Below are 72,089 nucleotides of genomic sequence, written 5' to 3'. Positions count from 1 at the left end.
TTTAGTGTTGTCCTGCTGGAAGGTGAACTTCTACCTCAGTCTCAAGTGCATATTTAATAGTTGCCCTTTTGACAGATTCTCCCACCTGAGCAGTGGTTCTCTGCAGCTCATGCAGAATTACCGAAAGGCTTGGCTGCTTCATTAACTAAAGGTCTCCTTGCCTGGCCTGTCAGTTTGGGCGGAAGGTTGATGTCTTGGTATGGTTGCAGTTGTGCCTTACTCTTTCTGTTTTCAGTTGCTGGGTTGAATAGGGCTCCAAGCTTGGGATGTTGTTTTATAACCAAATAAACGTCTCTACAGCATTCTCCCTGACCCACCTGCTGGGTTTTTTGTTCTTCATGAGGCTAATGTTCTCTAACGAGACTCTGAGGTCTTCATAGAATAGCTACATAAATACTTAGGATAAATTATACACAGCTGGACTCTATTTATAATGGCTGCAATGGTACTCAAAAATCATGGTTTGGTATGTAGTTTGGTTTTAAAGTCATGCTACATTTTCAAATCGCTTCAATCAAGACAAATAAAAATGTGGCCATTATAGAACTGACTGATATCAGGTTTGATTTTATTTTTAATTAAGGTGGTTGGATGGATGGATGGATGGATGGATGACACAGCAATTAACCACTTGAAAAAGGATGATGTTGTTTAGGATTTTTTTTTAAAGACTGTGCAGACATTTCAGAATAAAAAAGATTTGGAGTAGTGTTGATATTTAGACAATCCAGTGTATGAGGTGTACAAACGCACCTGTGACAAAGTGGTTCAGTTTGTGTTTACCACTTTTCCCTTATTCTTATTTCTGATTTATTTACTTTTGGTAGCTGGTCATAAAGCTTAAATTTAAACATTAGTTTGCAACTTTGCTTCACTTGCTATCCTGGATTTGTTTGTGTTAGCATTATGTTGCAGTTTCCATCTATTTATATGTTTGGGTTAAAACTATTACTTCTGGACTATTGGTTGAATTTGTTTATTTTGTTAAAAAGTATATTCATGGTATTTGTTTTCCTTTTTATTCCCCATTGTTTGTCATAGTGTTTCCTGCTTGATTGGCTGGATGATGTCATTGATTACCTTGCTGGGCTCTACCAATTAGAGGGTTTTCTTTGGAGTATTGCTTTGTTTGTTTTTCTTTAAAGTAACTTTTGAATTAACTTCTATTACATGGTATATTTTGCAGATCCTTTCATCATGAAGATGAGTTTGTAAATTAGATTAGTAATTTTGTTTTTCTAGTTTCTCTGTTTAGATTTTGTTTTTGTTTTTCCTGTCTAATTGTGGCTCGGTCCACTCAAACGCAGGTGTGTTGCCAACTGGCTATACAAACCAGTGAGTGTTGGAAGCTAAAAAAGAGAGTGGTCTGAGTCAAAAGGGACAAATAAAAAGTCAACAGAAGAATCTGAAACCGGTGGCGTATGCTGTTTTCTTGTTCACCTTGCTGCTCCTTGACAACACTACTTCACAGCACCACAAAAAGAGCTGTTAGGAAATCCTTTCCGGCCAAAAGGACTCGAGACACCAGCACCAGTTTGCTGTTACGTCTCATATGCTGTGTGGCATTTTGGACTCGTTGAATTCTCCAAGCAGCTAGTTTGGGACTTCTGCTGATTTTTCGCAGGTATCTGTGATGTTTACATTAAGCTTGTTTCGGATGAGAAATTAAAGTTTGCAGAGTGAGCTACAAACGTTATTGCTGTTGCAAAATGCATATGCTGACCCATAAAATTTTGATTCAGTTCAACTTTTCTCCACAGTAGCTGGATGGAAAACCTTTATGTTCCCAAATAGCTGGGTGTCCTCTCTATTTTACTTTGGAGGGACTTAACTATAAAGTTGTTCTACAGAACATTGCATGGCACAATTAGCAGTTACTAAAAATTACGTTTTTAGGGCTTTGTATAAAATTTTACAAAGGGCTATCAGAAAAAAGGGGCTGAATACTAATGCATGCCACACATATCAGATTTTATTTTGCAAACCTTTTGAAAACTGCACTCATTTGTGTTTGTTACAAACAGTCCCAATGAAATACATTTATGTTTTTGGCTGTAAAGGGACAAATAACTTTTTCCAAGTATTATATATACCATGTAATGTAATATATTCATAGTAACACAGCAAGTTTTATTTCTCTTTTAAGAGACCAATAAAAAACAAACAGAACTTTCCATCAACTCCACCATTCAGAGATGAGTGATGGGCTCAATCATCAAAGCTGCATGTGTGTGAATCCTGAGCTGAACTAAAAAAAAGGTTCTGGCCTGAGAGGCTTGAGGGTAAATAATTCATTTTATTTTTAGATGGTTTTTCTTTGTGAGCGCATTCTGTTAAGTCATTACACTTGCATGCTGGTCTTTCATGTGCAGTCAAAGGGGTTGCAATGCTACAACCGAAACAAGTGGTCCGGTTCAAGCTGAGTCCAGCGCGGCTGTTTTGAAAGGTTAACCAGCCTTAATATGGCAGAAATATGAGCTGGACATTCACAGTAGAAGCTGCATTTATGAATAAATAAATACACTTAACAAATAGTGCTCAGCATGTTTTGATTATGGGGAAATAGGACTGCCTGTTTACATCCACACACTTTCAGGAGGAGATGGGCGATGGGAGTTATTTGCTAGGATGCTTCATCTGGAAAAAAAAAAGCATTTTCTGTGACTTGCAGCGAGCATAATAGAAGATGGGGGAAATAAAGAGAAGTGTAATTTTTAGGACAAATTAAATCCGCAAAAGCTCAGAATCATTTGCAAATCATTAAGAAAACAGTCATCAATAGAGGTAAATTGGTGGGAAAATTGCTCATTAGCTTTAATTTTGAGTCAATTTGCACTTGTGTCTGAGTGAAAAGGCTGTTTTTACTGAGCCTGTTGTCTTCTTCTATCAGACAATGTGTCTGGCACGCTGGGTCTTCTCGACATTTCACATCAAAGGGATCACACTGCTTCCTGAACTACAGTTTAAATTAAAACATAAATGAGACTTTGAGGCATCTGTATGTGCGTAGGGATACAGATCTGTGATGATGACATTCACAGGGACTGACAACAGAGTAGAAAACAAATTAGGTGAATCCTGTCAAATGGCACATTTTAAGCCTACAACCTATCTGGTGGATAAAATGCTGTTAAACGTTGCATCTACTTTCAGTTTTAATGTGAAATGATGATTGTTGATGCCCCACTGCAGCAGAAAGCAAGGTGTTAGCACTGGTATGCTTTCATTGCAGTTTGAGTTACTCTTCAGGAAGTGATGTTTAAGAAATGTTTACAGCCCAGCAGCTCCACTGATGAAATCTTTTTGGCTTATTTAAAAATTACTTTGGTCCAGACTGAAATATCTCAACTATTTGACTTTTGTACAAAATGTTATGATCTCCACTAAATAAAAACTATTGCTCCTTGGCTGATACCCTGAATTTCTAAGCAATACTCCCCCTCCCGCATGACTTCAATGAACCATCATAGTTTGGAAATAGAGATGAATCCTGCTAATGAAGGTTGCTGCAGAACTTTTTATTTCATGATACTAAGAAGTTGACCAGTTGTTCGGATGCTGTGAATTTGCCACAGATATTCAAGGAGTCCAGACCATGTTTTCATTTTAGGCTTTTGATTAATTTACTTGTTCCCTGCTGTTGGTCTGATAATAAAACAATTTTAGATACAACTTCAAAGACACACCTTCTGTAGCCAGCCACAAATTCCTAGCATAATTCTGGCTGGAAATTGGTCATCTTATTGTATTATCATTAGAAGTTGTAGAGGCTATTTAAACTGACTGCTTTAAAGCATAGTCTATACATTTTCAACAGAGTTGAGGTCAGAGCCATCCCAGAAACTTAATGTGAGCTGGCTTTATCCACTTCACAACCAGTTTGACGTGTGTTTGTGATCGTGGCCATTTTGGAACATCAAACTGTTTTCCAGTTTTGGTCTTCTGATCCAAGGTGTCTCCCTCAGATGAAAGGAAATTAGGTAGGCTGGTCAGGAGGAATCCAGGAACCATTAAGGTGCATTGAGTCATCATTGGGAAAATGCTGGAAAACTGTCACAGTCCAAAGTGAAATAAATAAAACAACATGGAATGAGAGGTTGATAACCAGGAAAGAGTGCATGCTTGAAAATGTTTATGTTCTGTAACTTACATCTGCACCTGCCAACATGATCAAGCCAATTATCGAAAGGTTTTGTGGTCAGACAAAATAAGGATTGATCTATTTGAGGTTGGGGAGTCAAAGTGAAGCTTTTATGCCCAAGAACACTGTTCCAACTGTCAACCAATGTACATCAAACTGATTTTAGTATGGGTTGGTACCAGGAAATGTAATGGCTTTAATAATCTTTACATTTTCTTATAAGAGTATTCACATGTCCACCCAGAATTATGTCAGAAGCTTGTTGATTGTTATAAAAGTCTGTTTTCTCCAAATTGTTGTCGTGATGAATGTTAAGAAATTGAACCCAATGTGGATTAAAGAAAATCCTTCAGAACCCATTAAAGGCCTAAATTTAATGACATTCCTGTCAATTCTGACTGGAATTATACTCCTTACAGCTTTGCTTGGTAGTGCTGTGGCCTGCTTGGTAACAAAATGGTGGACTACTTGACTTTTGTTTGGCAAACTTTAAACATCAACTGAGTCATGTTCAGATCTTTCTTCCCGAGAACATCGTAGAATTGTAAAAAAGGGCCTAATGTTTGTCTCAAGCAGCAGAGACAGAGAGGCTGCTGAGGTGAATCACTCTCTTCAGTTCTCTTTTGTCGTCTGAGACAGCGGACAAAGAAATGATCACGGTTGTCTGTCAGTCATTCTCTGCTCTGTCGTGCTGATAAACAAAACAATGTTTTTTTTTGAACACGACTTTTTCAGCAGTGGCTTGGAAATGAAGCAAAAGAATGGAAAAGGAGCAACAGGTGGTAAAGTGAAGCTCTTACAAAAGAAATGGACTATAACTACACCTCCCAGAATTCATTGGAGGTCTGATGTCATTGCAGAGGTGATACTAACCCTTCTGCAAGCTGAACAGCCTTTGCTTTTAGCTGCTGCTCAGCGCAACAAAACTTACTCCTCCAAAGGATCAGTTAAACTTGCGGGACAACTTAACTTTTTCCTTTCTCAACAATCAAGGTTGAGGAGCTTGGCAAAGCTTGAAATCTATATGTGTAAGAGCAACCAGCAAATTTCTTATCTTACATACGAGCGAATACGTGGATCGCAGCAGTTTGCAAACCAAGTGTTCAAAATTCAACAGAGGATTTTCAGAGGAGACGACCTCCTTGTTTTTTTTTTATTAGTCAACTAACTGCGGTTCATCATTCTCGTAAGCTGGTTTCTGACCAGAAGAAGAAGAAGTCAATCAAGTGAATTTATTTCTATTTTTACTTTTCTCCTAGTCTGGGCAGCATGAAGTAGGACGATCTAAGATCACTGTTTTAATTGATGTGTCTTGCTAAACGCTCGTATGCAAAGTTTTGTTGGATGTTGGTCTTGTTTTGGAAGTGTGTTTTTGGCTAATTTTAAGTCAGATACGAGTTGAAGTTGGATTATTAAGGTTATTTGGAGCAATTTTGCAATCCGAGCCTTGGTGCTGGATCGGATTATCCCTTTGTCTCATCCTGTTTATTGCCCCTTTTTTTTGCTATTGTTCAGACCAGTTAGCCAACAGGTGGCTGTGGCTAGGAGCCATGCTGCTGATGTACTAAGGGGTCGCTGAGTGGGTCTGGTTCCCCCTTTTGTTGGCTGCTGGTCAGAACACCATCATTGTAATGAATAAATGCTCATTGCTGTTCATTGTGGCTTCCCATATTCCAAATCAGCCCAAATGTCTGATTATTCCCACCTTTGTCCATAAGTTGCTGGTTTAATCTCCATTACTGCTCAGTGTGTATTCCTTATGAATTGATTGATTTTTGGATTCTACCTTTGACTATTAGTTAGTTTCATGAATGTTCTACTTAGATGAACGTTTGTTAGACCTGAATAGTTTGATTGTTAGGTGGGAACCATTTTATTTAATATATTTTCACATAGATGAAGAGAAGGATAAAGAGAAGGCTTTTGTCTTTATTTTTTTATGAAAGTGATTTGCTGTCAATAAGGTTAGTGCTCGTATCACTGTTTTGGTTAATGGTTTGATAATACAGTTCCATTTAGCATGATTTTTGCTAACAATTATTAATAATCAACTCAAGTTGTGAATCATAATTATTAACAGCTACTAGTGGCTAAACAGTTTGAATATAAAAACGTTTTGGGTTATTTTGTCTAATAATTATTAATTATTAAGGACAATTAATTAATTATAACCACTGATAAGTGCTCGTAACCCAATAATCACAACCACATGGTATACTTAATTGTGGATGATTTTGGTTAGGAATGATAAATAATGAATTATGGTTTTTAATAAATTTTGTTTTTAATAGATATTCATATTTAAATAATCAAATAATTGCACAACAGAAAAAAAATTATAAGTTGTTTTAAAAAACTTTACCAAGTAATTATCTCAAATGATTGTTGTGAATTTGTTTTGAGCCCGAGACTTTGTAGAACCACCATTCACTACAATTACAGCTGCAAGTTGTTTGGTATGTTTGAACCAGCTCTGGAGATATAGACACTACATTTTTTATTTTTTGAAGAATATGCCAGATTGGAAAAGCAATTACCACATCCTTAAATCTGAGCTTGGTCTGAGCCATCCAATACATAAACATGTTTTGATCTAATTCATTCCTTCACAGCTCTGGTTGTATATTTGGGGCCGTGTCCTGCTGGAAGATGAACCTTCACAATCTCAAGTCTTTTGCAGCTTCTAACAGGTTTTCTTCCAGGATTGCCCTCTATGAGGCTCCCTCCATCCTCCCATAAATCTTCTCCTGAAGAACAGTGTCCCCACAGCATAATGCTGCCTCCCAACGTGTGTGTCTGATGGCCTGAACAAAGCTTCATGAGGTGTTCAAATCACTGGATTATGTTTTTTAACCATACCCTGATTTAAACCTCTCCACATCTTCCCCCCTGAACTGTCTGCTGGGTTCATTGGTCTTCATGAGGCTGTTGGTTTACTAATGTTCTCTAACAAACATCTGAGACCTTCACAGAACAGCCGAAGGTTAAATTACACATAGGTGGACTCATCTTACTCCTAAAGGCAGCTGGTTGCAATGCATTTTATTTATTGGTATCAGAGTAAAGGGGCTGAATACAAATACACGTGTACTTTATTTGGAAAACCACGTATTTTTTCCCCCCTGCCACTTCACAGTTATCTGCCAAAATCCCCCCAAAATGGATGTTTGTAGTTGTAACATGACAAAGAGGGAAATGTTTAATATCTGAGGTTGTGCCTGCAAGAAATCATTTATATTGGGTCTGAGAGCTCCTCTAGTAAATCTCAGGTAAAAGTCACAATCTTGGCTATGAGAAGGACATCTGTCTTTCTCAAAATCTCTGACTGTATTTTAGTTCTCCTATGCAGTTCCACAACACTTTCACAAATACATTTTCTCCTGTTAGTTGGATGGATTCAGAAGTTGCTACCGGAGCAGAATTTGAATGAGTGAGATAAGGAAAAAAAAAAAAAAAAAAAAAATGCAGCACAATGGCCCTCATGGCTGCAGATAACAAATGTATCTCCTTTTATTCTTCTTATTTTTAGACGTACTGCAAAGGGTAGAAAGGAAAAGAGGACCGTCATAAAGAATGGTTCCCACTAGAGATATGAAACCCAATTTATTCATGCTTCTTTAGCTCGATGGAGTAAAAGACTGACAACAGAGTGATGTGGCACATCTGTTAATCTTTCTAAATGAGCAACTTGTCAGATCTTTGCTACGGCCCCTGCACTAAATAATTTACTGCACTTCAGCTTTTACTCAATTTTTCGTCAACTGTGAGAAGCCCAAATTATTGCTACTGTGTCATGCCTCCCTTCATACGGAGCCATGCTCATTAAAAAGCTGCCTTTTGGGAAAAAGACAAAAACACCAGGAAAGAAACTTTCATTTCACAATTGAAGCCATCATTCATATTTGTGACATAAAAGGGGTTCATTTATATGAGATAGCTAGTTCAGAGTGACAGCATCTTCTCCTATTAAGAACTCAGTAAGTAAACTATTTTCACTTGCTTTAAATTATTTTAATTTCCATAAACCAGTCAACATTTAACAAAAAATATTCTTTTTTGTTTTTTTTGTTTTACCGTGTCCTGTCCAGCAGAGTAGCGCCCAGAATTGTTGTCTGAGTGCCAAGAAATTGCCCAACAGATTTACTTTCACAAGCGGAGCATCACAGCTAATGCTTTAAAGCTCTGCTTGATATTTATAAAAGAAACTTTATTATAAACTTCTTTGGAAATATTTCAATTGTTACGGACACGGAGACTGAAATGAAAAGGAAAAAAGAAGCTCGAAAAAGAGCGAGATGGCTCTAAGGGAAAAAGGGGAGAAAAGGAGGAAAGAGTGGAGGAGAGAAAGAAGGATGAAGAGAATAAAAGATTACACCCTGCTTGCTTATACACCTGCAGCTGTTTTTTTTTTTTACAAAATAGTACACGATACTTATGAATGTAAAATGTACTTAGTGAGAGGTGCCGCCCAAAATAGAACATCTGTGTATCTGTCAACACCTGAAGCTTAACACCTGTGAGTATGGGTGTGGACGCGCTTTTGTATACAAGGTTTCTCCACAAAAATATGCAATAGCGAGTGTGAGGACCCACAGGCCTGCCCCATGGTCCCTGGATGGACACTGAGGAGATCCGAGCCATAGACATCCAAAGGCCCCCCAAAGCACAGGAACCCCAGGAGAACCACCGCCGGGACTACCGCAACCCCCCAGAGAAGAGCAGTGGAGAGTCCCAGGGGAACCACCCAGCAGCGACAGTGCAGAAGCCCCAAGGAGCTGCAGCGACGAGCCCACAGGCCCCGCTGACAGACCCCGGGACACACCACCCCCCAAGGAGAGGCCCGACAGAGCCCAGGGGGCCAGGACCTGGCAAGCAGCCACCGGGAGTGAGCCAGCACACACCAGCACCCGGCCCCGGACACCGAGAACCACAAGTACACCAGCGGGCAGAGACTCCAACCACCGGCAGGCGGTGTGGCGGGAGGAAGCTGATCCAGGAGAGGGAGCAGTCCAAGACCCAACCTGTCACAAAAAAACCCCAAAAAAAAGAACAGGCACACATAGTCACAATCCCCCACTCCCACCCTCATGCATAGACATAAAATCACTTGCACCCAACGTAAAGACAAACAACAATGGACATCATACACTCATTCACACTCCCCATGCATACTCTATACTCCCAGGTCCAGGCGCCGGTACTCCCTAGGGGCAACCAGCCCCCGGATCCAGGAGGTGGTCCCCTTCCCTCCTGGGGCAGAGGCAGGCAGACAGCATCGGGACCGCCCAATATTATGAGACAATAAATTGTTTAAGCTTCCAAATGAGTTAAAAAAAAAACTACACCTGGTGTATTTTTTGCCTTCTGTAGTGACCACAAAAGAAGAACATTAGGAATGGATAAATAGCTTTTTTTTTTGTGGATAAAAAGAAAAAAAACTTTAGTCTCACTAATATTTTACATATGGAATAGATCAGCATATGCAAAAAAAAAAGAACGAGAAAGGGATTAAAAGGTTCATCAGGTCTGTTTTAGGATTACACTTCTTTGACAGTCAGAAGTTTTTTCTTTGATTCTCCATCTCCGAACTCACCAACACTTTCAGAGGAGAAGTTGTCATGTGGGACCCAATCATCTGGTAGAAACAGACTTTGGTGTAACTATGACAAAGAGTTAACAGAAGAAAAAAATATACCATCAAATGTAGACTTCCTGTACAGCACCCGAGATAGAAAGAGGTTTTTCAGCTGCAAGGTATGAACACGGACCTTCGTCTAAGGCATGACATTTCTTTTATATAAACAAGACTGTTTATATAAAATGAATAGTTTGAATTTTAAATGGACTGAATTTATCTAGCACCTTTCTGTCAAACTGACCCCTCACAGTACTTCACACTACAGTGACATTCACCCAATCACTCTCACTAATGTGCATACAGTGCATACAGTGATACATAGATGGGTAGGCAACTTGGGGTCAGTTTTGGCTAAATCATAGAATCCAGCTAGTCAGCTAAGGTGGGGGCAGGACGGCAAAGATCCCTTTTAGATGTATGAAATAACAGTGTTATTATCCATTTTCTCATTTTTCAGTCATACGAATTCTGGACCTGGCAAAATGCATCCTTTCTCAGCAATTCCTGCGGCTCGTTATGAGATCCTTTCCTTCTTCCGAAGCTCTCGTGTTTTTCATTCTGGATATAATAATTTTAATATTCCATTGAATGTGTCTTTGCTGGTCTGCTGAGCAGGAAGCAGACGTGTCCATCAGCAGGGCTGTGCCTAACATCTATCATTGAAGGCCTGCCTGGCAAACACACACACGCACTCGCACGCACACGCACGCACGCACACATCATCCTACCAACACTGTAGTAGTTTTTGATTAGCATATAATGCATCAATTACTCCATTTCACTAAACAAAAGCTGCCACAAGTTTTGTTTCCAAGGCAACAGTGGAGAGCGTTGGCGGTTGGAGTAAATGTATTTGGCAGTAAAAGTTGCATTGTGACGGCAGCAGCCAATGTGGGGCAGCAGCCATTGTCCGTCGGAGCTGATCCTAACATATGGAACGTGATGCCGAAGTGTGATGAGGGCTGAGGGACTGAGCTTGACAAAAAGAGACACATAAGTACACATAAATGCAAACATAGTGCTGTTTCTCAGCTTGTGGAGACAACCACTTGAAGTGCGAAGGACAAAATCTCTCTACATGGTACACACCTAAAGTGCAAAGTGACGCGCAATCACACAAGCAGTCTACTTAGGTATCATCTTGACATTTACACAATTTAAATTGTCAGAGAGTTTATCACATTACATCAGACCCACTTCAACAGTTCAGTAAAGAATACGAGTCGCAGGCTGTTTACTCCCCACTGCTTTCCTCGCATAAGGACAAGCTGTATATAATTACTCCCCAGAAATGCTACCCATATATTTCAAAATGTCAGACACAGTCCTACAGGATCTAATTATAATCATATTTGTGTGGAGAAAAGAATAAAAGGGATATAAAGTTTTGGCATGTTACAATAAACTCTTGATTCAGGCTACAGGTCCAACAGACCACATGCCTAATGGAAGTTACTTTAGACAGACATTTAAGTGGGGCAATGGACAATGCCATCTTGGTTTGTAATCCTAAAAGTTATATTTATGTTTTTATCATTCTTCCGTTTTTATGTTTGATTTTGGTTTGGGCAGTAATATATTTAGGCATATTAGTGTGTACACAAATATTGCTTTGTATGCTGTCATTAAAAACTAGTGCTTATTTGTTGATGGCTATACAAAGACATTTAAATTTGTAACGTTTGTAGTTGAGTTTTGCGCATGTTCTTCCTGTAAGGTCTTCTTCTGGTGCTACTGCTGCTGTGAAACATAGTTTGGTGGCTGGAAAGTGTGCAGTTTGTTGAAGAGAATTGAGCTACACCCTGGAAGGTAAAACTTTCCACTTAGGCAGACATCTACAACAAAAACAAACTAAGGGAGCAGTGGAAGTGCTCACCACAATGGAAGAAAAAGACAGGCCAAATGGATTGTATGGAGATTCTGTGATTCATGAACATTACATAAATATACCAGTGCTTTCTCAGAGCTGCCAGCACATCTTTGGATCGAACCTTCGGCTATGATGCCTGTCAGCAGATTTCTATCAAAAACAACTTGTGAAGGTTCATGTTGGTTCTGTAACATTACTTTTCATTGGATTGCTTATTTTCATGATGGGAATTCAGTGAAAAAACAGCAATTGTGTTGCATCTATAATCCAAAAATACAATGCAAGAAATATATTAGAAACCCTCAAAATACCTTAAATAACATGCTGTAATTATACCATTTTAAAGTGTTTTATGGCAGACTGTAATCCCGTATAATGTATTTAGGTAAGGATTTTTGGTAAAGAAATAAATGGACATAAAGCCCAACCCCAGTTCAATTGTCAGTTGAAAACGTCACATATTTAAATTGAATGGAAGAGCTCAACTATCTGGTTTAATAAGTTCCTTCATGACGTTTTAAAGCATTTAGTTTAACTGATTAATGATGTGACATGCTCATGCTCTGAAGTGTGTTTAATTCTTCAGGTCTGTGTAGCTATGGGGAAGCTATTGAATGTAGCATATCATTAGTTGACACACTAGGAGTTCCACTTGATTATTCCGTTCTTACATTCCCCTCTTTCCTCCAGGGGACATATGAAGCATGGCTGATAGTCAAAGGGATTCCCACTGTTAGTCACATTTATCTGGAAGTCTCCTCTAACTGGAAAAGAACATTTTCACTATTACTTCTGCTTCCCATTTTTATTATGTTTAATTGCATCTCTTGTGCCTCTTATGGACTTTTTATTTCTTTAATCTTTTTTTAAGGTTCTCTGTTTATGTAATGAACCAAATGGTCAAAGACAAGAGAGCATCAGAAAAAGTTTACAAAAAGGGGTTTCATTCTAAAAAGATGCAACAGTATGAATAACTGACCTTACATTACGAGACGAAGCTCAAACTCTATCAGCTCCAGGTTGCTTCATCCTTTCCTGGAAACAGATCGTAGTGAAACAAACACAGTGGCTCTCTTGTCTGTGAGACTCTTTATAGTCACTTTATTTAGTCTTTTTATTAAGCTAATAAACTACTAAGAACAATAATAATGCTCAGCCCATTCTTATTAGATTTGCAGTTTGTTTACATAAGCACACGTTGGTAACTGTCATTGACCGATTAAAATTATAATGAAGTCAGACAAAACATAAAGCCACCACAGAAAATGGATTTCATGACCCGACAACTACAAACCGGTCATCCTATCTCACATAATAACCAAAATTACAGCGAATGACTCACGACATACTAATCTGAGCTGGCCTGGTCCGTCAGTATGTGTTGCTTGCCCAGAGAAGCAGGTAATTTTCCTGATGTTATCAGCTGTCCTGAGCACAGAATTAAAATTCTGTTCATCACGCCTTGTCGAATGTCTGTATAAATCTTCATGTCATTTTAAATGTCTGCAGCTGTAGAACTCCTCCATGCTATCTTGATCTCAGGAAACCTCTAGGCTAAACCTCCCTCTATTGGAAATCTTATGCATGTATTCAGCTACTTTCCGTATCGTTTTATGTTTTTGTTCCTGATCTGGAAGCAAGCAATATATTCTGTTACCAAAAATACAAAAAAAAACCCAACAATATTGAAAAGAGACTGGACCTTTAAACCATTGCTTTTAAATTTGTTTTCTTTTCATGAGTTATGGACATAAAAAATGCACAATTTTTTAAAACAATTTCATTTAGTTCTATTTGATTTTCTGTAAATCCAAGCAAGATATGTTCCTGAGGACGCTCATTGAAATAAAATTAAAAATAGAGTGTTTGTCCAGCTCTACTGCCCTTCCTCTCCTGCCCTGATAACTGATTGCTGTGTGGAAATGGCCCTTAAATCATCTCTCCCTTTTTGCCTTGTCATTTTGTAAACCACATCGTTTGGGTTTTGTTATCTCACTTGTCTTCATCTCACATGTCTGCTCCTATGTGTGTTTCTACCAGCTGCTTTGTTTTGTTGAGAAAATAAATGAACTTTCTCAGTTCAGACAAGTCAACAGCAAGATTCAGGCTATATTATGGTTGTTGGTTGTCTAAGATATCAAAATTAATTGATTCATCTCATTTATGCCTGTTCCATTAAACAGTTTATCTTATAATGAGGAGAATCTTTGATTTTATGCAGTTTTGTTGTGCTTTTGGATTAGGACAAATTATTAGGACACTATTTGTTTAAATGGCATAAATCATCATTTTTCCATTTTAACTTGTAATTCACATTACACACTTTAGCTGTATAGAGGATTTCTGGGTAAAGTAAAAGTGCTCACTCTGTTCTTTTCTGTGGAGCTTGTAGAGGGCCAAACAACCATTTGACATGTTCCAATTAAATTTGTTTTGTCAGAAATCAGTATTCTGTTCACAACAAAAGGCGGTTGCATTTTGTAGTTACAGACACACATAGCCATCCATATGTGGAATTGGATTTTTGTTTTTAGCTTCAACAGCTCTTCCTGTGTCAACATGTTTTAAAATTACACATCTGCTTTAAATATAATGAAAAGTAAGATTGTAATTGATTTATGTTTTATAGTTGTGAGATTTTTAGGTTTTCGGGGACTTCATACAGACGTCGTAATGTCAAAAAACTATCAGGATCTGCCATTTTGGGTTTTTTGATTTAGTTTTCTTAGCCAGGTGTTTTCTGTTCAACCAGGTCATTAGATTACTTCTGTTAGTTAGATCTTCCTAGATTCCTGTGTTTCATGTGTTTATATTTTCCTATAGGCCTGTTTTTTCCCTTGGTTTTGTAATTTGGTCTAGTTTCCTTGTTTTCTGTTCAGTTCCTCATGTCCCTGCTTTCGCTCTGCTCATTAGTTTACTTAGACACATTCCCCTCAGTCTGCCCGCAGCCTGTTCCACACCTGCGTCATGTTTCCCCTGATCACCTGTCTCCCTGTTTCATTGGTTCATACTCCACAATATACTCCGTATATTAGCTTCCTTTCTTTCATTGTTCCTTGCTGGTTCCTTTCGCTGTTCTCCCTAGTGGTTTATTTTCTGTTAGGCTCCTGACCTGTTCCCTAGGATTATCTGTACTCTGTCTGCCTGCCTCTAAGTATGCTGTGCACCATCTCATTAAACTACATCTACTCACCATTCGGCCTCCTCGCCATGTTCTGCATTCTGGTCCTGCCTCCAAATCCTCGACCGTGACAAAAACTAAATTTGTCAGAAGAACAGATTAAAAGTGTGCTTCTAAAACCTAACTAGATAATAATGGTGATTTTATATTTAGAAGAGTACTAGTAAAAGACTTTGGTTTGTATATTCACAGATTATTGGTTCAAATCCTAACTACTGCCTTTCTGCACTAAGTCTGCATGTTCTCTCAATGCATGTGCGGTTCTCTTTGGGTACTCCTGCATCCCCCCACAATCTAACAACACGCACATTAGGTTAAAGGTGCTCTCTAAATTGAATTACTTCAATCTAACATGCATAAAAACAATGCTATAAAGTAAATGAAAATTATGTTTGGTTCTGTTGAGTTGTATTGTGTTAAATGAGTATAGTTTTTGTCTTCTCCAGGTCTAGGACTGTGATACGATGCACCACGTTGAGTTAACCAGACCCCAAGTTCATTCTTACCTCAGGAATGTGATTTAATGTTCCACCTTCAAAGAACTCTAAAATATTAATCTTCACCAGCTACAAGTTGGTTCAGCAAAAACAATAGAGAGGACAACGTCGGTAGTGATTCATGAATAAAACCAGAGAATCAGTCAGCCTAATCGATAGACTTGGCATGACATATGAACTTCAAATCTCCTGCTGTTTTGCTGTATGATGCCTCAGCTGTCTTTCTCTGGCTGTGCCCACCTCCCACTTGATCATCAGTCTTGGACCTGATATCTTTTTGTACCCCGCTTCACCAGAGAAGCATGAGCCATCTAAATTAAAGATGGGCTTAAGACTCGCCATCACTCATTGTCTTTAAATGGCTTTGCCACACGAGAGATCCTCTAAATGCTTCACTCGCTAACAAGAATGTAGACAAACAACACCTGAAATTGTTGGAAACTGCAGTCTCACAAGAAAATGTTCAGTTGTCTTTATTTTTTTGCATAAATCAATCTTAAGAATCAGTAGGAGGTGTTACAAGCAGTGCGGCCTTTAAGAGTTACCTGAAAAGAATAGCTAGGCTTTTTTGAAGAAATCTTTCCTTGGAACTTGGACCCTGTAAAATTCTGCAAAACTAGGAAGTGAAGAAAATGTAAAGTAAGAAATAAATATAAATCTTTGTTTATATCTATAAATATAAATAATACAAATAATATAAATCTATAAATATAAATCTTTGTTTATATATATTTATATATATTTACATGTACATTACTTGGCAGGAACTCAATGCATTTAGGCATGTAGAAATGGTCAAGACGATCTGCTGCAGTTCAAATCGAGCATTAGAATGGGGAAGAAAGGTGATTTAAGTGACTTTGAACTGGTTGCTGGTGCCAGACGAGCTGGTCTGAGTATTTCAAAAACTGTTGATCTACTGGGATTTTCACACACTACCATCTCTAGGGTTTACAGACAATGGTCTGAAAAAGAGAAAATATCTAATGAGTGGCAGTTCTGTGGGCAGAAATGCCATGGATCCATCCTGCCTTGTATCAACGGTCCAGGCTGGTGGTGGTGGTGTAATGATGTGGGAATATTTTCTTGGCACACTTTGGGCCCCTTGGTACCAACTGAGCATCGTGTCAACTCCACAGCCTACCTGAGTATTGTTGCTGACCACATCCATCCCTTTATGACCACAGTGTACCCATCTACTGATGATTACTTCCAGTAGGATAACGTGCCATGTCATAAAGCACGAATCATCTCAGACTGGTTTCTTGAACATGACAATGAGTTCACTGTATTCAAATGGCCTCCATGGTCACCATTCATTTGGTGCGGTTTGTTTTCACATTGTACTTTTTGCAAGTGAACTATTACTTGTAAACAAAGCCACGTGGGTGACGATCATTGTTCCCATTGGACAGAAATGAGGGGGCGGGAAAAAGCACAGACCCGGAAATTGAGGAGAACAGCTGTAGACATGCGTGCAGCACCTCTGTTCTGGATATTTGTGTCGTTATTACAGCTGCAATATTATTGTGAGGGTGAAGAGCAGCTCATTCAACACAGACTTTGAGACGTTTCATTTATAATGTTGGAACCCCGTCGGAGAATGCGTGCTGAACGCCGACGTTCTCTACGTGCCTTGTCCCACAACAAGCCAGTAGCGTTGCTAAGCAACACACAGCTTATCAGGTATGATTACCTTACAACACACACCTTTGCTACCGACTACGGTGGCTTTTTATATCCAAAGAGACGTACGCTTTTTGTAGTTGGTTCGGATTGGGACCGGTTTGTATTCAGACCATAAGCGAACCGCAGCAGAGTCCGTTTGGAAGCGGACCGAGACCACCTCCTCAAAAAGTGGGTCTCGGTCCTGTTGGTTTGCTTGAGTGTATTCACACCTGCACAAAAGGTCCGGACCAAGGGGGGAAACGAACTCTGGTGCTTTTAAAGCGGACCAAAAGTGGCAAGTGTGAATACACTCTAAAATAATGATCTCATGCTAAAGTGTAAGGTTTTGTTTGCACTCTGCTCATATAGTGCTGGCTTCCACTGGTATGATGGTTTTAAGTATGAGTTTTCTCTTATTGTAGAATTTCTCTCTTTATTTGCAAACGCACTTAAATTTAACTTAATTTTACTCCAGATTACAGGTAACAAACTCATAAAAAATGTTCCGTTCATAGATTTGATGTTGTTTTCAGTTGTAATTACATTTTCTTCACTCTCCTACAACACATCACAGGATCAGGTTCGTTCTCCATGGAACAAGGTTGGAAATGCTCTTGCTGCTTCTTATTCATTGATTTCCACAAAATATCTCAAAAGACATCCACTTCTTATGTTTTTCTTTTAGATTTCTTTTAAAGAATACTACTATGAGCGGAAATGAATCCCACCCAGACGGATCAACTGATGACAAACAGCTCCTTAAAGCTCGTCAGCAGAAGGAAGCATGACATACTTTAAACTTCCTGGTAGATGGCTGCGTTCACTGTGGACTGTGGATTTAGCACTCCAAGTCATCACTAACTGTGAAAACGTCACACTAGACCTCCAGCAACAATTATTCCGTTCCTCTTCACTGTTTCTTCAGACTCTGGAACCCTTGATTGTCAAAGAAATGCACTTTACTTCCATCTGAAAAGAGTATTTTGGACCAATGAGCATCAGTCCAGTTCTTTTTTCTCCCTAGCCTAGGTAAGAAGCTTTTGACGTTGTCTCTGGTTCAGGAGTGGCTTGACACGAGGAACGCATCATTTGTAGCTGATGTGGAGGATGTGCTTGTGCGTAGAGGTAGTTGATTGGCTGACTCCAGCCTCAGTTCATTCCTTGTAAAGCTTCCCCAAATTCTTGAATGGATTTTGCTTGACAATCTTCCCAAGGCTGCAGTCATTCTTGTTGCTGGTGAACCTTTTTACTACACCTTTTCCTTACTCTCAACTTTCTTTTGACATGCTACAGTGTACTGTGACAAAATATGAAAACGTTTGTGTATGAATACTTGCAAAATGCTGTATTACATCATTAAACTCAAACGAAAATGTAGCTTAAGGAGTACAAAAGTTGGACTGAAAATGAGCAGGGATGCGAAATATTTATTAAGGTAGGTTATACCTCTGTAATGCCAGGTTAGTACTATCAGTACAGGATAATCATATTGTTTTTAATTTTTTTTATTCAGTATTCCTGACTTCTCTCAGTCTGCTGTGCTTCGGTTGTTGCTGCTGTCCAACCTTAAATCAGTGGCTCCTTTTTCAACCCTGCACAGGTGTTTGGAATGCTGTTAGCATTCACATTTACCTGTGATTTACCTGGGTTTCAAAGTCACAAGAAAAGTTCTGTTCATAAAAAGTAGATATTTCACTGCTTGATGAATTCAGTAATTAATTCAAATGCATGTTACTACTTTTGGATCGATTGTGGCTCTGTGTGTTCTTACTGGCTTACTACAGTTTTTGCTTCTTGTTAGTAGGTCACAGGGGTCACACCAACTCCCACTGTAGTGCAGATACTCTCACAAACACTTGCAGCCTACAGCCCACCTGTTTAGTATTGCTTCATTTTAAGTTTTATATTTTGAGATTGGTGTAAACTTTCAGCAGCTGTAATTTAGACCTTCATATTCTGTAGAACTTTGTAGTACCTGCAGTTCTAGTTGCTGTATAAGTAGTGTTTTATTTACAGGGATCTGATGTTGCAAATAGGTCCAGACAATGATAACAGTAATAAGGATATGGCTGCTGGCCAGCTACACCGCTTGGATTAGATCCCTCCAAAGGGACTATGCAACACCTGATTCCTTGAGTGTGTGCATATTTTTAGATGAATATGAGAAAAATAATTCAGTTCATTGGTATTATACCTGAGCAAATGAGCAAATGATACTGAAAGGATATAAATGAGCTTTGGGGATAGGAGTTGCATAATTCTGTCTGTGTAGCCTACACAGAACTGCAGCAAACACAAGGTTATTGGTGTTCTGCTGGAATTTCACAACAAACACCATTGCATAGTGGCACAGTTGTAAGCACAGTTGCTTTGCAGCAGCAGAGTTTACATGTTCTTCCCATCTATGGATGTCCCCAGGTTACATAGGTGTATTGTAGTTGTCGGCTTTTTGAACTTCTGTGTTGCCCTGTGATATACTGGTGACCTGCCTAAGATGTGCCCTGCCTCTTACCAATTGATTGCTGGCGATAGGTGCCTGTGACCCACCAAACATTGGGCAGGTTTTAAAAATGAATGGACAGAAACACTTTCTTGCAAAGGTTCAGGTACCCCTTGAACCTCATTTTGCAACCAAAATCTTTAATGTAATTTTTTTAAATGTAATTTCTTTCATTTATACTTTAATAAAGGCCACTGGTGGCCTTTATTTTGAAAACTGACCAACAGGAAATGGGGTGGAGAGAGAGGGGAAGACATGCAGCACAGGACTAGAACCAATGACAGATGTGTCAAGGACTATAGCCTCCATACATGGGTCGCTCGCTTTACCCCTGCGCCACCGCCACGCCCTTTTAATACATTTTTGTTTGAAAGTGTACACAATTATAAAAGCAAAAGAAAAAGAAAAAATAGTTTTCAAAATATTGAACAAATTAGAATTCAAGGGGTTGCATCTTACATTTCAATGTTCCCCCTCTGAGTCAATACTTTGTAGAACCAACTAAAGCTGAGTGGCATACGTCTCTGCCAGCTTTGCACATTTGGAGACACAAATGTTTGCCCATTTGTCTTTGTAAACAAACTTAGGTCTACTCAGATTGGTTGGAAAGTGTCATCAGTTCTCAAGCAATGCCTCAAATTCTCAATTTGAATTAAGGCCTGGACTTTGACTAGGCCTTTCTAACGCATGAAGATACCTCAATCAAAACCATGGGATTGTAACTCTGGCTAAAGTTTGGACACACCTTCTCATTCAGAGTTGTCTTTATTTTCATGACTATGAATATTGTAGCTTTAAGACAATAAAAGACCTGAAATATTTCAGTTAGTGTGCAATGAATCTAAAATATATGAATGTTAAATTTTCATCATGACATTATGGAAAATAATGAACTTTATCACAATATGCTAATATTTTGAGAAGGACCTGTATATATATATATATATACACAGATGTGAAATAACAACAGCAATAGTGTGAAACCAAAAAGTAGTTACAGAATACTATATGTTTATCTGTCTCCATACACATATGAACCTTAAAACAGAAAAAAAAACAGGTGCCAGGGGAACGGTCATGTCAGTCTTGACTGATGACCCTTTGACTATAAAATAACCACCAACAGTGTGTGTGCAAGGTCTTCTTTGTCTGGTATACCAGGAAAATTGATCTTTCTAAGGACTCTAAAGAAAGAGTTCCACAGTTCCAAAAATTTAGCAGAGGAGCCTCTCGGAGTATGCCGAACTTTTTCTAAATGTATAAAATATAGATCATCTCGAAGCCAATGCATATATGAGGGATGTTGAGGGGATTTCCATCTCATCACAACCACCCTCCTTGCAAGAAGAGTCAGAAAAGCTAATGAAGACTTTTGTAATGAAGGCAAAACAGCCCGAGAAGGTGCAGCTCTAAACAAAGCGGTCAAGGGGTTAGGCCAGGACAGGTTGAAGATAGCCAGCCATCAAGGCCGTGCAGGGGAGCCAGATTCAGAAAAACAATAATTATGAATTAACAAGATTTTTGCCCAAAGATCCTCTGAAATGGCCTGACCTAGGTCCTGCTCCTAAAGCGACCTAATGAAGTCCAAAGTCTGTGGACGGAGTTGAGTGATCAGATCATAAATAAAAGAAATAGCCCCCTTCAAAGTTAAAACCGGCTTCAAGAACACATCTAGAGGTGAATCTCTGGGAGAATTGGGGAAGGTTGTATATGTTGTACGAACAAAATTACGCACCTGCAAGGTTCTACAAAATTGACGTCTCGGAACCTTAAACTTATCAGAAATTTGTTGAGAAGAGGGAAATACATGATCAATAAACAGATCTTGAAAAGTCAAAATACCCATTTTCCTCCATGACAGAAATATACTATCTGTGAGAGAAGGTGGAAAGGCATGGTTGGCTGCTATGGGGGGCATGAATAGAAAACATCTGTAAGCCAAAATGACGTCGAAATTGAACCCAAATTTTAAGGGATGCGTTGACCAATTTATTAGAACTATATGGTTTGGTTGAGGATTGTAGTGGTGAATGTAATAGGGCTGTTAAAGAGACAGGTTTCACAGAGTTGGCCTCCATAGCAAGCCAAGCCGGTGGAGAAGGCGCACATGACTGAAGCCAATACCTAAAAAGTCTAATATTCGATGCCCAATAATAATATCTAAAAATTGGTAGAGATGTTCCCCCAAATATTTTAGATCTTTGCCAAAATTGTGTGTATGCGCGGGACCTTTCCATTCCAAAGAAATTTGATAATAACACTGTCTAGTTTGGTAAAAAAGGAAGGTGGAAGAAAAATAGGAATACACTGAAATAGATAAGAAAAGCGTGGTAGGATATTCATTTTAATACAATTAATACGAGCAACCAAAGAGAGGCCAAGCACTGTCCAACAATCAAGGTCTTTTTCAATACGCAACATTAAAGGGGAGAAGTTAGCTTTAATGAGATCCTTGAATTCATGAGTAATTTGAATCTGCAAGTAGGTAAAGCTGTGGTCTGTGACCTTGAATGGTAGTGTCTGCAACGGGTAACTGTTAGTGGGAACATTAACCGGGAACAGCTCACTCTTGCCAAGGTTTAATTTTATAACCTGACAGTTGGGCTCTGGCAGTATGTTTGGAGTTGTTGTCCTGCTGGAGGATGAACCTCCACCTTAGTCTGTTTTTCAGTCTCTAACTGATTTTCTTCCAGGATTTCCCTTGTTTAGCTCTATCCATGTTTCCATCAACTCTGTCCATCTTCCCTGAATGGATTGTTCAGAGGGATTGCAGTGTTGGTTACCAGCAACACATTGGATTTGACATGTAGCAAAGAAAAATAAGATTTGGTCACATCTGACCAGAGCATTTTTTTCCACTTGTTTGTGTTGACACCTACAAGCTAAATAAAACTTTTAAAATGAATATTATAGTTCCTTTCAAATATAGCTTTCTGCTTGCCACTCTGTTGTAAAAGAACAGATTTGTGGAACTCACAACTAATCAATAGTTGTCCTGTCAACAGATACAGATACTACCTGAGCTGAGGATCTCTGGAGCTCCTCCAGTGTTATATGGCCTTATTGACTGCTTTTATGATTGCTGCTCTCCATGCATGCCACAACTTCATCCTTGGTGTCTTTCTTGGTCTTCATGACACTGCTTTTTCAGCCAATGTTCCCTGACCAATATTCTCTTAGGCCTCCACAGAACAGCAGTATTTATACTGAGATTAAATTACACACAAATGGACTCTAAATAGTAATTAGTAAGTAAATCATTACTTTGAAATTATTCTGTAGGACAACGAAAGCTACAATGTCTAATTTCCATTTGGGATTATTGAAGAATTAGTGAATTGAATTTAATTGAAATAAACTGAGCAGTGACTCCTAGTACGGAAGAGTATTAGGGCCACTAAAAAATAAAATAAAATTCTGACTTTAATCTCAGAATTCTGACTTTAATCTCAGAATTCTGACTTTAATCTCAGAATTCTGACTTTAATCTCAGAATTCTGACTTTTTTCTCAGAATTCTGACTTTAATCTCAGAATTCTGACTTTAATCTCAGAATTCTGACTTTTTTCTCAGAATTCTGACTTTAATCTCAGAATTCTGACTTTAATCTCAGGCGATGAAGCTGGTTGCACCCAGATGCTTCCAGGTGCTCACCTGCATTAAAGTCAGAATTCTGAGATTAAAGTCAGAATTCTGAGATTAAAGTCAGAATTCTGAGATTAAAGTCAGAATTTTATTTTATTTTTTTAGTGGCCCTAATACTCTTCCGTACTCCTAGTGACAAATGGTTGCACTGGATTTTATTTAGATACATGCCACAATTTCTGTTTGTGAAAACAATTGTGAAAATATATAAAGTGTGTATAACACTTGAAAATTAAAACACTTAGTATACTGTGTAAGAACATTTTCCATTCTTAAAATGAAAAAAACAAAACTAAATCTCCCATTTATCGGAGATGACCTAAAAAACTGTTTTTTTTAGATATCTTCAGATCTTACTATGAGTTTTGATTACCTGTTAGCTGATGCAGAACATTATTTAATGTTCTTGGGTGTACACATAATGTAACACATGAACTGTGAAGACCTTGCTCCATTGAAGCCATTTTTCTTTAGTGGTAGCTTTTATGGTAAAAATCAGTAAAAGGGGCCTAATGGAAAGATGTGCTGAACACTACTTCTGCAATGCTATCAAATGCTTCCTGTACAGCAATGCCAGCTCAGTCCTGAGCCCTGAGGTGAACTATCTGGAGCCATCATAGTGGTTTTTAGTTTTTAGATATATGCTTCACTGCTGGATATGTTTGCATAATTATGGAAGGTATAAAAACAGTAGCAGGCATATGAGTTACTTGAGATATAGACAGTCATACAGCAATGTTATAGGGCAAAGTTTTACCCCAAACTTTTCTGTTTCTTGGGGTTTTTTTGTTACTGTGTGAGGGATTATGTATTTAACTTAGTTTTAACTATGTGCTTTGTGCCATTTAGAATTTATTTTTATGGTCTCTTATTGCTGGATGCTGATGGAAAATTTCCATTTAATGTCAATTTAATGTACTTTTAATGGACAAGAAAGTATCTTATGTTAAATGTTGTACATTAAAAAGCTTAAAGCAATCCAACACAATGAGGCAGCTGAAGTTTACCTTGCACCCAAGGGCAATCATCATTTATTCTTCCATTTAATTTATAGTTTGAAAAATAAACTGAATATATTTACTTATTTACTTGGCATAAACTCTAAAATTTATAGCACTGGGCTGAGATAAGCACTGGGCTGAGATAAGCTTGAGTCCACAATTCTTATTTTCCAACTGAGCAGTGAATAACAACTGAAAACCATTTAAAGCTCATCCCTTCTTATGGAACATATAAAATAAAGAAATGGAATTACAGTCTTTTAAACTGTGAAGTGAACAAACCTACCACTGAGAAAAACTGTAGGTTAGAATCTTCACAAAAAACAAATTGCATCCACATTGCTGTGAAAACGTATTTGCCTGCTTACAGATTTCTTCTGTTTTTGCTTTTCAAATAACTTAAGTGCTTCATCAAACAAATCTTTAACCCTGGAAATTATTACAAAGTCATTTCTAAGGCTTTGAGACTCCTGTGATCCATGGTGAGAGCCATTATCTACAAATGGAGAACACACAGAACAGTGGTAAACTTTCCCAAGAGTGGCAGGTCTATGAAATAGACCTCCTCAAGGAGGTCACAAAAGAACTAAAACAACATCTAAAGTGCTGCAGAACTTAATTACCTCTGTTAAAATCAGTGTTCATGGTTCAACAATAAGGAAGAGACTGGGCAGCATAAAAACAGCATAAAAATAACAATACTAAAAGAACATCTTACTCAGAGTGAAACACGGTGGTGGTAGTGTGATGGCCAGGCGCTGTTTAGCTGCTTCAGGACCTAGACAGCTAGTCATAATTGGCAGAACTTTGCATTCGGCTCTCACCTGTATTCTGTACGACTGCAGAGAAAACCCAGGTTTTCCCAAGTGGTGAACAAACCTGAATATCAATCCAATGAAAACCTTCAAACAGGAATTTACGTTTGTACCAGTCAAAGCTTGCTTTAACCTCTGCATACACTTTAGCATCTATCATGACTCTTATCATCAGAGTCATGTTCTATTTCAGACCTTTAAGGCAAAACTGCTCACATGTAGAACGTTCCCTCTGTAGGATCTGTATACAACAGGGAAAACCTTTGTCTGACTTGGGGAAATGCTTCAGAACTCACAAAAGAACTGGTCCAAAGTAAATTGTTTAGTATCTCAGCACGGTGTCTACTCAAGTCAAAACATGGGTCTTTGTAGTAGTCCTCAGTGATTACAATTACACTCAGCATCTACTGTCTGTCCGTATAACCACCTCTGACATTAGATGACCTAGATTTTCACTATGTACAAACTTTATTGCACACTTTTTAAGAATTTTGTATTTTGGTTAAAATCGATTGCTGCTGTGGGCATTTACTTTAAGCACAACAAAATACATGTGTTGGAGTGGCCTGGTGAATTTTTCTGCAGCATCTGTGTCTCGACCTTTAACAGGTTGTTCGTCCTGAAAAGTCTATTAATTTAACTGAATTAAAGTAACTCTGCAAATATGACTGGGCAAAAACGCCTGCAAAGGGTTGTAAAATACATAAACCTCTCATTCCAGCTTTTGCTGCAAGAGGTGACACAACCAGTTATGTTTGGAGGGTGGTTCCTTGTTCATATAGAACTAAGCTGATTTCCCTTAATTAATTAATTAAATTAGTAGTTGAAAACTTCATTTATTATTTACTCAGGTTATCCTTGATATACATTTCAGATCATATTTGTTTTATAAGTGTTACAAAAGAAGCAAAAGCAGAAGAAATCTAAAATACAATACAAAGCACTGTAATAAAATAAAAAAATAATACTCATGTTTAATAAAACCTTCAATATGTTAGTGAGTGAAGAATTTAGAGGCAGAAAAAAAGTGTTTGTAAAAGTGAAAACAAAAACTTAAAGTGACTATAAAAAAACCCATATAACAAAAACAAGCATATGTCACCAACAGGGGGTGCTGAAGCATTGTTGCATGTGTAGTTTTCAGTGTTGTTGAGGCAGTGTAGTACCGCCAATCAAAGTTTTGATTTGGAACAAAGGCTTTTGTTTTCACACAGATTCAGGTGTGGCTTCTAATCTGAGAAGATGCGGTTCCACCTTAACTGGCCTCCCCTACTCCTCCAATCTGAGTGATTTGTCAAGCGAGAGCTGGGTGCTGGACTCAAAAATGATAGCCAATCAAATGTAGCTTTAGGTCTGATTCCTGTGTGGTGCACTGCAGAAAATATGAAGCAAACTAATTAGTGATCACAATGAAGAAACGTAGTGTCTAAAAGCTTTGAGACATTGTGTCTGATGTATAACATGCTCAAGTGGTATATGTTTCTCGTTTATAATTGGAAGGAGACTGCCACTGTGTGTACTCCAGGCGTGGTGGGTACACATAGTGGAAGCTAACTGCTAATGAGCAAGAAAGCACAAGTATTTTAGAGTTGAAGTCCACAAAAAATATAATCAAAATGTTCAAATGGCTGTACATGCAATAAAGCCATGTAAATCAAACATATACACAAAGGTTTAGAGCCACACACAACACAACACAACAATAAAGGAGAATTGGCTGCATTACTTTTCTTTGGGCTGTTGTCATTTTCTTAAGTTCAAAAATATGCAACTCTCCATTCATCCCCTAAAGCTGTCTTCATGCATACGTATGTTAGAAAATATGAGCTACAGTCACAGAAGAACTTTAAACAGTTTCCATTAAATATAAAGACGCAAACACTGTGGTGAAAGTAACATAAGAATCTTGCAACAGTTAACACCTGTCTGAGATATGGCGAATGATAGTGAACAAAGTTTTAGTTGCAGGATCACCAAAGTCTGCCTGAAGTCAGCTGGGGTTAATATTGTTGTTCGACACTGTAAGACAACCTAAGGTTTGGTTTAACATATGCTGCACAACAGATGGTTGGAAGCTACAGATGGATCTTATTACATTAGAATATCATGCATAAGTTTGTTTATTTTAATATTTCAAATAAAATATTGACACTCATATATTGTATAAATTCATCACACACAGAGGTATTTATTTCAAGTGTTCATTTCTGTTCATTTTGGTTGTATTGTATTGCACTGACTACGCCAAAACAAATTCCTTGTATGTCCAAAAACGTACTTGGCAATAAAGCTTTTCTGATTCTGATTCCGATTTTGATTATTATGGCTAACAGCTATAATAAAAAAATTAACATTCAGTGTCTCAAAAAATAGATTATTACATAAGATTAATAAAAAAAAAGTATTTTAAGTACAGAAATGTTAAATCCACATTGTGGGTTGAACAATCATGGGAAAAAGAGCTGATTAGTAGTTGTCAGCAGTCATTTACAACCTCCACAAAGAGGATAAGCCATAAAGAAGCTGGCTATTCACAGAGTGCTGCATCCTGGCATATCAATGGAAGGTTAAGTGGTAGAAAAAAGTGCGACAAAATAGCAAAAAGGATAACTGGAGCCTTAGGAAGATTGTAAAGTAAATACAAGAGTTTGGGAGCAGACTGCGGCTGGAGTGAGTGCTTCAACAGCTATCGCACACACATGTATGTAGGTGATGTGCTTCAGGTTTTTTGCATTGCTTGTGTTAAGCCAGAGAAATTGTCAGAAGGGTCTTAACAGGGCTAAGCAGAAGAAGAAGTGTACAAGGGCAACTTGAAGTGCAGGTTGACTAAATAACTTTGAGGAGTTGTTTATTTTGTTAAATTTAACAGAACAAACCTATACAACCTTTTCATGCACTAAGAAATGGAGGCAAGATTCACTGAAGAAGGTTTAGTGTCGGGTTTTGTGAGGATAATGCATAATTACATGTTTTATTATTCCCCGCCAACGGAAACAAAACCTCTGTGGAAAAACCTTTTGTAGTAACAAGATAGATGCAGGGGTGCAGAGCATCTGAAAGCGTTTCTAAAATAGCTACGACACTGCGGTGCAGTTGTTCCCCCTAAATGGGAAAAGTAGAGGAATACTTGCTATCTCTCTGGCCCAGTGCATATAGTGCCGCATTGTGAGTTTGCAGACAACTGTTCTTGTAACCCTATTGTGACTGGCAAACATGGGGACATCGGTGCTACCCGCTGGCAGCGCTGCAGATGATGAATGATGCTGCGCTGAACTAGTTTAAGATGAGCATCACACAATTGTTCATTTCAAAAGGCACTGCTTCACACGGTGGCCTGGGGAATGGCATGGAAAGTAATATCCATCAAGAGCCGGCCGAGCAGGAGCGCCATCAGCAAACACAATTTAGAGCTCAGAAACATTATTGTTTTTCTCTCCATCCGACATTCATCTCACTTCAGCGATGAACTTCCTGAGTGACACTCAATTGATGAATATGATGTTCCAGTCATGATAATAGGAACCTGGTCATTATTGGGAGGAATTGAGTTTGGATGAAAAAACAGGCAAGTTTTTCTTTCAACAAGAGTCACATTGGTTCAAACCAATTAAACATTTTGGCATGTCACAGTGAAAAACTTCAATGTATTTTAGGGGAGTTTATGTGACAAACCAACAGAAGGCATTGCAAAGTTGTGAAGTAGAAGGAGAATGATACATATTTTTTAACATCTTAAACAAAAATAAATGAGTGTGGCATGCATTTTTATTCATCCCTATTAATTATACCCCTAAATAAGAATCCGGTTGAACCAACATTTTTCAGAGGTCACCTGGCGAGTAAAGAGTCCATCTGTATGAACATTAGTGAACAAACAGCGTCACAAAGAACAAGGGACACACCAGACAGATGAGAGATAAAGTAGTACAGATGTTTATGCATATGAATATGATCATATCCATCCATTGTCTGTACACAACTGGACTGGTGCCTATCTTCAGAGCTCATTGGGCAATAGTGGGGTTACATCCTAGTCATCCTAGGTGACCAGTCCATCACTGGGCAACAAGAAACAACTATGAATAGAAACACCCACTCCTAAGGGCAATTAAGTGAGATCAATTAACTTAGCCAGATTATCTGGAGAAAACCCAGTCATACATGAGAGAACATGCAAACTCCATGCAGAAAAACCCCAGGTCAGGATTCCTCCCAGGATCTTTTTGTTGCAAGGCAACAGGGCTAACAACTGCAGCAACATGGTGTTATGAATCTGGCCCGTCTGCCTGCTCTGCTCTCACTCATGCAATCAACTCATCTGCTTCACTTGTCTGCTGCTGCGCTGCTGCGCATTCACCGTCATGCCACACACCTGTGGAGTTGCAGTTATATACAGCCCTCTGACAGGCAGACGGTGCCAGATTTTCAAAAACATTTGTGAGTAGTTATCCAGTGTTCCATCCTGACTGATCTTGTTCTCTGACCTTGCCTTGCCTCACGGATTTTGCCTTCCTGCCTGCCCCTTGTCTGACGCCTCTAGCCCTGGAACTCGACTCTGTTTCTGTCCCTGGATTTACGCCCCAGCCAAGCCACTGGTTTATTCTGCCTGAGCCCGCCTGGCTCTCAAGACCGCCTGGAATTATTGTCAAGAGGACAATCATAGCTTTCTGTGTTCCGGTCACAGCTTCAGCTGATACCCCTGAGGATTTGGATCAGTCGGCAATCCAACTTCGGTCTGTTGGGTTCTTCCTCATTAACTGTCTGGATCACATCCTCCTCTGGATTCTACGCCTCATTCCCAGACTGAGAAGGTTAGTGGCTTTAACTCTTTGTAAGTTCTGAGTTTTATTCAGCCACTAACTCGTCTCTCTGTCCTCAGTGATTCATGGAAGCTGACTGCTGCTCTACTGCTATCTGATCCTGAGTTACTGAATAAACCTTTTAACTTTTCACTTTGTGTTTGGCTGAATTTGGGTTCTCTGTCTCAGGCCATGATAGTAAAATCTGGCCAAAAGACGGACCCATCGCCAGCACAGCAGTGGCGCGCTATTGTTGATCACTCTATTGCCCAACTAGATTCCGGCCTGGGGGAAATAATTTCTATGCTGCACTCCATGTTTCCTGCCTCCACGTCAGCGCCCTCATAGCCTGTTTCCCCCAGAGTTCCTGATCTGGTAAGAAAGCCTAGACTCACGCCTCCTGAGCTGTTTAAGGGAGATCCTGACCAGTGCCGTGCTTTTCTTACTCAGTGTGAGATTCATTTTGAGCTTCAGCCTTCTTCGTTCCCTTCTGAGCGGTCTAAGTTGGCATTTGTTATTTCCCTGCTATCTGGAAAGGCTAAGCAATGGGGCACTGTGGAGTAGCAGAATGGTTCGGTCACGTGTGCTTCTTATGCTGCATTTTCCAAGGAGTTCATCAGGGTTTTTGACCCAGTTCTTCCTAGTTGTGAGGCTGCCCGAGGTTTACTCTCCATAAAACAGGGAGAGAGAAGTGTCACATCTTATATCATTGACTTTCATTTGTTGGCAGCTGACAGTTTTTGGAATGAGCATGCTCAAATGGATGCTTTCATGCAAGGTCTTAATGAGAACATCAAGGATGAACTGGCAACCTGGGACTACCCTGCCTCCCTTCACCAACTTGAGGACCTGGCAACCCAAATTGATTTACGGCTCACAGAAAGGAGGAGGGAGAGGCGTCATAAGGAGGTTAAACCTTCTTCAGCTCACAGTCCGGTTCCCCACCTAGAACCCAAGGGTCTTCCACCCTCTTCTGAACACCGATATGACCATGAGCCCATGCAGTTGGGTCGATCAAAGATTTCTGTGGGGGAGCGCGATCGACGAAGGAAAAACAACTTGTGCTTTTATTGTGGTGGACAGGGTCACGTTGCCTTCAAGTGTCCGTTAAAAGCAGGCTCAGTAGAGGTGAGGAGAACTCTACTGAGCCGTAGCCAACTGTCTGTCTCCCCATACTCATTTCCCGCAACCATTCAAGTGTCTTCTATTTCTCATCAGGTGTCTGTGTTCATTGACTCAGGGGCGGACACAGAGTTTATGGATTAATTGTTTGCCAGGGACCATGACATCAAGCTCCTTCCCACGTCTGACATGGAGCCCATGTTACTATGATTAATTATGCCTAATTATGCTTATTTGCAGACTAAAAACGTGTCTATTACCCCTTTCCACTGACTCGATTTGGCTCTACTCAACTTCACTCGGGCAGCTTTGCGAGCGTTTCCATTACTGTTTTTTCCGTACCGGTACCTACTTTTTTGGTCACTACTCCTGAGCAGGTACAACTGGGGCTCAGTAGGGACTACAAGTGACGTGAACAGAATGCTGTTCACTAATTGGCCATGGGACCATGAGAAATTAGAAGGCTTTTGCTGAAGGTGCTCTGGTCTGGGAAAAGTTAATACAACTCAAGAGAGACAACATTAATATTAAGGAACACAATGGCCGTGGCGCATGAATATCTAATATCCAACCTAGAACTAACTTCACCGCAGTCAAAGTCAGAGGTTTTGTGCTTTAAAGTCCTTATCCTCATTACTTACATGGCTGAGACAAAACCTTACCTCATAAAGCCCACATTTTTAACTTCTCAGGGAAATGTTGGAGATTCACCAGTCCAGACAGCAGCGTCTCTCCTCTCTACTTCTCCTGCCACTCCCCTTACATCGGTTCTGGCTGGGTTGAGGTCTAGATAATTATCCCAGTGGAATCATTTTATACTTAAGAAAAAAATATATAAGACATTTTTGCATCTATATTGATAAAAACATTAATTGTATTTTCTTTTCTTTATGCATTTAATCTGTTGTTTTTTTATCGCTTCAGGCAGAATATTTTAATATGACAAGCTGTAATGTTGATAGCAGCACAACACACTACACTGACTGCTGAAGGTGGGGCTTCAAGCCATATAGCTTCAGCCATCAGTGGGTCAGTGGAAACACAACAGGTACCGTGAAGAGCGATACAGAGTGAAGCAGAGCTGGATAAAAAGAGCCAGTGGAAAAGGGGCATATGTCTACTGTGTGGGCTAGATTCAAATGATTAATCTTTTAATTTAGTACCTGTTTTACATCAAATGGACAAATATTTTTTTTGTCATATAATTATAAATAAATTCAGACTAAGAGATTTACCAAACAGTAAGAAAGCCTTTGCTAAATTAAAGTCATAAGAGGTGTCGTTCGCAGTTTTCCACTAGCCATGTAGGGGACATTGCAAGCGTGGAAGAAGGTGCGCTGGTCTGATGAGAGACCAAAATGTCGCCTGTAGGCCAAGGTGTAAAACAGTATTTTTGTTAAATAACTAACTCTGTACATCATCTTGAACATGTCATCAACACAGCTTTTCTTCAGATGGAACAGAGAAGGTGTTCAGAGCTGATAAGTACTTAGTTCAGAATCTGTGGCAAATCCTGAAAATAACTGTAATCAGACACTTCCCTTTTATTGTGACTGAGTTTGAGCTCTGTTGCAAAAATCAATTGTCAAAGAATTCTGTTTCAAATGTGAAAATAGGCATACTCTGTGATAGATGGTTTTAAAAAGTATCATCTCAGAGGGCCAGTTTAGAGATTTTGGTTTCTAAAGAAATTGTTTTGAAGTATTTTGTTTTGGTAACACAAAAAAATCCAATTAAAATTTCTTGAAGTTTGAATCTGTAATGTGACAAAATGGGCAATGTGTATAAAAACTACATGATCCTAAATGCATGATATGTTGCACATGGCTTTTCAACAGATAAAAGAAATTGGGTTATTGTCATTCAGAAACACAATTGGGTATAAGCATATTGCTGATTGTCTCATTCATTTCATGTCCCTTAGCACAAGTCCAAAACAAAACAAAGCAGTTTCAGAGGTACACATTTAATTCTCCCGTGATTTGGGCAGCAGTGGTTTTATGTTTTTTGGATACAATCCGGGTTAGCACCCAAACATCCCTTTCAGACAGCTTCCTCTTGTGTCCACAATTAATCCTGTTGGATGTGGTTCGTCCTTCTTGGTGGTATGCTGACATTACCCTGGATACAGTGGCTCTTGATACATCACAAAGACTTGCTGTCTTGGTCACAGATGCGCCAGCAAGACGTGCACCAACAATTTGTCCTCTTTTGAACGCTGGTATGTCACCCATAATGTTGTGTGCATTTCAATATTTTGGGCAAAACTGTGCTCCTACCCTGCTAATTGAACCTTCACACTCTGCTCTTACTGGTGCAATGTGCAATCAATGAAGACTGGCTACCAGGCTGGTCCAATTTAGCCATGAAACCTCCCACACTAAAATGACAGGTGTTTCAGTTTCATTGTCCAACCCCTGTATGTGTGAGGTATTAATACTTAAATTTTAACGTTGACAGAAACTCGAGTATTTGTAAGTTTTTAGCAAATTATGTATTTTTTGAGTTTGATGTTACAGCTGTGATAACGTGAAAGAATGATGGCATTAGTGATTGTTCTCAGCCGACTGAGTGGGCTTAAGTTTAGAAGGAAATGATAAAGAGGTTTAATACCTTATACATATTGGGATAATAAGACACTTCTCTGTCCTATTTTACACCTAGATCTCCATCGAAAGGGCTCTTTAGATGGCACTTATCTCCATATCTTCAGTTAAGTGAAAATTTGCATCTATATGCTCAGTTTAATGATGGTGTGCCCACATTGTGTTATCTCAGTTTTTCATCCACTTCACCAGGAATTGTGGTGTGATAGATTTTCAGTGGATATCTTCTGCTCTGAAAAGACAGAAACAGGATTTTCCTCTCATGAAGTGCTCCTGCAGTTATGAATCAAAGGATTGTTTGCGTTGACTGGAAACTTTGTAAAAAAGTTTCCAGGAGAAAGCAGCTGCAAAGAGCGATGAAAGCAATAAATTCCAGCCTGAGGCTTATTGTATAGAAACAATATGAATGCTGTCACAACTTTGACTAAAGAATATTTGATAACTGTATGAACTATGGGCTGCACGGTGGCGCTGTGGGTGGCGCTGTTGTGCAAGAAGGTTCTGGGTTCAATTCCTGGCCGGGGGTCTTTCTGCATGGAGTTTGCATGTTCTCCCTGTGCATGCGTGGGTTCTCTCTGGGTAGTCCGCCTTCTTCCCACAGTCCAAAGACATGCCTGTTAGGTTAACTGGTCTCTAAATTGCCCTTAGGTATATTGCCCTTAGGTATGTGAATGAGTGTGTGCTTGGTTGTTTGTGTGTTGCCCTGCGATGGATTGGCGGCCTGTCCAGGGTGTACCCCGGCTCTCGCCCATAGACTGCTGGAGATAGGCACCAGCTACCCGTGACCCACTATGGATGAAGTGGTATAGAAAATGACTGACTTATGGTAAGGTAAGGTAAGGTAAGTTTATTTATATAGCGCTTTTCAGTAACAAGACATTCAAAGCGCCGTACATGAGGAAGAACAATTACAATACAATCACAAAGAAAATAAACACAGATACAGACACAGAAAAACAAGTCAAATGACACTTATAATCCTTGGGAGTAATAATAATTAATAATCCTTCCAAGTTCACTGGTAGAAATTGGTTCCAAGCCACTCTTAATAATAAAGCATCTTATGCTAAAAGAAGATAATATTGATAGTCTCATCATTCCACTGAATTCTAACTAGGGAAGCTGTGTCACTGGTACAAAACAGCTTTAATCCCCATTTTCAGGTGCTAATAATATATTCCTTTTACTGGTACTGAAGTTGACCTAAGTAATAACAGTCCATTGTAGTCTAATTAAGAAAGCTGGGTCATTGGTGTAAGAGCAGCTAAAGTCCAAATTACTAATAATATTTGGTTTTCACTGGTAATCCTGATAACACTAAAAATCAATGAAAAAGTAATGAAATACTAATAATAATTGGCTTTTGCTGGTAATCCTTCTGAGAAATCTGAAAATCTATGAAAAGTAATAAAATCACACATTTAGGTAAAGTAAGATAGGATGAAAAAAAATCATATATCATATATCATTCTTAGCAGAATAGAGTCTGAAACAGTACAAAAAACCTCAGCAGGGGTATGCAACACACACATAAGTAAAGATTTAGCAAGGGTAGGGTGGAATCTTGAGGGTGCGAATGTAAGTCTGAGTGTGTTTGCAAGAATTAGACTGTCAACACTGATAGAAGCGCCATTGTCCTTGAGAAGAGAGGTGGAAGTTTTATCAATTGGCCGCATAGTCCTATCAGCACACAGCTGGTAGGGGAGTGCTGGGGAAAAGCGTTGTGTTTATATAACATCCAGGAGATATTTTGTCGATAGCCAGTCAGCAGAAGTTGCCAAGGCCACATTGGGGCGCCAGATTTAGAAAACAATAAATGTTGTGATTCAGGCAGTTGTGAATCTCCAACTACCTTAAGAGTTTTACTGGTATGTCTCAATTGCGAATCCAAATAGCCAAATTTCTGGTACTTTCCGCAGATCTCGAGCGTACAACTTCTCCAAGATTATATCCTTTAACCTCTCAGTCCAACCGCTGCCAGGCTGCGATTCTGTTCAAGAATCGGGTCCAGCTTGCGATTCTGCTCTCTTAACATTTCAGTCTGAGTGTTGATCGCTCTACAGACTCCATTTAACATCGAAGGCAGCTTTGGAATGCTTTCAACAGCTGCCCACGTTTTGCGAATCACTCAATAAGTCACGTAACCACCTACTCCAAAAAACAGAAATCCTGTTATCAAAAATCCAAATATGTACACATTTTCTACGTCTGCGATCGACATCGTAGTCAGACACACAATCTTCCACTGCTGCCAAGAATCCATTTTTTATCCAGAGAAGAACGTTGTTGGGACCCAAAGCCATGCATTTCAACATTAAACTCCGGTACCGACTTTCCTGGAACTTTTAAGCCAGGAAACGGGATAACTGCGGACTTCCTGTGACGCCGCTACCCAAATAAAAGCACAGCTGTTGCTACATCCGCCCTCTTCCACACGGCCTTCCAGAGGGACCGGATAGGAGGGACAAAGCGTGCTGATGTCTCTTTGCTGGCAAACAGACATAAACTCTTCAACTGGATCCAAGGATGTCATACGGTCATCAATCATATGCAAAGTTAAGTACGAATGAAATACTGTCTGTGTATCCGGTATTTTCATTCATGAATGGGGGTAATTAAGGTACAAGCATTGCTTGACTGTCTCTCCGAGCTCCCGCAGACGCAAACGGTGTTCGAGAGAAGCCCCTGCAAAGACGTGGTCTCCCAGTCTGGAAGGAAGACAGTAGAGACCGCAGCGGACAGGACCGGCCGCCCAGCTACAGCTCCGGAGCTAACCCTTTTGTTCACAGAACAAACGCACCTTCTGATCGTGAGAAACTGAGGAGGTTAGCGGGAAGCTAACCCTTTGTTCACTGTGGATATCTTCTTCAAACTTCATCGCCCCTTGGACAACATTTCCTTACCATGGTCAGAGGTTAGGTTCGGGCAGATTAACAGTTAGGATGAAATAATCTGAACGTTTTCATTTATGAAATTTGTTTTTGTGAAACTCTGCTATCTTAGTGCTAGCAGGCTATCTGCAGCACACGTGCCCGGTTTGTGTTCTTTGTATGTTTTTTTAAAGTTATGACAAACTTTATTTAAAGGGTGATTTTTAAACAGAACATTGATCATTACGCGCCATCCGGGCTTATGCATTTTAACCCTTATATTAACCGAGGTATTTTAAAGGTGTGTGTTTGATTCTGGTGCTAAGCTATCCGCTTCTTTGTTAGCTCAACTGCTAACCGGTAAGAACATGTGCTTGCTACTAAAGAGTATTCAACAGAAAGGTTGTTGGTTTTCAAGCTAGTGAATAATAGTCCCTGAACATCATTTACTAGATTTGATAACTAAGTATACACCATTAAGACCATTTCTCCAGAAAGATTTGGCTCGTTTCCAAAGTATCCACTTAATAATATTTCTTCAAATATTATTTGAATAAATGAAGGCAGCTAATTAGACACCATTGAGAATTAGTCATCCAGAAGGTTGGTTTTATTCAGCACATCATTCTTTAAAATATTATTTCATTAATATAATATTTTATCTGATCTTGCATTGTGAAGGCTTGTCTAAATGTTGCTGATTATTTCCTAAATTGGTTCCAAGACTAACTTAACTTCATTTCCAGATTCTTCAAGATAATCCTTGGTTCTCAAACATAAACTTTGCATGGTAATGTTGCATCACTCTTTTGGTCATAATTTCCAATCATCTTTAATCAACTTGTTTATATTGTACATAGCCCATTAATCCTCCCTATTCTTTAATTCTGCTTGGTAGTTTAGTTGGATTGTTTTAGCATAGTAAAGAGTTTGTTGATTGAAATATGTTTGACTTTGAGTTGACTTATTTTTGTTAATAAATTCTTGTATTTTAAGAAATTGTGTGAATTCATTCCATGTGTGTGCAGAGTTTATGCTGTTCAATAATGTCAGAGCTCGTCTCACACCTTTCTATTTAGTCCTAATATCATCGCCTTACTGGGCTGGTATTCACAGGACAACACTTAACAGACCAAAATATTATTTGATAAAATATTAAAATATTAATATTAAATATTAAATAATATTCTCAGATTCATTATCACAACAACGTCCTGTCTGGACTAGAGGGCCTCCTTTACCCTGTCTTCCCGTTGAAAAAAAAAAAATTTGATCAATTACGTTGAGAGACCAGCTGACCAAATCCATAATTTAAAAGTTTGGAGGATATGCAAAGCGAGGCTCTGAGAAAAATACAGACAAAAAGCAGAAGCAGGGATCAGCAGGGAGGGAGGGCGTGCATATGAAATATGTACACCATATTGCAAAAAGTATTGAGACCCTTGTCTTGACACATCCATAAATTTTTATGACAGTGGGCTTAATATGGAGTTGCCCCGCCCTTTGCATTCATAACAGCTTCAACTCCTCTGGAAAGGCCATCAGAAAGGATGGGAAGTGTGTTTTGCTGAAGTTTTGTTCTGCAACTGGAAAATGAGGGGCCACACCCAGCACAGGAAAACTAACCCCCACACCATAAAATGACCTCCACCATACTTTACACTTTGCACAATGCAGTTAGGTAATTGCTATTTATCTGACAACCTCCAAACCCACACTCCTAATCAGACAGAGAAGCATGATTTCTCAATCCAGAGAATGGCTCCATTGCTCAAGAGCACAAATGTCAAACTTCAGTCCTCAAGTGGTGGTGTTCTGCAACTTTTAGATGTGGCTCTGCATCAGCACATCTGAATCAAATAATTAGATCATACACAGGACTCTGTTGAACCTGACCGCATACTGAGGAGGCAATTCAGCCAGTTGATTCAAGTGTGTTGTACCAAGGAAACATCCTGAAGTTGCAGGACACCCACCCACCACCACTGTTCCAGAGTCCAGTGATGGTGTACTTAAACCACTGCATTTCTTGATATAAGGCTTGAATGCAGTTTCTCAGTCATGTAAAGCCATATCAACAAACGTTCCTGCACACTGTCCTTGAGCTAATCTGATGGTCACAGGAAGTTTGCAGATATGTTGCTGTTGACTTTGCGGGCATTTGGGGACGTTTGCACAGTGAGCTTCATCAGGTGCTGTTTCTTATCTGTTACTTTACATGACCTTTCACTAGTAGCTGAATTGCTGTTCTTTTCCATTGCAGTTGATTGTGGAATTTTTAGTAATGAGAAAATTTACCAAATTGACTCACTGCACAGGTGGTATCCTATCATGGTATCCAGAGGGCCATGCGGTTCCTCACTCCTAAAACAAAAGTCCAGGACCACAAAACCTACTTAATCCTTGGAAGAAAAATATGTTTTCTAAACAAACACTGGTTCTATATAAATGTTAGGTTTATTGTGAAATTGTGAGAAGAACCAATTTCTATTTTTAGGTGTTAGAACAACAACAAAAAAAAACTTTTGCAAGGGAAAGAAGATGCTTTATTTCCTAGAATAATGCTAGGAAATAAAGCTGACAACCTGAATTAAAATGTCCTTTTTTTTAACTTAATCCATAAACCTTTTTTGTGACACTACATCCCAAACGTTGATTTTCCACGGTTACACAACTTCCATGCTGCATTCATGCCTTAAATGAAATGAGGTTTAAGAGGATAACATCAACTGGTCCCTGTACACAGATAAGGCCTCATACCCCGATAACTGGCGCTCAGAGAAGGAAAGTGCTTTCTGGGGTGTGTTCATTATCTGTCTCCATTACTCATTGCAGCAGTTAAAGTGAGGCTACATGCAAACATAATTAAGTGGATATTAGTTAATGCTTCCCCCTCTCTATCCCTCTGAAACATGCTGAAATGTTTTTTCCTTAGTTTTTTTTTAAGATGGCTGATTTGTCTGCTGACATATTATGCAAAAACGCTGCCCTGTAAAATGAAACAAATCTGATAAAATACAGTTATTGTGCTCAGAGATTAAAAATACACCACCCTATCCTCTAATGGACATGCATGTCTATTGATGGGTTTTCGGTTAATAACTTATTTGCCCTGAAGCAAAAAATATAATAACCTGAAATGTAGGTGTGATTATTCTTATCATTAGCTCTAATGATTAGGTTTCTGAGCTTAACAGAGGTAATAATTTTAACTATACATTAATCAGATAAAGAAGAGTGGGCTGAGGGGAGGACAAAGAAACGGTGCTCATGAAAAGAAAAATGCACAACTCTATTTTTCTGTTTTTCTATTCAATTACTGCAGATATTTTGACAAAAGAAGTGCCTGTTTTTTTGCCCCCCAGCTTCAAACAGCATCAGAGCACAAAATTCACCCACTCTCGTTGCCCCCGTCCGAAGTGGTGTTTTAAGTATATTTCAGTGTTTCAGTATTTACTCTAAGCAGAGATCATCCCACATGGAAGAAATAAGCATCAATACCGCTGTGTTTTCTTTTCATTTTACAGCTTGAACTGAAAATGATTTGTGTTGGACCTAAACGCACCCTTTTTGAAAAGAACACGCAAAGTTCACATGTATTACCCATGTGATCAAATGTGGAAACACTTTTCTATGTTCTCAAGTGTACAAATGTATTTGGCTTTGAATATTTTTCAACTGTGCTATTTGTTGTCAGATGTGCAACATTTTCCAATGTGTTTCACATGTAACTAGACAATAGAAATTTTACAAAAAAAATATTTTTACATGTTGCACAATGCAGTTAGGTAATTGCTATTTATCTGGCAACCTCCAAACCCACACTCCTAATCAGACAGAGAAGCATGATTTCTCAATCCAGAGAATGGCTCCAAATTTCAAACTCCAGTCCTCAAGTGGTGGTGTTCTGCAACTTTTAGATGTAGCTCTGCATCAGCACATCTGAATCAAATAATTAGATCATACACAGGACTCTGTTGAACCTGACCGCATACTAAGGAGGCAATTCAGCCAGTTTTTTTGCCCCCCAGCTTCAAACAGCATCAGAGCACAAAATTCATGTTGCACATTTTGTTGATTATTTCAACTTGTGCTTTTTTGTCACATGTGAAATGTTTGCTGACATGTTTCACATGTAACTACAAAATATAATTTTCACATAAACATGGTTTCCATGTTACACATTTTCTGATTAGTTTCTGCTCTGCTTTGAGTCATTATACATGAAATGCTTTTAAACATGTTTCAAAAGTTACAAAACAAAATGATTTGGTTACCAAATGAAATAACTTCCACATATAAATCACATTTTCACTTTACACAATATTCTATGACTTATTTTAACTTTGCTTTTTGTTGCTGGGTCCTAAAAGTGCAGCCACATGATGATGGGTTATAGACAGAGCACCAAAAATGGTAGATAAAGTGAAATAAGTGGGAGGGAACGGGTTGCTTGTCTTGTAATCCTTGTCGTCTTGGTAGGAAAGTTCTGTGTTTGAACAGTGAATGACGAGGCAGGGCACAAAACCTCCAGGATGGATCTCGAAGATTAAAGTGCCCCCGATCGCTGCTCTCACATCACATCCTCAACCATCAGGGGGGAATTCATTTACTCACATAGAGACAGGCAGCTGGTGAGAGCACAGAGAAGAACTGACGGAAAATGGAAAGCGAAGCCTGTCTAGAGGCTTTGTAGGAATTGAAAGCTGCTGAGCTCTTTGAGGGCCCGTGGTTCGCCTTAAAGACAACAAACCAGAGGCTGGCACTCTGCAGTGAATTCACTGCCACTTGTATGAGTCACATTCCTTTTTTGAACTTCTTTAGGTTTTCTACAGAAAATCAAGAGATTAAATCTGTGGAGGTACATGCTACGTTTGATGTGTTGTTTTTAGACATTTTCATTTCACATAAGAAATTTTAATTTATAAAAAAAAACGTTTTTCTGAAAAAAGTGTTTCCTTGATGCTGTGATCAAGTTGGTTATAGCCATTTTATCAAACAAAACAACAAAATACGATTTGCTTAAAAGGAAAGAAGAAACACATAAAACAATTGGCATAATATATTAAAAATATCAATAAATGATAAAAAAAATATCCCTTGTCATTTCTATGTAAATCAAAGGTAGGGTGCTTCAATGGCATCTTCATTACAATTAATTTTCTGTTTCTGCTTTTTTATTACACCTAAATGTCAGATCAGCAGATAAATTTTTAGATCTGATAAAGATAACTGGAGTAACCACCAACAGCAGGTTTTAACTTAGGATTTCATTTATTAGGATAATAAAGCTATGGCCCTGTGTGAGAAGGTAATTGCCCCACTGGTTGTACAACCCTTGGCAACAACTACCACTGCCATATGTTTGCAAATCACTGGAAATGAGTCCTTTAAATCACAGTGGAGAAAATCTGGCCTAAGAATACGATTTTGGCAATAGTTAAACAGCTAGTGCACTACGCTTGAAAATACCAGAGACGAGGACAGCCTATCTGTAATCACTGCAGCATTACAGCTTCCTGTGATAAAATTAGGAGGGTGGGGGGTTATATTTCTACTAATGACTAAGTCAATTTGGATAGCTTTTTTGCTATTTTAAAATACATATTAAACTGTGTTGTGTTGCACTGTAATTTAAATTGTAATTGTATTCACTCAGGTTATCTAAGTCTTTTTTCTTTTATGACCTCAAACATTTAAGTGTCAAAAGTACTATGTATATTAAAGTCCCACATAACAGCTTTCATTGGTACCCTCCTGCAGTCTTGTTTATTTGAGCCACCCAGACACAATTAAAAAACATAAATAATGCATATTGATGGAGAATTTTACCGAAGCACAGGTACTGATGAAGAGGTAAAATGACATGAATTGTTAAAGCATTTGTCAAGATCCATCTATTAAACATTATTCACTGACAGTTTTAAATGTTCAGTGCTGTAAATAGTACTTAAATGAAATTATCCCAGTGACATGATAAAAGAATCATCTGCATGTACCTCCTAACAATTTCAGGCAAGATAATAATCATTAGTGTCAGATAATAATTAGTGTCAAGCATCTCAGCTCATTGTTCATGTTGACTTGCAATTAAACTGGAAATAATGGAGTGAATAAACAAGACAGTTGAGTTCTTTACTTGTCTGCCCACACCAACTCTAGCTGCACTCATGTCATGTCATTTGAACTTGTTGAAGCGAAGTGTTAAAAAGTAAAATTTATCATCATGAGTTTAAAATTCATTTGAGAAACAATTCTATTTAAAAAAAAAAGCAGAAATATATTTCATAAGGAAGCACATCACATATACTGGTCCTTCTCAAAATATTAGCATATTGTGATAAAGTTCATTATTTTCCATAATGTCATGATGAAAATTTAACATTCATATATTTTAGATTCATTGCACACTAACTGAAATATTTCAGGTCTTTTATTGTCTTAATACGGATGATTTTGGCATACAGCTCATGAAAACCCAAAATTCCTATCTCACAAAATTAGCATATCATTAAAAGGGTCTCTAAACGAGCTATGAACCTAATCATCTGAATCAACGAGTTAACTCTAAACACCTGCAAAAGATTCCTGGGGCCTTTAAAACTCCCAGCCTGGTTCATCACTCAAAACCCCAATCATGGGTAAGACTGCCGACCTGACTGCTGTCCAGAAGGCCACTATTGACACCCTCAAGCAAGAGGGTAAGACACAGAAAGACATTTCTGAACGAATAGGCTGTTCCCAGAGTGCTGTATCACGGCACCTCAGTGGGAAGTCTGTGGGAAGGAAAAAGTGTGGCAGAAAACGCTGCACAACGAGAAGAGGTGACCGGACCCTGAGGAAGATTGTGGAGAAGGGCCGATTCCAGACCTTGGGGGACCTGCGGAAGCAGTGGACTGAGTGTGGAGTAGAAACATCCAGAGCCACCGTGCACAGGTGTGTGCAGGAAATGGGCTACAGGTGCTGCATTCCCCCAGACCTGGGCTACAGAGAAGCAGCACTGGACTGTTGCTCAGTGGTCCAAAGTACTTTTTTCGGATGAAAGCAAATTCTGCATGTCATTCAGAAATCAAGGTGCCAGAGTCTGGAGGAAGACTGGGGAGAAGGAAATGCCAAAATGCCAGAAGTCCAGTGTCAAGTACCCACAGTCAGTGATGGTCCGGGTTGCCGTGTCAGCTGCTGGTGTTGGTCCACTGTGTTTTATCAAGGGCAGGGTCAATGCAGCTAGCTATCAGGAGATTTTGGAGCACTTCATGCTTCCATCTGCTGAAAAGCTTTATGGAGATGAAGATTTCATTTTTCAGCACGACCTGGCACCTGCTCACAGTGCCAAAACCACTGGTAAATGGTTTACTGACCATGGTATCACTGTGCTCAATTGGCCTGCCAACTCTCCTGACCTGAACCCCATAGAGAATCTGTGGGATATTGTGAAGAGAACGTTGAGAGACTCAAGACCCAACACTCTGGATGAGCTAAAGGCCGCTATCGAAGCATCCTGGGCCTCCATAAGACCTCAGCAGTGCCACAGGCTGATTGCCTCCATGCCACGCCGCATTGAAGCAGTCATTTCTGCAAAAGGATTCCCGACCAAGTATTGAGTGCATAACTGTACATGATTATTTGAAGGTTGACGTTTTTTGTATTAAAAACACTTTTCTTTTATTGGTCGGATGAAATATGCTAATTTTGTGAGATAGGAATTTTGGGTTTTCATGAGCTGTATGCCAAAATCATCCGTATTAAGACAATAAAAGACCTGAAATATTTCAGTTAGTGTGCAATGAATCTAAAATATATGAATGTTAAATTTTCATCATGACATTATGGAAAATAATGAACTTTATCACAATATGCTAATATTTTGAGAAGGACCTGTATGTTAATTAGCAGAATCTCTGCTAATGTCTTTAAAATTGGCCATCAAATTAAAATAATATATAAATATTAACACTAAATCTTTTCCTGCGACGGAATGGCGACCTGTCCAGGGTGTACCCTGCCTCTCGCCCATAGACTGCTGGAGATAGGCACCAGCTTCCCCGCGACCCACTATGGAATAAGCGGTTGAAAATGACTGACTGACTGACTAAATCTTTTCGTTGGAGATATATTAATCTAGACTGAATGTTTATTTAATTTCATTGCAGTTAGTTGATAATATACTCACTATTTAAAAATGCACCGGAATTATCCATTTTGTAGAGGGGTACTTACAATTCCTAGCTACCTACCAAGACATCACTTTCCATCTATACTGACAGGACAGGTAAGGGCAGCAATAATCAGAGAAGGAGCCAAGAGTCCCATGGTAACTCTGGATGATCTGCAGAAATCCACAACTCAGATGGGCGAATCTGTCACCAGGACAACTATTAGTCATCCATTCCATCAAGTGTCCAATACTTCAAAATAGCTTAGAATTGCCACAAGCCATATAGGGGACACAGTAGAAATGTGGAAGAAGATGCTCTGGTAAGATAAGACCAAACTGTAACTTCCTGTTCTGCATTCAAAATACAATGTGTGGTGAAAAACTGACACGAAACATCTCCCATCATGCTACTCTCATCATCTTCTGCTTATCCAGGACCGGGTCGCGGGGGCTTCGGTCTCAACAGAGACACCTAGACTTCCCTCTCCCCAGATACCTCTTTCAGCTCCTTTGGGGGAAGCCGAGGTATTTCCAGACCGAGAGACATAGGAACAGAGGCACAGGAATGTAGAGGGTGTAGAACTGGTCCAGTGTTCCACAACCAGGACCAAAACCACATTGCTTCTCCTGAAGCCAACTATCGGCCGGATTCTCCAACAACCTGGCATAGGCCTTCTCAGGGAGGCTGAGGAGTGTGATTTTGAACACCCCTTGAAGGGGGACCATCACCCCTGTCTGCCAGTCCAGAGGCACTGTCCCCAACTACCATGTGATGTTTTAGAGGCATGTCAGCGACAATAGCCCCACAACATCCAGAGACCTGTGGTACTCAGAGGGATCTCATCCTCCCTCAAAGCTTTGCATCGTGGAGCTTTTCTGACCACTTCGGTGACTTTGGCCTGAGTGATGATTGAGTCCAACCCCGAGTCCTCAGTCTCTGCTTCGACCAGATCAGGTATGACAGCAGAATGTTGTCCACCACTGGGTTCAGGGATTACCACCGCGACAGACACTGTAGATCTTACGGCCACAGCTATGCGCAGCCGCATTGACAATTAAGGCAGAGAACATGGTCTGCTTGGAATCTATGTCCCTAGCCTCCTCCAGCATCCAGCAAAAGCTCTCCCGGAGGTGATCATTGGTCATCATGGCCTCTGGGATCATTCGAGCACTCAGATTCTTCCACTACATTCAGGTGGTGGTGGAGATGGGTTTTTTCAGCAGGGAAAGGGAAGCTGATTAAAATTGTATCCTTGGAAATCCTGGAGCAAAACCTGTTTGGAGCTGAAAAAGTCCTTAAACTGGGGCCGTGGTTGACCCATTAGAAGGAGAATGCCCCAAAACATACAGGCAGAGTTAGAACAGAAATGGTTTAGATCAGTGGTGCCCAAACTTTTTCCCTGAGAGGGCCAAAATTCAAACCTATAAGATGGCTGCAGGCCAAATGCAATAATATAATGAACAAAATTCAAATTCAATTCAATTCAATTCAAAAATACTTTATTAATCCCAAAGGGAAATTAAATGTTGTTATAGTTCATATTATGAAGGTTTCTTCAAAGAGCCGTTGTAGATGCTGATGGCTGTGGGCAGGAAGGATCTCCTGTAGCGCTCCGTCTTACAGCAGATCTGAAGAATCCTCTGACTGAAGACACTCTGTTGTTGTAGGACAGTCTCATGAAGAGGATGCTCAGGGTTCTCCATAATGTTCTTCATTTTATGAAGAATCCTTCTTTCCACAATGATCTCCAGAGGTTCCAGAGGAGTCCCCAGAACAGAGCCAGCCTTTTTTATCAGCTTGTTGAGTTTTTTTAAGTCCCTGGCATAAGCTTAAGTTATTTTATTATTAAACAGCTTTTTAACATTCCTTTCTGTTTAAAGAACATCACAGAACACAGCATATAACAAATAGGGCATATAAAGGCATTTAAAACACATATCTAAATTTCAGTATTTCAGTATAATTATATGTGCAATATGCCAAAATGTGCCTGTCCAACAGCAAAACAACTTAACAGCAACAATAATACAGCACTGGTGAAAAACATGAAGCTGGTTTTTGGCTTTTATCAGCTTCTCGATATCAGGCTGCAGCTGACTCATTGAGATGGTGAGTATGTCCTGTAGGTGTGGGTCAGTCAGGGTGATTCTGAGCCTGGACTTGTTAAGTTTCATTATACTAAAAGTCTGTTCACAGATGTAAGTGCTACCAAACAAAGATAACATCACCTGTTCATGTTTCCTAGTGTCTGGGTACGTTTCTGATGAGACGTGTGTAGAAATCTTTAAGGTGTAGTGACATGGTTTATTCTCAGAATCACACTGAAACTCAATTAGCTCCATCTGAATGTGATCAGGCACTGAGTCTACACTTATATTTAAGGGATGGGAAAACAGCCTCATGTCTCCTCCACCTTTCCAAAAGTCCTCTAATTGCAACTCAAACTTCTGGTCCAGGTTCCTGAGAAGCGCTGCATATTCAGGCAGTCTCTGCTTCAGCAGTTTGACCAGGACTTACTCATCGCATAGACATCGTAATAGACATTCTTACGATTAAAATTGAGTGTGTGTGTATGTGTGCGTGTGTGTGTGTGTGTAATATATTAACTTACCTGCTGACAGATGTCAACAGAGTAGCTGCAACTTGGACCTAAAGGCCTTTATGTGGTCAAACAGCTGAGTGATGATCTGTTTCTTTCCTTGGACATTGCAGTGTCTCAAGTCTCCATCTCCTGCGTAATTTCCATATTTTCACTCACTCCCTGAATGAGTGCTTTTATCACACGCCAAAAAATAGACAACAAATTCACGAGCTTTAGTTTTGCATTGCTCGATAATGTCCCGAGACATATCTTCTATGCGACGTGTCACAATGTTTCTTGAGAGGCTGACGTGGGAGAAAGTTCTTACTTGAAACAAGCACATTAATGCCGCAGCTGTGACAGACACTCCTTACAAAAAGTCAGCAAGTCCCCTGTTGAAAATTGTCTCCTGCTACTGGCAATTAGTGCAGAAATGTCAAAGCTGGCCCGTGTAGCGTTGTCCTGGTTCTGCCGAGGGCCGTGTAAGAGTACTTTGTTGAGAATGGAGTTTAGCCAGCAGGTCCGTAGTGTTGCTCTTTCGGACATCACCTTTGTAATGCGAAAATAATCAGCGCTTCCACTCACTCAAACAGTAGTATTAACAATGTCACCAGAGCAATTTAAGAGTCTTTGGGCACCCTGGTTTAGATGAAAGCATGTTTATGTGTTCCACTGGCCCAGTCAAAGTCTAGACATAAATGTAATTGAGAACCTGTTGTAATGCGTTGTTCACAGACAATCCTCATCCAGTTTGACTGAGTGTGAGCTATTTTGCAAAGAACTGGAAAAAACTAAATACATCTCTAGATGTCCAAGGCTGGTTGAGACATACCCCAAAAATCATTGCAGTCTAAGATGGTTCTACAGGGCGTAGTGTCACAGTTTTTAGATTTGTGTGTGCTTAAAAATGTGAAAAGCATTTATAACTTTCTTTCCACTTGAAACATTTGCATTACTTTGTGTTGGTGTATTACATGGAGACGGGAGTGCAAACAGAAACTTGGGAGCAGCATGGGGATTTTGAAACAGGATTTAATGATAACCAAGTGAAAAACTTACAAGGATTAGCATGAGGTGACCAGGTCATTGAAGAAACCATCAAGGAACAATGAACACCAGTGAGCAGTAATGGACAACCCACAAATGTTTAGAAAGCAAAGACAAAAGAAAACCAAATACAAGCTCTGTATTTGTGATAGGTTGGAAGACTACTATTAAAGCCCCAATGCAGTACTATACAGCTATACTATATGTTTCTATACAGCTGTTATTCACAAGTTTATTTCATACTATGAGTTGGCAGTAAAAAGGTTTGCAAAAATATAAATTCATAGTAGTTGTCAGGGTTTGGACATTTTGGACTTTGTTTGTGGTTTTGTATTCATGTTGTTTATTGCTTTCTGTTTTCTGACAGTTCTGGTTTTCTTCTGCCTCCCAGTGTGTTGTCCTCTCACCCTTAGTTCCCTTGGTGTTGCTTTCCTCTTTATTTACTTTGAATGATTTCCTTATTATTATTATTATAGTTCTCAGATTCCCTAGCTTTGCTCTCCTTTAGTGTCTTGTGTGTTCTTGTTTTAGTATTGGTTCCCTTGCACCCTCCTATTTATTAGTTTCTTTTCTGTTACTCTTCTCGTCCTTAGTTTTCCTCTTTTACTTATTAATTACTCGGTTTTAGTTCCCTTTATATCCATTGTCCCTCTTAGCTTAGTTCCTCTAGTTTATCTTTATTCTCCAGTCCCTCCTTTTATAGGTTAGCTTTAGCTATTGTTTACTTTTATTCTAGTCCTTTTTTCCTCTGCTTCATTCTCAGTTTGTTCTGTCAGTGTTGGTTTAGGTTTGTTTACTTTTGTAGTCAGGATTTCTTTATGGTTTCTATTTTGCTAAGTTCTTAGATATTAGGTTGTTGTGTTCCCTCCAGTTTCTCAGTTTCCTTTAGTTCATGTTTATTCTTGATTCTTATGCTTTATTTATCTTGGTCTATAGTTTTGTTTTGCTCTGCTCACTGTCTTCTTAATTAGTCCCTTTTATCATGCTTTAGTCTTCGTATTAGGTTCACCTGCCCTTCTGTCTTCCTGTTCAACACCTGTGTCTGTTTTCCCCTGATTACCTGCCCTATTGTTCCATGTCTATCTTGGTCTGTATTTAAGTTAGTCTTTGTCCTTTGTTCCACATGGTGTTGTTGTAAATATGAATCTGAGAATATTATTTAATATTTAATATTAATATTTTAATATAAATATTTTAATATTTTATCAAATAATATTTCGGTCTGTTAAGGATTGTCCTGTGAATACCAGCCCCATTAAGGCGATGGTATTAGGACAAAATAGAAAGGTGTGAGACGAGCTCTGGCATTATTGAACAGCATAAACTCTGCACATATATGGAATGAATTCACACAATTTCTTAAAATACAAGAATTTATTAACAAAAATAAGTCAACTCAAAGTCAAACATATTTCAATCAACAAACTCTTTACTATGCTAAAACAATTCAACTAAACTACCAAGCAGAATGAAAGAATAATGAAGACTAATGGGCTATGTACAATATCAACAAGTTGATTAAAGATGATTGGAAATCATGACCAAAAAGAGTAATGCAACATTACCATGCAATGTTTATGTTTAAGAACCAAGGATTATCTTGAAGAATCTGGAAGTGAAGTTAAGTTAGTCTTGGAACTAACTTAGGCAATAATCAGCAAACGTTTAGACCACCCTTCACAATGCAAGATCAGATAAAATATTATTTTAATAAAATAATGTTTTAAATAATGATCTACTGAATAAATCCAACCTTCTGGATGACCATTTCACATCGGTGTCTAATTAGCTGCCTTTAGTTATTGAAATAATATTCAAAGAAAGATTATAAAAGGGGTATTTTGGAAAAGAGCCAAATCTTTCTGGAGAAATGGGGCTTAATGGTGTTTACTTAGTTATCAAATCTAGTAAATGATGTTCAGGGACGATTATTCACTAGCTTGAAAACCAACCACCTTTCTGTTTAATAGTCTTAGTGCTACCATGTGTCCTTACCGGCTAGCCGTTGAGCTAACAAAGAAGCACAGAGCTTAGCACCAGAATCAACACATACCTTTAAAATACCAGGGTTAATAAAAGGGTTAAAATGCATAAGCGCGGACGGCGCGTTATGAGCAATGTTCTGGTTAAAACCACCCTTTAAATAAAGTTTATCTTAACTTTAAAACATACAAAGAACACAGAACCGGCGTGTGCCGTAGCTAGCCTACTAGCACTAAAGATCGCCAGGTTCCACAAAACAAAACTTCATAACATGAAAACATTTAGATCATTTCATCCTAAACCTGTCTGTTAATCTGCCCAAACCTAACCTCTGACCATGGTGAGTAAACGTTGTCCAAGGGTGATGAAGTTCGAATAAACGTCCACAGTCAACAAGCGGTTGGCTTTCAGCTAACCTCTGCGTTCGCTTTGTGAACAATAGGGTTAGCTCCGGAGAGCTGGGAGACTCGTTCGGTCCGTCAACCAGCTGTTCGTTACCGTAAACACGGTGGTGCAAGCTGTGGTCCGTTTTTCAGACTCGGCTTGTAGAAACAGCTTCTCTGCCGGGGATCTCTCTCTGCGACACAGTTTTGCTTCTGCAGGACTTCGGAGAGAAAGGTAAGCAACTCTTACACCTTAATTTCCCCGTTCATGAATGAAAATACCGGATACACAGACAGTATTTCATTCTACTTAACTTTGCATATGATCGATGATCGTATGGCTTTGGATCCAGTTGAATTTATGTCCTTTTGCCAGCAAAAGACATCAGCGCGCTTTGTTCCCTTCTATCCCGATGGTCATCGGTGTGGAAGAGAAAGACTTGTGGAAAGGTGGGGGCTTATATGCCGGAAGTGTCATCGTGGGAAGTCCTCTGCTACCCCCCCTTCCCCCTTCGGAGTTTTAATGTTGAAATCCATGGCTGTAGGTCCCAACAGTGTCGTTAGTCTATTTAGTCTGTCTGTTCCCACTACGTTGAGGTTTATCCTGCGATCCAGAAACCAGGACTGTTTATTGATGAACTTTGTTACCTTGGGTCCCTGTGAAACCTGCACAGGTAATTGTAAGTTGGCTCACCTCATTAAAGAATAATCATCTCACCAACAATCTCAGCTCGTCCTGCATCCCTGGTCCACCACTCAAATTGAACTATGACAGTAGTTCACAGAGACCTAAACAACAATGTAAATACTGTAAAAAAAATGGTTCAGCTCCACAGTTATATACAGCTATATATGCAAACCTTTGATATCTGCATAAGACATAAAAGACCAGTTTTCCAGTGTAAGCACTTTGGCAGCTGTTGCCATGCATGATTTCTGTGTGATTAAATAAAGAAAATAATTTTTTTTTTAACCCAGACCTACATTTTAATAAGGAAATAAGAATAAGAAAACTTACGGAGCCCGCGAGGGGACATGGGGGAATTTCTTTTCTTTTGCGTTCCCACGCAATACTTTTGCGTTCGCTCGAAAAAGTTGTTAATCACCTTGAGAAAGCTGTGCATTGTGGAACAGCAGCACATTTGACAAACTGCTCACAAAACAAACAGCCCTGATATGTATAGCGTGATATGTATATGAAAGTATAGCGTGGGAACGCAAAAGTATTGCGTGGGGACGCAAAAGTTCTGTGAGCGAACGCAAAAGTATTGCGAGCGAACGCAAAAGTATTGTGTGGGGACGCAAAAAAAAAATTCCCCCATGTCCCCTCGCGGGCTCTGTAAAAACTAAAACTCCTAACACAGGCAGATTATGAAAAAAAGAAAAGATTTGTTTATTATTTGAGCAGTTGATATATATTTCTATATTAATCATTAACAATTGTAGTTTATCTCTTTGCTATTATACTTATTTTTATTTTTAACCCGAAATTTTCAACCATCCTTTTGTTCTTGAACTCTATATTTTTCCTTAGTTTTTTTTATTACAGGTGAATTTTTAGTTCTGTATTATTTTTCCTAGTCCTTTTATTTCTTTCATATTTATTACCACCCAAATATATTTAGAACAAAAATAAATAATTTTTACTGTCCTTTTATTTCTGAAACACTGATATATTTTCCTGTTTTACTTACCCAGTGAATTTCCCTGAGCCCATTTATTTCCATCTTTAAATAAAAGCATCAACTGCACACACACACAAAATCCCGTCATTAGATAACGAAGAGCCACACTAGCCACAGAGGCCTGTGTTTTTACGCAGTCATAGCACATTTGATGCCCATACAAATTACTTCAGAGGAGAAGGTGCTACAAAGACAAGCTATACCTTGTTGGAAAGTTGAGTTTCTCTAGTTTCTAATAACACCAGATATTGTGGGTTGTTTCAAAAAGAAAGGGGTTTTCTGTAGTGTTTTGTTCACAGAGTCAGCCATGTCTGAAGGACCTTTAAATGTCATTGCGTGTGTTGAAATTGCTGTAAGACTAAAAGTATTTGTGCAAAACTAATCTAGGTAATTGTTTTGTGAACATTAAAGCCTCCTCTTGCCAGGGATTTAAGAAAAAAACAAAAAACTGGTGGCGTTTGACATAGTTTTAGAGATGTTAAAAAATGGGCATTGCTCTGCGATGCTCTGGTCATGCTGCTGGTATGCTCAGGCTTAACACGTTATGGTTGCTGGAATTCACAATAGAGCTCAAGAGAACTGTGATGATGCACAGTTACCCACAAAGAATCCCACAATGGTGTGTAGGAGGCCAGCCAGGAAGTGTCAAAGGCCAACAAGAAGTCTTAGGAAGGGCCAAATGACCAGTAGGCTGGAGATTGGAAGTGGGATGAGTCAGGCTGATTAAGGACAGCTGCCTGAGAACAGGGCAACCCTACCTAGATCATCCAGTCATCCAGATCATTACAGCTGCAAATACAATTTCTAACCTCCCTGAGAATACCCCTACCTTCAGACCCCCTGCCTTCACTTAGGATCTCAGAGAAAGATGTAAGTTCTTTCAGGGCCTGAAAATAAAAAGGGCCTCTGGACATGATAATGTATCCCCATCGTGCCTGAAAGCCTGCGCCGACCAACTGGCACCCATCTTCACTAAGATCTTCAACAAGTCAATGGAGCTGTGTGAGGTTCCCTCCTGCTTCAAATGCTCCACCATCATCCCAGTACCCATGAAACCCACCATCACAGGATGAAATGACTACAGGCCTGTTGCCCTGACATCGGTGGTCATGAAATCCTTGAGCGGCTGGTGTTGAAGCACCTGAAGGACATCACAGCCCCCCTGCTGGACCCCCTGCAGTTTGCCTACAGGGCAAACAGGTCGGCAGATAATGCTGTCAACTCGGGACTACACTTCATCCTGTAACACCTCAACTACCCAGGGATGTACGCCAGGATCCTGTTTGTGGACTTCAGCTCGGCCTTCAACACTATCAACCCAGACATCCTCCACCAGAAGCTCATCCAGCTCGAAGTCCCGGCCTCCTCCTGTCAGTGGATCACCATCTTCCTGACTGATCGGCAATCTTCTCCTACACAAGAACCATCAACACTGACGCCCCCCAGGGGTGTGTTCTCTCCCCACACCTCTTCTATCTTTACACAAATGACTGTACCTCAGCAGACCCGTCTGTGAAACTCCTGAAGTTTGCAGATGACACCACTGTTACTGGACTGATCCAGGACAGTGATGAGTCTGCATACAGACAGGATGTGGATCGGCTGGTACGCTGGTGTGGTCAGAACCACCTGGAACTTAACCCACTCAAGACTATGGAGATGATGATGGACTTTCGGATAACACCTCCCCCATACACCCCCCTCACCATCCTCAACAACACTGTGTCTGCTGTGGACCACTTCCGGTTTCTAGGAAACACCATTTCTCAAAACCTGAGATGGTCCTCATACATAGACAATGTTCGGAAGAAGGCCCAGCAGAGACTGTACTTCCTGAGGCAACTCAAAAAGTAACCCCTTCAGCAGGGGGCTGCTGCGCATCTTCTACCACTATGGCATTATTAGACTGCCATTATTCAGTCTGTCCTGTCTTTGTCCATCTCAGTGTGGTTTGGCTCATCCAAGAAACAGGACAGGTCCAGACTGCAACAAACAATCAGGGCTGCAGAGAGGAATAATCAGGGCTGACCTTCTCTCTATCCAGGACTTATACAGGTCTAGGATCAGGAAAAGGGCTGCTAAAATCTCTGCAGACGCCACACACCCTGCACACAAACAGTTTAGGCTTTTACCTTCAGGTCGGTGCTACAGAAAGCTGTCTGCTAAAACCTGCTGACAGCCCCCCAGGCTGTTTCTCTGATGAACATTTGACAGTGTATATATATATATATATCACAAAAATCATCAATGGAAATCAAATTTATTAGCCAATGGAAGCCTAGATTTGGAGTCACACACCAAATTAAATTGGAAAAACACACTACAGGCTGATCCAACTTTGATGCAATGTCCTTAAAACAAGTCAAAATGAGGCTCAGTATTGTGTGTGGGCTCCACGTGCTTGTATGACCTCCCTACAACGCCTGGGCATGCTCCTGATGAGATGGCGGATGGTCTCCTGAGGGATCTCCTCCCAGACCTGGACTAAATCATCCGCCAACTCCTGGACAGTCTGTGGTGCAACGTGACGTTGGTGGATGGAGTGAGACATGATGTCCCAGATGTGCTCAATCGGATTCAGGCCTGGGGAACGGGCGGGCCAGTCCATAGCTTCAATGTCTTCATCTTGCAGGAACTGCTGACACACGCCAGCCACACGAGGTTTAACATTGTCCTGCATTAGGAGGAACCCAGGGCCAACCGCACTAGAATATGGTCTCACAAGGGGTCTGAGGATCTCATCTCGGTACCTAATCACAGTCAGGCTAAGTCTGGCGAGTACATGGAGGGCCATGCAGCCCTCCAAAGAAATTCCACCCCACGCCATTACTGACCCACTGCCAAACCGGTCATGATGAAGGATGTTGCAGGCAGCAGATCGCCCTCCATGGTGTCTCCAGACTCTGTCACGTCTGTCACATGTGCTCAGTGTGAACCTGCTTTCATCTGTGAAGAGCACAAGGCACCAGTTGTGAATTTGCTAATCCTGGTGTTTTCTAGCAAATGCCAAGCGTCCTGTACGGTGTTGGGCTGTGAGCACAACCCCCATTTATGGATGTTGGGCCCTCATACCATCTTTATGGAGTTGGTTTCTAACCGTTTGTGCAGACACATGCACATTTGTGGCCTGCTGGAGGTCATTTTGCAGGGCTCTGGCAGTGCTCCTCCTGTTCCTCCTTGCACAAAGGTGGAGGTAGCGGTCCTGCTGCTGGGTTGTTGCCCTCCTACGGCCTCCTCCACGTCTCCTGGTGTACTGGCCTGTCTCCTGGTAGAGCCTCCAGGCTCTGGACAATACGCTGACAGGCACAGCAAACCTTCTTGCCAGAGCTCGTATTGATGTGCCATCCTGGATGAGCTGCACTACCTGAGCCACTTGTGTGGGTTGTAGAGTCCGTCTCATGCTACCACGAGTGTGAAAGCACCACCAACATTCAAAAGTGACCAAAACATCAGCCAGAAAGCATAGGTACTGAGAAGTGGTCTGTGGTCCCCACCTGCAGAACCACTCCTTTATTGAGTGTGTCTTGCTAATCGCCAAAGATTTCCCCCTGTTGTCTATTCCATTTGCACAACATCATGTGAAATTGATTGCCAATCAGTGTTGCTTCCTAAGTGGATAGTTTGATTTCACAGAAGTTTGATTAACTTGGAGTTATATTGTGTTGTTTAAGTGTTCCCTTTATTCTTTTGAGCAGTGTACGTATATACACTGAGCAAAGTGCACCGGAGTCAAATTTCTTGTTTGTCTGTACAAACTTGGCAATAAAGCTGATTCTGATTTTAGGAATACACAAAAAGCCTTTCACTGACTGGGAAATGATCAAAAAAGCTCTGGCAGAAACACCTTTAGATGGTTAAGAAGAACTTAAAGAAAAGGTTAAGCAAATTGCAATGCCTGCCACAAGCACAACAAGTAGAGCAGAATTGTTATACCAAGATATACAGACCTAGCTCAACTGAACCATTCATAGTGCTTTTAATATTGCTAATTAAATTGGTTTGTCCTTTTCTGTTCAGCAGATGATTTCATGGGCCTATTAATTATTGAGTAGTTAAAAAACACAAACTCTACAGTTAATTAAACGTTAAATAAAAATGAAAGAAAATATTTTTATCAGTTGATTTATTATGTCCGTACCCCAAAGTGTTTGGATGATGGAGGTATTGGACCTCCTGCTATTTTATTTGGGGACCCCTGACCTAGCCCTTTACTTGGATGTCTCATCATAAACTGATGTCAGCTAAACTCCTGCGATAGCCCTTTAATGTCACAAATAATTGCAGTTTCCACTAATCCAAAGTTAGAAGACTTGAGTCTATTTTTAGCAGACATTGAATGAAGTTGGCACACAGTCTGGACAAGTCACTAGTCCATAACTGGACTAATAGAGAAAACTAACTGTGCTCACAGGCACTTCCAACTAAGGACAGTTTTCCAATTAACCCCAGTTTTTGCATATTTTTGGACAGTGAGTGAAAACTGCATTGGCTGGAGAAAACCCATGAAGACGAAAACTCTACACCAAAAGGCTGTGCAGCCTGCAAGGAAACAAAAACACTAAAATGAGTATATTCATCCATTTTCTGCACTGTGCAGGGCCACAAAAGGGCTGGTGCCAGTCGCTTGTGACCATCATTATATATGTTGTTCCTGATTAGTATTCAGCACAGTGTCTTCGAAAGTAGAAAGCAAAGGTGGAGATGATGTCTGTCCCCTGAACACTAAAGCGTTAGAGCTGATTCCACTGGAGAGGAGGTGATGACTCTGCCTCCCGTTCTACTTTTTGACATGTCAAGATGTCTTCTGTGAAAAAGACCCTCTCAGCACACTCTGTAGATACTCACAGAGGTATGAGAAGAAGGCTAATAAGGCAAAGTGAGGATGTCTCTCTGTGTGTGATAGGGGTGTTAAAAGTAAAGTTAAAATACTTTTGCTACATTAAATATTTTTGGAGAAAACTTGAAATGGGGATAATTAAAGTATAACATCATGGTATCTTGGACTATTTTCATTATTTTGAACAAACATCAAAATGATAAAGTATTTTACAATGCAGTGTTACAGTTTTGCTGCACTCTCATCACATACCTCTGTCAAATATTGATCAGTTAGTGATTTGTTTTATTATACCTATTTAACTGACTGTACAAACCTGAATCAGGAGAACAGTGAACAGGAGATTTGATACTATTTCCACACAACTAGAAACACCTTTTTGTGCCCTTTCCAGATTCAGTGTATGTGAATAGTTAAGCACATTAGGGTCAGATTAAAGAAAGATGGCTAAATCAAGGAGTTATAAATTTTTTGCCAAACTTTTACCATTACAAAATAGCAAGAGCACTCTGTAAGATCATTGACTATTGTTCTACACAAGTTTTATTTAGATAGTTTGACTGTAGAGTTATCACCTACTGTTGCATTGTTTGTGGATTTTGAGACCACTGCCCAGTTACAGAGGATTTATGGCAGCATTTGGCTTCTGTGTTGTTTTGGAAACATTTCCATGCATTGTCTCATTATTACCCTGTGATGGACTGACGACCTGTCCAGGGTGTACCCTGCCTCCTGCCCATAGGCTGCTGGAGATTGGCACCAGGTTCCCCGTGACCCACTATGGAACAAGCAGTAGAAAATGACTGACTGACTGACCGTCTCATTATTATTCACTATTTTGCTCACTTTGTTGTTACAGACCCTATTTTAGGGGTTTTTTCATTGCATTGGTCTGTTCCAGTCCGCATCTGCCTGTAATTTGTTATTACTCTTTGTGTTTCCATCCATCCATCCATCCATCCATCCATCCATCCATCCATCCATCCATCCATCCATCCATCCATCCATCCATCCATCCATCCATCCATCCATCCATCCATCCATCCATCCATCCATCCATCCATCCATCCATCCATCGCCTTCCTCGACCTTCCTGTTATCTGAGATCATGTTGTGGGGGTAAAAAATCCAGGAGGGAAACCTTGACAATCCTCTCCTCAGTGACCTTCTCCAGCTTAACCTTGGAGATGCCTGGGTCCTCCCTGGCCTGAAGGGACATAAACTCCCTGGTGGAAGTTCAGGGTCTTCCTTGAGGCACCTGTAAGGATTTATAATTATTGATTATAAATTTTGCAAAAATTTAAAACAACAGACCAAAAACATGAATGTTAGGTTAACTGGTCTCTCTACATTGCCCTTAGGTGTGACTGAGTGTGTGCATGGTTGTTTGTCCTGTGTGTGTCTGTGTTGCCCTGCGATGGACTGGCGACCTGTCCAGGGTCCATCTTCGCTGGAGATAGGCACCAGCTTTCCCGCGACCCACTATGGAAGAAGCAGTAGAAAATGACTGACTGACTAATTATTAACCAAAACCACACTAAATGTCACTGTGTTATCAACCGTTTTACCAAATGGTGTGGAACACTAACCTTAGTTGACAAATAAGCACTCTTACACAAAAGAAACACAGACACTGTTTCTTTATCTATGTGAAAATGTCTTAGGTATTAACTAGTCAACTCAGAGGCAAGAATCAGAATCAGAATCAGCATCAGCTTTATTGCCAAGTTCGTACATACAAACAAGGAATTTGACTCCGGAACACTTTGCTCTTTGGTTTTGTTTTTGTATTACAGAATATACATATTTACAATGTACAATATACACATATATACTAAAAAGGTGCATTTGCAACATCTGTATGCTGTTGTTTTGTACTCTATTGAATGTTCAACAGAGAAACAGCCTGGGGGAAGAAACTGTCTCTGTGGCGGCTGGTTTTAGCGAACAGTGCTCTGTAGCGGCGGCCTGAAGGTAAAGCTCTGAACACTTTATGTGCAGGGTGTGTGGGGTCTGCAGAGATTTTAGCAGCTCTTTTCCTGACCCTAGATGGGGGTGGTGTTCTCCAAATGTCCACCACCATTTCCACAGTCTTGAGTGGGTTCAGTTCAAAGTAGTTCTGACCGCACCAGTGTACCAGCCGATCCACCTGCTGTCTGTATGCAGACTCATCACCATCCTGGATCAGTCCAATGACAGTGGTGTCGTCTGCAAACTTAAGGAATTTCACGGAGGAGTCCGATGAGGTGCAGTCATTTGTGTACAATGACTGCTATAAAGAACGATACAGAGTCAGATTTACTTGCAGCAAGGGTAGCTCACTTTTGCAGTGCAGACTACAAAGTGTTGGCACCCCTCTCTCTTTATTTATACATGCTGGTTCACACACAGTTCAACAAACATTCAGGGTGTGTGTGTGTGTGTTGGGGGGGGTCAGAAAGGTTAGGGTTCATGCGTCTTGATTTTAAACAGAGAGGGAGTGAGGACTTGGTAAGCATAACTCACTCGTCTCCCCCATCTCCCTTTCTGTGGCATGTAGGAGGGAAAAGCACTTAGAGCAGACATGAGTGATTTACAATACAAAAGTTTTCAAACCCTAACAGTCCCCCCTTTTTTATCACGAATAAAGTCATCATGATTAGATACATGTAAAAGAAAACACTCTGTGTGAGCGAAAAACCCACGGTAAGCAGATTATATTGTAGGAAAAATACTCAGAGTACAATAATAATATAATAAATCAAAGAAAACAAAATGTAAGAAAAGTAAAAGAATTAAAACAAGCCTTGTTCATGTCATCATTGTACTTTTTCTCATTCCACTTAAATAGCAACTTCTTTCGATTTTCTGCTATAAAGTCATTTTATGAAGTACAATTATGAGTACACTCAGGCGTCAAAGATATTTTCATTTACAACATGTCATCATAGGAGTAGTGGTCTTTATTTTGTAGCTCGGTAAAATAAACCTTTTCTGTGTCATCATAGTCATCTGTCTTTGGGTTCAGTGTGGTGTCAACATTTACACACAGTATTTTAAGAGTATGTGGGTGTTATCTCAACTTAAAAGAATTTGTGCTTTATGACCCTAGACCCTCCTCAAGTCAGGGTTACAGACCATCTGCTTTTCCTGAGACATCACCCAAAAGGAATGGGTTTTAACCATTAAACGTCTGATACTGGTTTTTACAGCTTCCTCCTCTAACACAGATGTTCTGAAGAAAGAGAGGTAACATAAAGGTCATACACTTTGGAACACCTTAGAGCACTTAATACAAGGATTTCCATTACAACTCCTTTCTTCTGATTACAAGGTAATCACAATTAAAAGGAAAATTCTTCAAAACCATCACCCCTCTCAGCTAACAGATAATCCAAAGCCATCCTACTTTGCAAACTCATGTTCTAAGAGCTTGCTGCTCCTTGCTCAGAACAGTGAAACCTTTCTCTCTAATAATGGGCTGATTGAATTATAAGTTGTGACTGTAGGTAGTAAGTGAGCTAGATAACATACTCCAGACCAATTAGCAGGCAGATACAGATATGATCTATTTCCACACATCCAAACCATGTTCTTAGGACATGAGTACCCATCTCTACTAGGAAAAGTAACAAGAACCCTGGTTAATTTACCTGCCTGGTCATACAACTTACTTCTATTCGGTAAGGCTGTAAGATTAAGAGTTAACACAAAGGGATCTGGGACCAAAGATCCTGAAATGGTATAAGCAGCAGTACATGACTCAAATTTATGTCTGTTGATTAAAGCACATGAAACAGATATAATAGTTTTGCAACCTTCTGTCTTTCCAAGGAAATAAGGTCTGTTTTCCTCCTGTGCAATACAAATATCTGGACCTATATCTGGATATCCAATTGATTCCTATTACCCCAAAATCTATAAAGAATTCCTGTAGTAGCACACATTAAATTAGTCTCACTAGAAAATCTACTAACATTTCTGCTTTGCCTTACAATATAATTCCTCACCCAAGGAAAAATAACCACCACCAGCTGGTTATGTCGCCTATCTGGAAAGAAAGTAGTATCAATAGGAACAGGTACTAAAAATGGTTGATCATTAATAACACGTGGAATCAAACAACAAACATAGCAACTGTCTTTTCTTATCTTCCTCACAGTTTGATGCATCAGTTGCCACCAGACATTATCAGCATGATCATGGTAGTCAAGAAAGTGATGAATCTCTCTTCGAATCAGCTGATGAGTATTATTGGTGTAATTACTCAGATTAGCCACATTATCTTTGCTGTACCTTTCTCCAAATGAACACAAGAGTAAGAAAATACTTGCAATACCAATCATTAGCATCAGAACAGACCATCTTCCATATAGCTGCATCGTGACCTTGAAGTGGAATGTCCTTTCTTCTGGTACTAAAAGCAAACAGTTTTTTGTTTTTTTTTCAAAGCAAACAAATCATAAACAAAACTCAAAAATCCTGCTGCCTCTCCTGAGAGGCTTCTGCGCTTCAAGCTGCCCTGTTACCAGTCTGGTACAGGTGGGCGGTCGTAGGAAGCTCCTCTGCAGGAAAGTTTTAACTCTTTAACACCTTAATTGATGCACTCTGTGCTTTTTAATCTTTTTCTTATGTTTTTTATTTTTCTTATCTCCATCCATCAACTGTTTTACTTGAAACTATTTAAACTATTTAACTTATTTACACTCAAACTTCCACTCTGTGAAAAACCAAACTTATCTTCCCAAGTTAAAGCACATTTAACACAATCATCCCCACCTTTTCCTTTCATTTTTTAGGAGATGATGGTTAATATGTAATAAAATAAAAAAATAATAATAATATACATTATATCATACAGAGCAACTTCTCACCCTGATATATTTGTAGACAAATAGTTCGGATCCAATTGGCCAGAAGCCGCAGGCGGGCACTAGGACGTAAAATGGAGGTGGACTGAGGACAACGTCTCCAGGCTGGCCAGGCGTCCGTGTCCCCTCCTGCGGTTTCCTCTGGCACGTTAGATCAATTATAGTATGAATGTCCCAGATAAAAGGTCACTGACATGAGACCTATGGGGAGGACATTAACACGCCCTTCTACTGCGACTAGTTTGCAGCGGTGTTAATTTTCTGGAATGAAATCCGACCTGTATCCCCAAAGTCACCAGTACGTATTTTTAATGTGGGCAAAAGAAAACACAGGACCTGCAGAAGCTTGCTATGATTCTTCCAAAATGCTCAGTCCTCCAAACACACACAACAGCAGTCAAACAGTTAGTATTTTGACATATTTATATCCCTTCAGCAATATGTATGGTCAACCTAGTTTAGTTTATGAGCTCCCTTATTATGCAACATTTAATTTAATTTCCTTCCGGCGAAATGCTACCAACCAAATTATCCAGTTCCCTTACGCGGAACTACCTAGTCGTTTCTGATCTCCTTGCGGCGAGATCATACCTAAATTTATCGCTATTTCCTTGCGGCGAAATAAAACCTATCCAATTGCCGTCTCCTAACGGCGAGACACTACCAACGACTTTTTCTTACCTTAGCGCTTATTCTATTTTAAAACCGTCTCACCTCGGAGTTGACCTCTTGGTGACTCTCTGGATCCTCTGAGAGTCACTGTTAAAGCAAAGAAAAGAAGGTTATTGAAATCTCTCCGGCTCGAAGGACCAAGTTAATGTTAGGTATTAATTAGTCAACTCAGAGGCAAGAACGATACAGAGTCAGATTTACTTGCAGCAAGGGTAGCTCACTTTTGCAGTGCAGACTACAAAGTGTTGGCACCCCTCTCTCTTTATTTATACATGCTGGTTCACACACAGTTCAACAAACATTCAGAGTGTGTGTGTGTGTGTGTGTGTGTGGGGTCAGAAAGGTTAGGGTTCATGCGTCTTGATTTTAAACAGAGAGGGAGTGAGGACTTGCTAAGCATAACTCACTCGTCTCCCCCATCTCCCTTTCTGTGGCATGTAGGAGGGAAAAGCACTTAGAGCAGACATGAGTGATAAACAATACAAAAATTTTCAAACGCTAACAAAATGTATTAAACCAGTGGTCCCTTTTACAATCAACTGTTCGGGTCCAACAACTTTCACCTAATTATGGATGCACTATTGTACGAAAGGGGTAAATTAATAACCGAAAGTTAGAATGCACACTGAGTGTAGGTGAAGATCAAACCAGCAGTTTATGGACAGAAGTGGGAGAAAAACAACACTTTGGATTGACGTGGAAAATAAAACAAAATTAATAAATGGTGAAGCTCCTTTCTGTCCGGTAATGCACCTCGATAGCAGCCGTCAGCTGACAAAATGGTAGAACCAGGCCCCTTAGACCATACAATATGGAGCGGCTTGGTTCTGAGTCCACTGATACAGCTGTTGGTTAACTGATCTGAGACAAAGTGGGTAATAAACGTCCTAGCGGGAACCGGGTTAGGTTTAGGGTTAGGGTTCACAGTCCACAGTTTTTGAACATCAAGCAGAGCAGTACAATAACATTCATGCACACACAAGTTAATACATTGGATTAACTGGGGTGATCCTAGATCACCTTAATCTGCACCTCACCCTGTCCAGACTAGCGAAAAAACGATCACATTAATGATGAAAAGAACGAAATTACTTGATGCTGGCTCTCCTCATGAGCATAGGTATGAAGCAGAAAAAGGGGGGGCTATTGGGAGTAGTCATGCGTCCGTGAACAACTCCAAATAGTTAACTTCTCCTCCATTGTTAGTGGCTATGGTCTTCGATCAGGATATAAATCTTCATATATCAGCAAGATTTCCAGCTTTGTCAAGCTCTTCCAGGAATTGCCAGTGTGGAGAACAAAAGTATACCCGCCCGAGGAACACTGACTGTACTCATCGGAGTACAGCCTGTGCTCCTGAGCTCCTCCAATGACAGACCTTGCCAGCCCTCTTTAAGGTGGAGCCCCAGCTCCTATACAAAGGAAGCTGATTTCATCTAAAATAAAACACAAATTTTTCTCACAGGCTGAACAGAAAAAATAAACAACTGTGAGCAATTAATATATGTTGCCTAATGCTACATTAAAAGTCGCACACTTGCTGCAGTAAAATCTGAATGGTGTGAGGGAAAACATTACCTCACAATTACCTTTGGTGGATGTTCAAATACTATAACTCAAGTATAAAAGTGAACATTATTTGTTTAAATATTAGAAACCTAATGATGGAGTCATTACAATGTTATATCAGTCTGAGTTTACCAGTCGAGATGTTTCTCTACCAAATCTGCACCAATCACAATACTGATCCTTCTGTGGCCCATATTTAGGAAGGGAAATGACCAGACAGCTACATCAGCTAAATATGATGCAAAACACAGAAAAGAAAAACAGAAACTGGACATGGCTGCTGCTGAATACATTTTAATGGATCAGATCATTGTTTACACTAAAGGAAAGGCTTTTGTACAGACCAGATTATTTTTACGCTGTAGAAAGTTCTATTTTCCAATTAATTGTAATTATAATCTAAAGTACATACTTCATAAACATTAACACTTCCACTAAATATTATATTGTCTACTGCTTTGCTATAACACTTTTAATTATTTTTTCTAAGTTCGTGGTGAATTGCCTTCTACTTAAGGGTTTTGTCCTAATTAATAAAACATTGTTTTATTAATAAAACATTGTTTTATTAATAAAACATTGTTTTATTAATAAAACAATATGAAAACATTGTCACACTATAAGGAGTTATGATTTCGATCTTTACTAGAAAGAACCCAATGCCTTGAGTATGTCTGGAGTATCAAGTATTGTTCTTAATATTGGCATTTTGTTTTTGTGACACTCCTACACCTACTACTAAGCTTTTCACCATGTAGATAAACCATGATTAGTGTTGTTGAGCTGCATATCTCAAATACAACTAGAAAAATCTGTCAATCACAATCAGACATACTTTAAGACAACAGCGATATTCATTTCTGCTGACACTACTTAAAATAAAGGTTGTTATCATCTGCTGTGCTCCTGTCTTTTATGTTGCTTTTTTAACTCCAATCCTTCCGCCTCTCTCACTCAATCTGGACAACATACCTCTCAGAATAGACACAAAGTGTTTTCCATGCCCTCTGTCACCCCGGTCATATGAACTTATCCAGATCATCTGTCCCAGTGTATGGCTCAGCAAGCCCTAGTGGAAATGTATTGCTTGAAAGGGCCTGAATTATCTTGAGCTTCTCCTTTCATGGTGCAACTTTCTGCAATCTGCTGATCTTTCATCTTAAACCTCCCAGTTTTGGCACAAAATGAGCTCTCCGCACTGCAAATCCCATAGCGAAGTCCCTGCAGGACAGTTTTAGAGTCAGTTAGGGGGAGAGGCACATGCTTTCTCAGACACAGCTTTGAGTTTGAAATTGTCATGTTCATCGTTTCAGTGTTAAACATTTACACTAGATGTGAAGCTTTACATCTTCAAAGTTGCTTTTTTTTCTTTTTTAAGGCATTACATCAACTTATTAAAATTTAGTAAAATGCATAAAAAGACAGAATATGAACGTAGCATTGAACATACATTTTTTACATCAAAGTTTCAGTGAGGTACATGACATTTAAATCGTCCAGACAGGTGAGCTGGAGGATAGTGTATGATTCTGTGAAACCTCTCAGTATGACAGCCAGAACAAGCCGAAAGGCATCAGCCAGCCTGCATTATTTCGTCTAAGCAGAGATAAGAGAGTGGATCCCTCTGAGCTTCCTGCATCAGTCCTTGTGTCTGAGGTTTGGCAAAGCAGCCTGAGGCCCTTGTAAGTTGAGAGAGAAAACTTTTAGACTGAAATTCTTTTTTTTAATATATGCAGTTTGTTTGCATTCACTGTAATAGGTAGTTTGGTTAATCTTAGCAACAAGTAGCTTTTCATTTTGGAAAAGAAAAAAAACAAAAACAAAAAACAAAAACTGCAAAAACATAGTGTGAAACATCCCCTGACCATTAAATGACATTTACTGTTTGCTAAAGTGCAATGAAAACAATGTAAAGCCAGACACTCTATATCTATGTCTGAACAGTGGAGCAAGTAGAGCAACCTCTGCCCAATTTTTAGAAGTGAGGGAGCAAAGTGATGTTTTTGCTTTGCCTAACATTTGTCTATTTGACAGCATTTGTGGTACACATGGGAAAAAATAAAACGGTGACAGAGACAAACATGATATGAATGATTTGTAACGGTGAAAATACCTTAACTGGCTAACCCTTAGCTACTAAAAAACCTAAAGCTAGCATCTGTTTTGGTGGTTCCTATTGGATCTACACTCAAGGACTATTTCACAGTTTTTGTAATTAGTATGGATTGCATTTGGTGATTTCTAGGTTAAAATATAAAATGATTATGGAACCTGGACCTCTGTTTATTGTATGTGCTTCTTTACATTCAGAAAATACTGGACTGAATTGATATGTGGGATATTTGGAGGTCAAGCTTTTGCCTTTTTGTGGTCCCAGAGCTGTCCCACAGCAGTTTCCTGGTGGGACACATGGGACACAACTTAGATAATTATTTATGGGGTGGCGAGAGAAGGTTTAAAATAATCTTTTAATTTTACGAACATGTTTATTCTGACTTTTGTTATCACAGCAAGTCAACATAAATATCAATCAATCTTTCTTAAGAGGCGCCAAATTAAGAAACTTTAACTAAAAATAATGTTCGAAAGTAACTTTACATTACATTGTTGTGGCACATGAATTATACCATCTAACATGAGTTCATTTATGAAAGTCTACTGAGAATAAATTCACATGAACTGATCTAACTTTGCAGGAGAAAATCTGCTTATGACTTCAAACAATGCACTCCCACAAAAAAAACAAAAACATGTGTACATGCATATCAGCTGATCAGTTTAGCAGTTTTTACTGCTCACCATTTGAGGCAAACATAAAGTTGACATGCCTATAGGAACTGAATGTAGCAAATTCCATGTTGTTTAGCAAAATGCCTCACAGTCTTATTTAGATCTAAAGTTTCTCTGAGGTTTGACTTTATAATGAGTACGGCCAACTGGCTAACTTTTTTGCAGGCCACAAATAGGTCTTTATCAATTTCCCTGAGTAGGTGGTAGGACTCTCTTTTCCATTCTTCTTTCTATTTAATGATCTCATTGTCTGATGTAACTTGGGTCAATAAAATGTAGGACTTGTAGGACTTGCCGGGTTTAAAGCCTAGACCTCTCACATATGGATACAGTTTTGTAAAAAAACAATTTTCCTATTTCTGCAATCATATTAGCAAGAAATGGATAGTAAACATTTATAGGTGTTGAAGTTATGTTTTGGGGTTTTCCTATCTTCATGATTATGTTTTTTCATGTGATGCTTTAGTTCATTCTCTTAGATTTCGTTTCTTACTTGTTCTGTTTGTGGAGCATTTTATGTTCTCTTACTTTCGTAAGAATTTGCTTTGGTTAGATTGTGTCCTTGGATTTATGTTTAGTTCCAGTCATGCTTTGTTTTCGCTCTCTGCCTCTGCCATAGTAATCAGGTTCATCCGGTCCACCTATTTATCAGTCTCACAGTTTTAGTCTGTTCTATGCTCATTTCATATTCTGTTTTTCAGTCTACTCCTCGTGGATACATACTGTATACATGCCAAGCCCATCCATGTTCATGCATGTTTCTGTTAGATCCTGCCTGCTGTGAGTTTTTCCATTTTTTTATTTTCACAGTGTTGCTTCCAGCCTGTTTGAATTCTGAACCAATGTCTGTTTAAGTGCTTCAGTTAGTTCAGCCTTAAAACAGTCTACTGTTTTGAATAAGATCATGTTTGCCAAGAATTTAGAGTCACTTAAGAACTTTCCAAACAGAACAAGGAACCCACAAAATTCAGATCAATCTGAGCTAAAATCCCTCTTGATTCAACAGCCCTTATGGATGGTTCTTAGATGCAATATCTTTAACCTTTTCATAATGTTACAACTTACCATGCCTAGATGCCAAACATGTATGTAGAGCTCTTTGTACACCATCAGATATTGGCTCGTACAAATTCCCTCATTTGTTTTGTACATATTGACCAGGCATACATGCACATATTCCAGTAATGAGAAGACATGTCCTGTATCAGTCATTGTTTTCACAGAGTTTTGACTAAGTTTGAGCAATGTTCACTGCAGGGAACATAGAAGGCATGTTTTGATACTACAGGTCCTTCTCAAAATATTAGCATATTGTGATAAAGTTCATTATTTTCCATAATGTAATGATGAAAATTTAACATTCATATATTTTAGATCCATTGCACACTAACTGAAATATTTCAGGTCTTTTATTGCCTTAATACGGATGATTTTGGCATACAGCTCATGAAAACCCAAAATTCCTATCTCACAAAATTAGCATATTTCATCCGACCAATAAAAGAAAAGTGTTTTTAATACAAAAAACGTCAACCTTCAAATAATCATGTACAGTTATGCACTCAATACTTGGTCGGGAATCCTTTGGAGAAATGACTGCTTCAATGCGGCGTGGCATGGAGGCAATCAGCCTGTGGCACTGCTGAGGTCTTATGGAGGCCCAGGATGCTTCGATAGCGGCCTTTAGCTCATCCAGAGTGTTGGGTCTTGAGTCTCTCAACGTTCTCTTCACAATATCCCACAGATTCTCTATGGGGTTCAGGTCAGGAGAGTTGGCAGGCCAATTGAGCACAGTGATACCATGGTCAGTAAACCATTTACCAGTGGTTTTGGCACTGTGAGCAGGTGCCAGGTCGTGCTGAAAAATGAAACCTTCATCTCCATAAAGCTTTTCAGCAGATGGAAGCATGAAGTGCTCCAAAATCTCCTGATAGCTAGCTGCATTGACCCTGCCCTTGATAAAACACAGTGGACCAACACCAGCAGCTGACACGGCACCCCAGACCATCACCGACTGTGGGTACTTGACACTGGACTTCTGGCATTTTGGCATTTCCTTCTCCCCAGTCTTCCTCCAGATTCTGGCACCTTGATTTCCGAATGACATGCAGAATTTGCTTTCATCCGAAAAAAGTACTTTGGACCACTGAGCAACAGTCCAGTGCTGCTTCTCTGTAGCCCAGGTCAGGTGCTTCTGCCGCTGTTTCTGGTTCAAAAGTGGCTTGACCTGGGGAATGCGGCACCTGTAGCCCATTTCCTGCACACGCCTGTGCACGGTGGCTCTGGATATTTCTACTCCAGACTCAGTCCACTGCTTCCGCAGGTCCCCCAAGGTCTGGAATCGGCCCTTCTCCACAATCTTCCTCAGGGTCCGGTCACCTCTTCCCGTTGTGCAGCGTTTTCTGCCACACTTTTTCCTTCCCACAGACTTCCCACTGAGGTGCCTTGATACAGCACTCTGGGAACAGCCTATTTGTTCAGAAATGTCTTTCTATGTCTTACCCTCTTGCTTGAGGGTGTCAATAGTGGCCTTCTGGACAGCAGTCAGGTCGGCAGTCTTACCCATGATTGGGGTTTTGAGTGATGAACCAGGCTGGGAGTTTTAAAGGCCTCAGGAATCTTTTGCAGGTGTTTAGAGTTAACTCGTTGATTCAGATGATTAGGTTCATAGCTCGTTTAGAGACCCTTTTAATGATATGCTAATTTTGTGAGATAGGAATTTTGGGTTTTCATGAGCTGTATGCCACAATCATCCGTATTAAGACAATAAAAGACCTGAAATATTTCAGTTAGTGTGCAATGAATCTAAAATATATGAATGTTAAATTTTCATCATGACATTATAGAAAATAATGAACTTTATCACAATATGCTAATATTTTGAGACGGACCTGTATTTTGTTTCTTTTTACACATGAATTTACTGCACTTAACACTGTAGCATCATTGTAGACCTGACCAGCATGTTTTTTTTTTCTTTTTAGTCTGGGTGTTCTGCTTCATCAAACTCCAGAAAACTTTAATGGATGATAATGTTATTAAATTCTTAGAATAAATGAGATTTGATTTGTCTGAAGATCTTTTGTTTTATCAATCATTGAAAACCACTGGCTCTTTAAACTTCCTAAATGATTTCTTTTTTTAACCACTACAGCTAAAAATTTTATTTTTATCGAATAACTTTAACTAGTGTTTGTTGCAGTTTTAGCTTGTAACTCAACTGCTTTTTAAGAGTAGGGTCATGGTTACCAAGCAAATCTAACATAGCCATAAAAGCACAATTTTTCATTTACTGGGAGGCTCCCTGTGTTTTCATGGGCTTCGTTTTCTGTAGCAGTTAGTAGGAAAATTTCAACTACAGGTCCTTCTCAAAATATTAGCATATTGTGATAAAGTTCATTATTTTCCATAATGTCATGATGAAAATTTAACATTCATATATTTTAGATTCATTGCACACTAACTGAAATATTTCAGGTCTTTTATTGTCTTAATACGGATGATTGTGGCATACAGCTCATGAAAACCCAAAATTCCTATCTCACAAAATTAGCATATTTCATCCAACCAATAAAAGAAAAGTTTTTAATACAAAAAACGTCAACCTTCAAATAATCATGTACAGTTATGCACTCAATACTTGGTCGGGAATCCTTTGGCAGAAATGACTGCTTCAATGCGGCGTGGCATGGAGGCATTCAGCCTGTGGCACTGCTGAGGTCTTATGGAGGCCCAGGATGCTTCGATAGCGGCCTTTAGCTCATCCAGAGTGTTGGGTCTTGAGTCTCTCAACGTTCTCTTCACAATATCCCACAGATTCTCTATGGGGTTCAGGTCAGGAGAGTTGGCAGGCCAATTGAGCACAGTGATACCATGGTCAGTAAACCATTTACCAGTGGTTTTGGCAATGTGAGCAGGTGCCGGGTCGTGCTGAAAAATGAAATCTTCATCTCCATAAAGCTTTTCAGCAGATGGAAGCATGAAGTGCTCCAAAATCTCCTGATAGCTAGCTGCATTGACCCTGCCCTTGATAAAACACAGTGGACCAACACCAGCAGCTGACACGGCACCCCAGACCATCACTGACTGTGGGTACTTGACACTGGACTTCTGGCATTTTGGCATTTCCTTCTCCCCAGTCTTCCTCCAGACTCTGGCACCTTGATTTCCGAATGACATGCAGAATTTGCTTTCATCCGAAAAAGTACTTTGGACCACTGAGTAACAGTCCATTGCTGCTTCTCTGTAGCCCAGGTCAGGCGCTTCTGCCACTGTTTCTGGTTCAAAAGTGGCTTGACCTGGGGAATGCGGCACCTGTAGCCCATTTCCTGCACACGCCTGTGCACGGTGGCTCTGGATGTTTCTACTCCAGACTCAGTCCACTGCTTCCGCAGGTCCCCCAAGGTCTGGAATCGGCCCTTCTCCACAATCTTCCTCAGGGTCCGGTCACCTCTTCTCGTTGTGCAGCGTTTTCTGCCACACTTTTTCCTTCCCACAGACTTCCCACTGAGGTGCCTTGATACAGCACTCTGGGAACAGCCTATTCGTTCAGAAATTTCTTTCTGTGTCTTACCCTCTCGCTTGAGGGTGTCAATAGTGGCCTTCTGGACAGCAGTCAGGTCGGCAGTCTTACCCATGATTGGGGTTTTGAGTGATAAACCAGGCTGGGAGTTTTAAAGGCCTCAGGAATCTTTTGCAGGTGTTTAGAGTTAACTCGTTGATTCAGATGATTAGGTTCATAGCTCGTTTAGAGACCCTTTTAATGATATGCTAATTTTGTGAGATAGGAATTTTGGGTTTTCATGAGCTGTATGCCAAAATCATCCGTATTAAGACAATAAAAGACCTGAAATATTTCAGTTAGTGTGAAATGAATCTAAAATATATGAATGTTAAATTTTCATTATGACATTATGGAAAATAATGAACTTTATCACAATATGCTAATATTTTGAGAAGGACCTGTATTTTTTTTTTACTTTGCTCATCCATTGTTGAGGTGCTTTTGTCAGTCATTTCCTTCTTGGCATGAAAGCAAAAACAGCTGTCTTTCATTGTGGCCTTTTCCAATTAAGACGGTTTACAAGTGGCATAAAAACAGTTTTCTAGGCATAAGGAACAGAAAACAGGCTAAACAATGTACTCCATCGTGTGACTCTGTGTACTCCAGACAAGAATCAGGT

Source organism: Girardinichthys multiradiatus, chromosome 20 (genome assembly GCF_021462225.1).
Source record: "Girardinichthys multiradiatus isolate DD_20200921_A chromosome 20, DD_fGirMul_XY1, whole genome shotgun sequence".
Taxonomy (NCBI): domain Eukaryota; kingdom Metazoa; phylum Chordata; class Actinopteri; order Cyprinodontiformes; family Goodeidae; genus Girardinichthys; species Girardinichthys multiradiatus.
Note: the sequence above shows the minus strand (reverse complement) of the source record.